The 72,089-nt window shown below is 38.8% G+C and overlaps 1 protein-coding gene across 1 annotated transcript; it reads left to right on the top strand.

The window, feature by feature from the left end:
• The first annotated feature begins 31,652 nt into the window (after positions 1-31,652).
• On the top strand, positions 31,653-48,457 carry LOC149163293 (protein kinase STUNTED-like). Its single transcript, XM_089429057.1, has 8 exons — positions 31,653-31,805; positions 46,210-46,426; positions 46,555-46,803; positions 46,974-47,134; positions 47,287-47,363; positions 47,455-47,602; positions 47,705-47,854; positions 48,061-48,457. Exons 1-8 carry the CDS (start codon positions 31,653-31,655, stop codon positions 48,169-48,171), a joined length of 1,266 nt encoding a protein of 421 aa, XP_089285183.1. The 3' UTR covers positions 48,172-48,457.
• The last annotated feature ends 23,632 nt before the right edge of the window (positions 48,458-72,089 follow it).

Genomic DNA, 72,089 nt, shown 5'->3' with positions numbered 1-72,089 from the left:
TGATCACCTGCTTTAACGACGATTGATAGTTTTGGTAAGAAGACTTGCCACCACTGCATATGTGTGCAAGAATCCTAACAACCACTGTCACCATTGCAACATTGATAGTGTCTATCAAGCAAAATTTTGGAAGATGCATCTAGAGCTAAATCCCTAGAACTGCAAGCAGGAGTCCAAGAATAAGAATCTTATAAGTGTGGACATGGGGAAGGAGAGAGAAAGTACCTCAGATGTGGACGGAAAAACTCTTCCTAACAATAGTGCAGAAGGAGGTGAGCTTGAGTAGTCTCCGTCACAAAGAGGAGAAGGAGATGACGAAGTTGTTCCATATAAAGATTCAAGTCAAGCCAAGTAACAAAGCCAAGCGGAGTATCCAAGCAGCCCCGGTGGAGTATCCAAGCCCAACCGAGTAGCTGAGTATCCTATCCCAGCTATGACTGGCATCAAGTAGATTGACACCTGGATCATAGAGTACCGGCATCTAGTGAATCACCACCTGTCATCGAGTGCATCAAGACCTGTATCGACTATCGGCTATCGGCACAGACCCTCTTTCTGTCTATGATTGGCTAAGTGAGTTGGCTATGTCATCCATGTGGGGCTATGTAGGCAGCTATGCGGGGTGGCCTTTTCCCTGTGGTATGTCTATCGGCTATGTTAGGTGCTTTCTTCTGTCAGCTATGTGAGGCTATTTCTGAATGTTGTATGAACCTCAACCAGTGAATAATCATATCTAACGCTTGTTGATTCCTTGCTTCCATACCGTCTAGGTAAGAACATTTCCCGATGGCGTTCGGTAGCGGTAGAGATCGAGGTCGAAGGCTCAAGTTTCGTAGAGTTCTAGTTCGGGGGTAGAGGTCTGGCTGCTTCCTCTTTAATGCTACAGGGCTTCTGGCTCTTCTCTCTCTCTTGCTGGTATAGTTGGATGGTAAACGCCACCTGAATTTGACTTATTTGGTGTGGGGGTCTTCGATTTACCATCTCTTGCCCCGCCGTTCGAACTCTCTATCATCTCAATACGCCACTTTCTTACTCTTTCATTTACCACCAGGTTTGCATTAGTTCATTTCTCAGCTACTCGTATTTTATCAATTCTGAAATAACGTAATTACATATATAATGAAATCTCTCTTTGTACACGATATTATTCAATCATGTTTCGAATCACACACATTTTTCTCTCCTTTCTGCTCCCTGTCTGTCTTCTTCCCATCCTATTGGGATTATTCTTGCCCAGACCAGATAAAACTGGATACTAATGTCTACCCTACCTACCCTGTCCCACTTTTTTGCCTCCAATCACATGCGGGGTACCGCCCCCTCCCTACGTGTATGTCACATCTGCGAATGGCATAGGCCAAAGAGAAGAGGAACCCGAAATCGGATACCATAACTCGGATCGGGACCCCTCCCCCTCTCCACCCCTCCACTCCGAATCGGAAACCGGAAGCCCGGAACCGGACCGACCGACAAAGCCGGACCCACCGACAAACCGGATCGACCAGACCCCCCGCGCCTGCACCGAACCCGAGACCCTACAACGACCACAACGACCACAACAAAAAGAACGACGAAAAGGAGAACAACAGCAGGCCAGACGGACGGGGGATAACCACCGCACCCGGGCAAGCAGGGCTGAGAGAATAGAAATGCAAAACGACCAGAGAACAACAGGGAGGGAGGAGCAGAGCATCGATAAGAGGCAGGCGGGAGCCAGCTGGAGAAGGAATGAGGAAGAAAGAGGTGAAGCCGAGGAGGCTGCAGGCCCCTCCAAATGATGCTAGGGAGAGAGAGCTGCTAGCGAGCGAAGTGGCCAAGGTCCCGGAGGGGCTTGCGCTTCCTAGTGCAAGGACCCGACAGGGGGCTCGACTGATAAGGAGAGGATGTGGAGCACGCTCGACCAACGGGCCGCCATCATGCCCCCGGCAGGGTGAGGTACGAACGCTCGACTGTTAAGGATGCGTAAGCGGGCTCGACTGTTAAGGCCGCCATCACCTTTAGGTGCTCGACCAAGAGGACCTTTAGGTGCTCGACCATAAGGACCGGAGGGGCTCGACTGTTAAGGACCCTTTAGGGTGCGTTAGCACACTCGACTAATAAGGACCGGAGGCGCTCGACCATAGGGAGAGGACCCTCACCATATGAATAGTGAGTGACTCCGTCCCTTTAGGGGGCTCGACTGATAAGGACCTTTAGGTACTCGACCATAAGGGAGAGGAGAGGAGAGGGGGCTCGACTGATAAGGAGAGGAGAGGGCCGCCATCGAGAGGAGAGGGCCCTCACCATATGAATAGTGAGTGACCCCTAAGAAGTAAGGGCCCTTCTTTTGACTTATTTGAGAGGGGCCACCCAATAAGTCAAATTAATTTATTGCTTTCTTGACGTTAGGAAAGCAAGGTCCCGGAGGGGCTTGCGCTTCCTAGTGCAAGGAATGACGCCCAGAGCGAGTGAAGAGAAGGCAGACGAATCACCCCCAAGTAGGACATTAAGTCATTATGTTTTCGTCCCACTTGCTTCAACCAAGTTACGTAGCTTGATCCTCCCTCGGGTCGGTGGGGAGTTCGCGTCCAAGTCAAATCCAAAACATGAAAGAGTCATTATTTATGGACTAAGCTTACCTCATTGATTCCTTATGCCTGACCTAACAACATTATGCGGTTCATCATGTACGCTAATAAAGAGAGTTTTATCATGTATGGACTAGCATATGATTTCCTCTTTTCACCACTAGACGAGATATAACCACTAGACGAGAGCTATTCTCAGATATGATATGATTAGATTATATAGTCAGATATGAGGAGCAGGGTTGGTTTATTCATCGAAGCCTCAGATCAAGTATGATGACTAGCGAGAGAAAACCCTAATATCCAGTATGATCACTACAAAGAATCTATTCACTCTTTTGAGCCATGATCAGTCGAAGGGTGTGACATATATAACAATGTAAGTAAGTAGCTTATTTCACGATGCAGGGTCGATGATTTGATGTTATGAATCCCACGTTGAACTATGAAATCCGGAACTACTATATGAAATCCGGAACTACCAAAAAGAGATTATTTTCTTATAGCTTGTACAGGGTTTAGAGTTTGATGGACTATGAAATGATGGGCTGCCTATGAAAGACTTATAGACTTCCTATTAAACCAAGAAGCTATTGGTTCTATTTCTTGGATACGCGGTATATGAAATACTATGGCTATTAGTTCTATTTCTTGTATGGACGGTCTATGAAACTTACTATGAGAGACTGCCTGCCAGAGACCCATTGATGTTATTACTTGTCTTTGCCCAATGAATGAATGACCATAGACCATAGAATAGATTTTCTTCCTGAATGACTTATTTGGTGTGGGGGCCTACCTCAGGAAAGCGCTTCGCTGCTGTATGGGTATTTGTTAGCGTTATTACGTATATAATAGTGTAATTGGGGAAATACCGGATATCCAGAACAATACCTGCTGGCGCCGGGGTTAGGCAAGAACATACCTAGATGGGAACATCCCGAATCCAGACCTTTTGGGAAGATCGGCTTCCTCTTTTTCTTGGACAAACAAGTGGAGATGCCTCGCAGAGCCTTCGGATAACATCTCTGATCCTTAAGACTATTAATAGAGGTATAGATATTATTTACTACAGTTTATTCTCTATTTCTCCCTTTTGATTTCATGGGCAAGTGGGCACATCCCGCAGGGCACCCTCAGAGAGCACCTTATTATAGGCAAGCGGGGACAACACCTATGGTGCCGGCTATGCTTCTTTGTCGATAGGTGGGGAAGGCGAGGTGATACCGTTAACCAGCTATCGAGGGATATAGGTGTGGGAAGGCAGAGAAAGAGGTAGTAAGGCTGGCGTTCCACGCACGATCTCTGTGGCTGGCTTTCCTCCTGCCATACTGAAGTGTTATAATAGTTGCTTCTCCGCTGCTCCGTTCCCCCTCTCCATCATTCACGGAGGAACTCTCAATCCTCCGCTGGCGAAATCAAACTAACGCGGTAAGGTCACTAAAGCAGTGAATGGCAGGGCGACGACTCATCAATATTCCCGAAGGGCCATATGATATCTACTCATTTCCTCTCTCTAAGGGCAGGGCACGCAGTAAAGGCAGGACACTAACAATGCAGTAAAGACGGTACGCACCTCCATTCTATGATTGATCCATGAATAAGGGCTTGCCTTCTGACTTGAAACGAGGTGTTTCACGAACGTAAAGTTAGGGTTCTCTCCTTTCTTGGAAGCATCCCGGATCGAGACGCGAAGTCCATCTCCCGAATTTTTATATCTTCGAAAAGATCTCTGCCTCATGGGGAAAGCAAAGCGAGGTGTATTTGGTTAGGTAGGGACTCCAACCTATCGAAAGCTCCCAGGCTTCCTTCCCGAACTTCAGACGCTTTACACCACGAGCGCTGTAACCACGGCGGGCTCAATACCGCGGCGCTCTCCCTCCCTCTGCACGAGAGAGGAAAAACGATTTCAACATTGAAGGTCTGGAGGGTCTTGCGCTTCCGAGTGCAAGGACCCGACAGGGGGCTCGACTGAATGGTCGAGTACCTAAAGGTCCTATGGTCGAGCACCTAAAGGTCCTTATGGTCGAGCACCTAAAGGTGATGGCGGCCTTATCAGTCGAGTCACTAACGTACCTGGGCATGGTGGTAGTTAGTTATATATGAGCATGTAGTAGTTTAGGTTCAGTATGGCGTAATGACATATATAATGATAGTGATTTCCTAGCTAGAGAGAGAGAGAAAGACCAGTCATTGTTATATATGAGCATGTGGTAGTTGCGGTAGAGATAGAGATGTGCACCTCGGCGAGATGGCGTAATGACATATATAATGAATGAATGCATAATGACATATCTCGAATGACGTAATTACGTATATAATGAATGACTGGAATCACTGGTCGAAATGAACCAAGGACCCGACAGGGGGCTCGACTGATAAGGAGAGGAACTTTAGTTGCTCGACCACCGGGAGAGGTCCCGGAGGGGCTTGCGCTTCCTCTCCCTCTCCCTCTCCTTATCAGTCGAGCCCCTGACAGACCTTATGGTCGAGTACCTAAAGGTCCTAATGGTCGAGCCCCCTCTCCTCTCCTCTCCCTTGGGGTCGAGTACCTAAAGGTCCTCTCCTTAACAGTCGAGCCTGCTTACGCATCCTTATCAGTAGAGCCCCCTCTCCTCTCCTCTCCCTTGGGGTCGAGTACCTAAAGGTCCTCTCCTTAACAGTCGAGCCTGCTTACGCATCCTCTCCTTATCAGTCGAGCCCCGTTGCCGGTCCTTATCAGTCGAGCCCCCTAAAGGGACGGAGTCACTCACTATTCATATGGTGAGGGTCCTCTCCCTTATGGTCGAGCCTGCTTACGCATCCTTATTAGTCGAGTGTGCTAACGCACCCTAAAGGGTCCTCTCCCTTATGGTCGAGCCTGCTTACGCATCCTTATTAGTCGAGTGTGCTAACGCACCCTAAAGGGTCCTAGTGCAAGGAGACACGAACTAGTCTTTCTTCTCCCCGTACGGATGGTTGAGCCTTAAAGCGTAATGACATCTATAATATATGCATTGTATGCTAAACCGTAATGACATATATAATGAATGAATGCATAATGACATATGCCCATAGCAGCATTTTCTGCTAAAGCGTAATGACATATGCCCATAGCAGCATTGCTATCCACACCATTTAGGAATAGCCAAAAGCGAACGCCGACACAAAGATCTGAGATGTCTTCCCGGGCGGGCATCATTGTCAGACGGGAAACACACCCGATCCCATACCGACCTCGATATGTGAAATCGTCTTACGCCATATGTACTGATCTTTCTCGGGAGACATGGTCAAAGCCCGCTCTGAGATCTGAAACTCAAAGGATGCGTAAGCAGGCTCGACTGATAAGGAGAGGTCCGGCAGGGCTCGACTGTTAAGGATGCGTAAGCAGGCTCGACTGTTAAGGAGAGGACCTTTAGGTACTCGACTGTTAAGGACCCTTTAGGGTGCGTTAGCACACTCGACTAATAAGGATGCGTAAGCAGGCTCGACCATAAGGGAGAGGACCCTCACCATATGAATAGTGAGTGACTCCGTCCCTTTAGGGGGCTCGACTGATAAGGACCGGCAACGGGGCTCGACTGATAAGGAGAGGATGCGTAAGCAGGCTCGACTGTTAAGGAGAGGACCTTTAGGTACTCGACCCCAAGGGAGAGGAGAGGAGAGGGGGCTGTACAGCTAAAAACACTCCAAGGACAACTACTAAAAAGAGTAGTAAATGGTGCCAGACTTCAGAGGTACCATCATACATATTTCATTAATAATTCCTAATGTAATGCATGTGTTTGTTGAACCTCCTGAGGAGGGGGGCCTTCTTCCTTTCACTTTGTCTAGCAGGTAGCAAAGAAGATGGCCTCCAAAAGGATGAATAAGACAAGTACAGGAATGGATAAGGCTGCCAAGGACTCAGTTGCATCAAGCCAAGTTCCTGTCATAGTGGGAGATACCACCTGTAAGATTGATGATAATACTTCTTATAACTACTGGGGCAGACTTTTCCAAATGTGAAACAATGAAGACTTCACTGAACTGATCAGTCCGGAAGATGATGCCAAGGCCTGTGAAACCATCTACAAGAACATTGCCAGATCTGGGCTACACAAGGCTGCAGCTAGGCCTGCTGTTTTCCCCTGTTAAGAAGTGACTGGTTGGTTGATTGATCAAATAGATTCCAAGAACAGATGGATAGTTGATCAGAAGGGATCACCCATCGGAGGTTACCAGGAAATTCACCTTGCTGCTAGATGTCTATTCCCAACACCTGAGGTTAATCTCAATACTAACTGGATAAGGATGGTTTATTCTCATTTAGCCCCAACAGCAATCCTAAAGGAGTGGTGGATGGATGGCAAAGCATTCAGAACCAGGGCCACACAAGTGTACGAGACATCCTGCCTCAATAAGCCATACAGAATTGCTGTGTTTTTCTTTTCCAGGTTATATGGGGAACCAGATGGAACCTCTCGCAGAGATTATTGGATGCCTGTCATCAGTGAGATTGTACTGAGAGGATCCATATTCAATTGGGCAGCTATACTTTCATCCAACATAGAGAAAGCTGTTCAATACTTCAAATAATCCAAGGCAAAAGGCTTCAGTAAAGAGAAAATCTACTTTTAGTGCCCGGATGATTGATGCCATATAAACCTGGCATTGACGCTGGACATGAAGTACCGGCATCTAAAGGTTGAAGGTGAGGCTCAAGGTGAAAAGGCTAAAGGCTGATTCCATCTGTTGGACTTGGCTTAAGGCAAAGGCATCTGTATTCTTTCAGAAGGTTCAAGTTGAAAGGCAAAGGCTAGAGTTGAAAGGCAAGAGGGTAAAGGCATCTGGCTTCTGGTTCCTGCCTGGCTAAAGGTGAGAGGTTACAGGCTTCATCTTCTGCTGATAGATTTAGGCTCCCCTTCCTTCCCTCCCGGTGAAAGGTTCCAAGGTTACAGGCTAGCATCTGTGTTACTTGGTGATGAAGGCAGAAGTTGACAGGCTCCTTCATGGGTCAAGGCTTAGAAGCTCAGAAGGTTGTAAGGAGAAGCTTGATCCTATCTCATTCAGCTAAGAAGCCTGGAATACTACCTCTCATTAAGCTAAGAAAAGGTTGGGAAGCCTATCTATCCCACTCATGAATTAGTCTCGTAGTGAGTAAGTCAGATTAGTTAGCCAGGTAAGGGCGTAAGCTAGTCATATAAGGTCGTAAGCTGCTAGTGAGAATGAATCTCTTCATGGGTCGTAGCTAGGAATCAGAGAGAGATTGAAAGGCCTTATGCCATGTAGCGTATATAATATCATCAGAAAAAAAGATCTATTATATATGTCATTATTGACCGATAAGATGGCGGAGGTTTGAACATCTTTCTCTCCTTCATCCATTTGAGTTTCCCATGTATTTGGGATTTCATCCTCATCATTGTCATGTACCTCGTCATACAATATAGAGAACTCTTAGTCCTAGGGTATCTCACCATAAGGCACTTTTTCTGCTCCCATGAACTACCTTATTCTCCGCCAAGCCCTCATTTTCTAATATAGAAAGCTATCATCCAACACTTCCTTTCTCCTTTCCTCAGTCGGGGCTTTCAATTTCATGTTTGTCTAGTGTATTAGACTTTCTAGAGGCCATAAAGTAAAGAAAGACAACTCTCCTTCCTATACAGTACTTGTAGAAGACCTGTGCTCGAAGGAAGGAAGCTAGAATCGCGGAAAAACAGGTACTGCCCATTCGAGTCGATCTTACCAAAAGCGAGGGTCAGAAGTGGCTTGTTCAAAAAAAGTGCCTATTCAATCGACTTGATGAACTAACTACCCGGAAAAGAGGAGACCTCATGTTCAGTCCATTTGGCCGATTTAAGGCACATTTGCTATACCGTCAGCGTGCACGTGCAAGCCATCCTATGAAAAGCAACCATTACAGCCAGAAACTCCCCGCAAAGGTTGGGCTGAGCCATATCTCTCTTCTTCCGCTTTCCTGACCTGCGCCTCCGGCCGTGAACTGAACTATTGAAACAAACTTCCATTCCATAGACCGTCACCATCGACCACTCCAGGGGAGAACTGCTACTTTCTTTTTCTCCTGCTCTCTGATCCGCCTCCTTCTGTCGAGCCAACTCGAGCCTATCTTATTGAAAGCGAGGACCTTGCCCGATGCGGACAAGCGACTACGTTCCTTCTTTCCTACTACTTCGAAAAGGGTCTCCTAATACAGCCAATGACAGGAGCCAGTAACGAAAGCGTCTGATCGACTACTACAAAACTGTCATTTAAGGCACATCAAATAGTTTCAGTATGAATCACCTATCAAAGACCTGAAATGGGCATTCTAACTAGCCTCTCGTGCCGCTAATTCAGCCATTGAACAGGGTCACTGTGGCCCGGACAACTACTACTCTCTTTAGGCAAGTGCACCAAGTTGCTAAAGGCGCCGAGACGATAACTGCTCTAAAGGCGCCGATCACTTCCTAATACGAGACGATAACTGCTTTCCTTAGGCGCAGAGAAAAGCTCTCGAAAGGCATGGAAGACCTTCCTCAAAGGCACCAGGACTAAGCGACCTATAAGGCGTTCAGCACCGAGGGTATCCTATTACGTTGACCACCGTGACCCATAAGGCGTTGACTACCGTGACCTATAGTCCCACCTCTAAGGAAGGCAGGCGTATATGCTCAAAGGGTAGACTAAAAGGCTAACTAAACAGAATGAACTGATGTTGGGAGCAGCCTTATTGAGTAGGGCCAAACTCCTCGGGGAACTTACCGGACTGCACTTACTTTTCCAAATGGACATAGAAAACATCGACCCTCACTCCTCAGCGCATGGATTGACTCCATAGACTAAATAGTGAAACAATCCATACCCGGCAGCCTTATTCAGTAGGGTTACCTTGCCTACATCACCCAATAGACTCTGACAATGAAAATCCCAACTACACTTGCTTTAGGAAGTCACGAGACCTATGGGAGCTATCATGCAGCAAAGCAACTGCCTTAAGAAGCCCAAGATCGCCAAGGATTTGCAATACCTTTACGCACTCAGACTGAATTCGCGGAACCCAACAACCGGCAGACCTAAAGAAAGAACAGACTCATTGAGGAAATGTCCATAGCCCTATCAGACGGGATTATCGGATTGACGGACTTGACGAACCTCAACTACCGGCTTGACTCAATGGAGAGACAGACCGCATTGACAGATTAGACTAGCTTCCTGACCTCCTGACCTAGAAATGCACTGGTCTTTGCTGCGAGCAGATAAACTGAAACCGGTTCATCGACTGGCACTGAAAGGAATGCTGCTAGGTAAATAGGGTGCATGGTATAATAGATGTTCCTGTGCTTTCTGGTAGTTGATTCAAGTGGATCATGGTGATAAGTGGAGATGCGTAGTTCTATAGACGATATTGTTTCTTTGAGATATGGATCCGATCCCTTAATTGGATAAGTAAATGGATGGGTGATAGTAAAGGAAGGGTTCCTTGAATTGTGTTATGAAATGCTTGAGAATGTTCTGTGTCTGTCTCTGTGTATTTATTGGTTTCCCTGTTGTGTTGATCATATAGAATTGAGTGGGGGTAGGCTTCTGATGTTGGTACTGTAGCTGTAAGAGGAGCTGCTTGAGGTTCCTTTGCTGTTATTGATGGAACTAGTTGATCCAGATATATTGTTGAATGATCCAAAGTCTAAGTCTAATAGCATTTGATGAACCAATAGAGTGATAGTGAAGTATAAGATCCTTCTTCTTTCCTTTCCAAATTGTGTATATCGATGGCTATAGTATTCAGGGCTAGTTTGTTTATAAAAGTACCAGTCAAAGTGGTTGTTAAAGTGAGGCCTGGGGTTACTTATTGAAATTAGCCAGAGTACGACAAACGTGGGGTTTCTACTCGGGATCTATCTCTTCATGGTCTCTTCTTTGCTGTGCTATAGGCGCGTGTGGGCGGATCCAAAACTGGGAAGGGATCTGGAATTCGAACTAGCACTAGTAAAGGCTAAGTTTAAGCATTCGCTACGATTTGTCCGCACCGGGAGTTGGACAATCACCTGATAGCTTGGACCCAGCACAGTTTTGGGGGTGTAGGTGGGAAATTGCTATAATTCATCCTATAAGTTCGAGCTTGGGGAATAGGCAGTCAAACATTTGATCGAGCAAAAGTAGCAGGGTCATAGTCAGTAGTTGACCAAATTGATCCGGTTTAAGCATATCGTTACCCCATTTTCGATCGAGATTGAAACCTATCAGTAGAAGCCATAACATAGATATGGAAGGTGGGAAAGCAAGCACTTGAAGTGGACCGAGTGGACCTTTATGAAAGGGTGGGCCCTTGAGTGGTTCTGGCTACTAGGGTTCGGCCTGCAAGGACGGCTGTTCGCGCTACTAGGGTTTGACCTGCTAAGGCTGTTATAGCAGCTAGAATTGTTGGACCTGCGGCTTATCTGGTGGCTAGGGCTTGACCTGAGTTTATAGCAAACGGGGTAGATGTGGATTGGTTTTCATTCGATAGCGTGCGACCTTGATAACTTACAAATCCGGTGCGTGGGGCCAGTCCACCCCTCCTTGTAGTCAGTCCATGTCAGTCCATTCCTTCCTTACCAGTCTTATGGATCTTAATCTAGATATTGATCTGGATCAGAGCGGGGTAATATGACTCGTTGGTTGGTCCCATACCCATGTTGCTACTGGTCTCACGCACGCAGGGTAAATAATGCACGAGCAATAGATTCTGTATATGAGAGTGCTACGATAGAACCAAATGACAAAGGTGAAGCTCTACGAACACGACCCGTAGGCCCCGATCATATGCAATTGAAATCTAGCGAGATAGCCATGTATTTCAAAGTAAATATAAGCTTTGCTGGCCATCCAAACGCGCGAAAAAGAAGGTCCCGTAGGGGCTTGCGCTTCCTACTTTTTGATCAGCTCCCTTGGCGGAGGTTTTGGATGCGTAAGCAGGCTCGACTGATAAGGAGAGGACATTCTCCCTACTAATTTGGCCATTTTAGCTTGGTGGAGGTTTTTGAACTTTTAGCTCCTCTCGATGAGGAGAGGAGAGGACCCTTTAGGGGGCTCGACTGTTAAGGATGCGTAAGCAGGCTCGACTGTTAAGGACCCTTTAGGGGGCTCGACCATTAGGACCTTTAGGTACTCGACCATAAGGTCCGTCAGGGGCTCGACTGATAAGGAGAGGGCCGCCATCGAGAGGCTTGACGAAATCACTCGAAGCTGGTCGAAAACGAGGGCTGGCTGTCAACACTTCTTCTGTCGGTGGGGACCGCCTTTGGGGGTTTATATATTGCTCAAGGCTGCCTCTAGCTAGGAAATCACTATCATTATATATGTCATTACGCCATACTGAACCTAAACTACTACATGCTCATATAACTAACTACCACCATGCCCAGGTACGTTAGTGACTCGACTGATAATGACATATATAATATATGCTCGGAATCTCCCTCATTCAGAAACCGATATGAGAGATTTCATTACGCTTTGGTTGACCAGCCCTCGCTCGGTTAATTGACCAGCCCACTGTAAGAATGAGACTTAGTAGGGTCAATCTTGTTCGCTACGCCTATAAGAGCCACAGCAACAGATATACTCTGGAAAGACTCAACTCGTGGTTAAGACCTTTCCTTCCTTGCAGTATGGGTTATACCAATGGGAAAGACCTTGCAGTAGGCATGGGGTTGTCTCCCTGAAGGACATGGTTGAAGACATGGTTGAAGGCATGGTTGAACGCTTCATTAACTGCCTTTAGTTGGGATTACATGCCTCATGAACGGCCATCTTTGTGTCCTTTTTAGGCATTCGTCAGGTACCCGTTATCTCAGCAATCATGCTCCCTTTTTTCTCTTCGTAACGTCTGAGTAACCCGCCTCATTCACTTCCTCTTTCCCACTTCTTATGCCTTAGCATATGGGAAATGATCCTGCGTGAATCTGGAAAAGAAAGGGACAACCAATTGAGAGGTAAGGCCAAATTGATTACCACCTTGTTCTGGCATTGAGAGGGAAAGAACCTGCGTGAGGAATGGCTAGCCTTACTGGCTTATGAGCTTGCTATCGAGAGATATGCTCGTCTACTACCCGTCTACTATAGATTGACATTCAAGGAGCACTGACCACTGTTCTTCCTTGGTATTGCACTTCCTTGGTGGAGCGACTGCCCGTATACTTTTTAAGGCGCCAAAAGACACCAAGTGAGGCGCCATACGTGAGTGAGTGAGTTGCCTAGCACGTGGTAGTGATAGAGAAAGTTACCTAGCATGTGGGCAAGGAAATGATAGAAGGCTTGCTTTTTCTACTTGCCGGGAGTAAGGCAGCCGGGGTTGGCCGAGAGGAGATGGCCCCCCCACGTTACCAACAGATGACGAGAGAAGAGATGTACCCCAGGCGAGAAAAGAGAAGGACCCGTTCAATCCATACCCGATAAAAAAGAGTTACCCCATGCCCCGGGAAGGGACTATATGTGCAAGGGACGAGGCTATGTGAGTGATATCATCGCACCCATCTCACCCATTGCAGCCAAGTACAACAACACCTACGTCACTGGAACATAACCCTCAAGGAGGAGGAAATAGATAGACCCAGGGAGAGGGACTAGGTTGAGCCAGTCACGCAGGTCAGATTTAGCCATTCAGGAAGGTCAGGTAGTGCCCAGCGTGAGGTGATCCTTAGAAATAAGTCCCCCAACTCCAAAGCCCTGCTTAGTGATTGCTTGCTGGCCGACTGCTGGCTTACATCCCCAATAAGCCCCGTTGCCCCACACCATACACGAGAGAAAGAGAGAGTGCACCATCACACGATATCTGAGTCACCTTCACCACATACACGAAAGATATATGTCCCCCATACCCCGGGACAGGACTATGCGCAGTGAACGACGGCCATGTGCACGCAGTGGTTGCCACCAGATGAGAGAGGGACCACATCACTGGCCCAGAGGAGAAGAGAAGTAACACATCAATGGATACCCGCCGAGAGAAGAGAGAGGTCCCACATACCCCTCATGAATCTGACCTCTACGGGGGGGAAATAGTGAATAGCAATGAGGAAGCATTACATACGATGATTCACCCATTTGAGGATCATACGCAAATAGTCCTCTCCTTAACAGTCGAGCCTGCTTACGCATCCTCTCCCTCTCCTTATCAGTCGAGCCCCTGACGGACCTTGGGGTCGAGTACCTAAAGGTCCTTATCAGTCGAGCCCCCTGTCGGGTCCTTGTACGTGAAGTTATGAATTATATATGTCATTATGCGTTCATTCTACGTAATTACGCTTTAGCAGACAATGTTGCTATTATATATGTAATTACGTGATCTCAGAATTGATCAAATCATATCTCGGTATCTGCTGTCAAACTAGAAATATTGTAAGTAAAGGGACGAAGTCACTCACTATTCATATGGTGAGGGGCTGTGTGATCCTTCCTTCCATCATACCTACCTATGTGGTATGGGTAACCAACCGTATAGCCTAAAATAGAGAGGTGAGCATATCTAAATCATAGAGGTAAATGGAAGACCCGTTCATCTGAGCAGGAGTCACAGTGTTTCTTCGGCCTGTGTCCCATCCATATTTGATTTACTCCCTCCCCTCCTCATTGGCCTTTTCCAAAGCGCTGAAAGCCACTTTTTACCTCCAAAGCCGTACCATAGCTCTGACCTCAAATCCATCCTCAATGGCCATTTCCCCTGCCCTTGTAGGCTCACCCTCACCATATGAATCGTGAGCCGATGGCGGCCCCTACTGTCGAGAGTTCGTCCCTCACCCTACCGGGCCTGCCGGGCCTTGCTTTCCTAACATCAAGCAAGCCCCTACCGGTCCTTGCCCGATGCGGACAAGCGACTACGTCCCTACTAATTTGGCCATTTTAGCTTGGCGGGGGTTTTCAAGATTATCCTCTCCCTCTCCTCTCGATGACGGATCCACTGATAAGGATGCGTAAGCAGGCTCGACTGTTAAGGAGAGGACCTTTAGGTGCTCGACCATAAGGATGCGTAAGCAGGCTCGACTGTTAAGGAGAGGACCTTTAGGTGCTCGACCATAGGGAGAGGATGCGTAAGCAGGCTCGACTGTTAAGGAAAGGTTCGGTCAGAAGGTAAGTTTCATTCATAGGGTAGGGGTAGGCTGGCAAGGTTCGTTCATATGCGGGCTGAGGCAGTATGTCCTGAGTGTAAGGTCCCAAGGCATAGGTCAGAGTCTGAGGTTCCCAAGGCTTGAGTGTAAGTGGGGGGGTGGGGAGTCGTTTCCCAAGTATGCGTACCAGGGCAGTATGGGTGAGTGTAAGGCTGTAGGGGTGAGGTACCCAAGGAAGGCTGAGTGTCAGGAGGGCCCAAGGAGTAGGGCATAGGCTGGAGGGCGTAGGGATGATTATTGAGGTGAGGTCTCGAGGTCGTATCAGTGCAGGTCCGTTCAGGCATTACCGGTCAGTGGGAACACATCATGCCAGGTAGTATTGTTGATTCGGTTCATCAGTGCACCAATCCACCCACCTCACTCACACGACTTGAGTTCCGTGCTCTCGGTCCAACACTCCTCCTGGCCAGCCTCAGCATCAGAATCAAATAAGTATCGGTGACCTCACACACACTAGTTCACTTCCACTCCTTAAGTTATGGCTCACTAATTGAAGTCAGTATCAAGTTCAGCATCCTGGTACTAGTCCAGTGGCTGCGAACAGAAAGCGGACGGAAAGGTTAGTAAGGGAAGGTTCATTCAGAGGGTAAGGATGTAGGTAGGAAGGAAAGGTTCGGTCAGAAGGTAAGAAGGGTAGGTTATTCAGAGGTAGGTAAGGTGGTGGGTCTAAAGTAAGCTATGTTCGGTTGGTTGTGTCATTGTTTTGTCACAGCCTAAAAGCAATCAAGCTAATAATCTAATACCAAAAGGTATAAGGGTTAAGGTTGGAACGATAGGAAGGAGGGTGGTGGGTATTATCAGTTGAACTCAAAGAAAACGTATGAGGAAAACGTATGAGATGTCATGATCTATCTCAGGCTAACTAACTCATGGGCAAGGGGAAAGGCCTCTTGATAAAAACGTTATAGGAACAAAATGGATATTTAAGAATAAGCTGAATGAAAATGGAGAAGTTATTAGAAATAAGGAAAGACTTGTTTGTAAAGGGGATTCTCAACAAGAAGGTAAAGATTTTGAGGAAACTTTTGCACCTATTGCCAGACTTGAAGCCATAAGGATGTATCTTGCTCTCTCTAGTTCTCGAAAATTCAAAGTATATCAAATGGATGTAAAATCAGCCTTTCTTAATGGAGATTTAGAAGAAGTTTATATTGAAAAACCAGAAGGATTCATTCTTGGAAATGATGCAAAACTTCTATGCAAGCTCAAAAAGGCTTGGTCTAAAAAAATGCTCCAAGGGCTTGGTATTACCGCCTTGACAAATATCTACAACAATAAGGCTTCACAAAAGGTTCTGCAGATAGAAATTTATACACAAAGATTGAAAATGATTAACTACTAATTATTGTTGTTTATGTTGATGACATCATCTTTGGTAGCAATGAAGAATCCATGAGTCATAATTTTGCTTCAGTAATGTAGCAAGAATTTGAAATGTCCTTACTTGGTGAACTTACTTATTTTCTTGGTCTACAAGTACAACAAACAAAAGATGGTACCTTTCTTTCACAAACCAAATATCTCAAGCAGATCTTGAAGAAGTACGAAATGGAAGATCCTAAACCAGTATGTACTCCAATGGTAAAATGATGCAGTCTCTGTTCTAATGATGAATCGCTAGCAGTAAACCAACGAACTTACATATCTATGATTGGAAGTTTGCTTTATCTAACAGGTACCAGACCTGATATCATGCATGCAATAAGAATTGTTGGAAGGTTCCAATAAAATCCAAAGGAATCACATCTCTAGGCAGTCAAAAGAATTTTCAAATATCTTCAAGGAACTCAGGACTTTGGACTATGCTATCCTAAAGATACAGATCTTACTCTTCATGCTTATATAGATGCATATTGAGCAGGAAATGTGGATGATTGAAAGAGTACTAGTGGAGGTGCATTCTATATGGGTTCTCGGTTAGTGTCAAGGTTTAGCAAGAAACAAAGTTTGATTGCCTTATCTACAACTAAAGCAGAACATGTGGCTACTACATCTTGCTGCACACAACTATTTTGGATGATGAAAACATTGCAAGACATTCAGATCACATGTACTCCACCCATGTGCCATCAGTATTTCGAAAAATCCTGTCATGCACTCCAAGACCAAGCACATACCCATTAAGTACCATTTTCTACGAGAAAAAGTGCTTGAACAAAAGGTTAAATTGGAGTATGTTCCCTCCAAAGAAAAGGTTGCTGATATATTCACTAAAGCGCTTCCTAGAGAAACATTGGATTATCTGAGACAAAAGCTGGGAGTAGTTGTTGCATCATCCTGCTGTTAAATCTAGTTTTCAGAGGAAGGTTATTATACACGGGTTTCATGAAGTATAGTCGCATATACACGCGGGTTTTTGTGGCTGAAGGAGTGTATATGTTTTTCTAATAGAAAAATAGTGGGTCGGACTCTAATATGGGTGCTCTGTCTAATATTGATGATTACAGTCTGACGATATGCTTTGTTCATTGATTTTTATGTGACTGACAAAGATGCCTTGATGAATGACTTGTTGACAATGCACAGGTAGCACAAGTTCAGGGGGAGCATTATCCTTCACACACATTCAGCATTGTTGGTGTCATGGTCGCTGAGTTTAGCTATGGCTTCAGATACTTATATCATTTTTTGTATAAGTCATGTAAATATATAGGGTGTGATATGACTTATTCTATCATGGTCTATATTTCAATGAGTCCTATTGGACTTATGATGTAATCTGTATCCCCACTTTGCATTGGATGGATGATGTAATAATGTTTGTATTTCTGTCATGTATAAACAATTGGTATATCCCCACTTGGTTGGGTGGATGAGTCAAATATTGTGTATCCCCACCTGGTTGGGTGATTGATGTATGTATGAGTCATTGGTCATAGGGAGGTCATTCTCACTGAGTTGAGTTATAGAGTCATGTTATTCTTTTGAAACATATCTCTATAGACTCAACATGTACTCAGGGGGAGCATGGGTAGCATAATGTATATCAAAGGGGGAGAATATCTTGGTCCGCCTTTTGCCCTTGATGTCAAAGGGGGAGAGTATTTTGGTGTTGCTTGTTATGTCTAACAGTTTCTACATCTTGCAGTAATCAACACCAGCATGGTTGCCATCAAGTCCAAAGAGGGATATTGTTGGAATTATGATACAATTGTTGTCCTTGATGACAACTAACTTACAGGTCAGTTCATTTTTTATGAAAGGCAACCCATAGTGTAACAGGTCCATTCAGATGTAACAGGGCATTGGTACAAAAGAACAAGAAGATGGAACTAAAGTCTACTAATCAGAATGAAGAGGTTGAAGGTAAAGGATGGTGAAAAGTAGTTTAAGATGTATATGTAGGTCCTCTTAGTCAAAACAACGTATACACACTGGTTCACAGAACAAAAAGAGTGCATACGTATACACTTACTTTCACAAGAAGAAAAACACGTATATGTTGGAAAATCAAGAAAATTCAAGAGGAGACAATACCAGGGCTCAATACCATGGTATTAGCCCACAATATTGAGCGGAGTAATGACTATTTGATCCCATCCAAGAATACCATGGGTCCTAAATGGTTTTGGTTTGAGGTATTAAGAAAGGTTTAAAACTATATAAGGAGGAGAAGATCATAAGGTTAGGTTGTGCAAGTGAAAGGTTTCTAAGGAATACTTCTATTTGAAGTATATTTTATGTTGCAGAGGCTATGTTTGTGATTTGATTTGAAATATTTTGTGCACCTTGAATTCAATGTTGGATCAGGATCATGAGATCTAAAATGACTTATCATTTAATGATTTGATAATGGTTGGGCTAGATCTTATTATGTACACCTATTTTGTTCCTTAAATGTCATGATCTTGGTTTGTCTAAAGTCTGGTATAGCAGCAAAGTTATGAGTTAATATTTTCAGATCTATATGCTAGTTCATCTAAGTAAAAGCGCATGTACATGCAGGTTCTACTCTTCCAATTAGAGTATACAAAAGAAAAACCTACTCTTCAAGATCTAACTGATATATCTGACTAGTTCTATTGTTTTATTTTTGTCTGTCAACGAAGTCTTCTTAGATATAAATGTAAAACTGAATGCATAAGGAGTTTGATATCTGATTGATTGATTGTATAAGTGAGAAGGGTGATCTATGCTATTGCCTGTGTAAAGCTATGTAAATTGACAATAGATGTTCAGTATATTACTGGTTGGTACAGACTTGATTTAGAAGTTTTATGTTTCAATAGTTTTGAAGGTATATGTAGGTTTGATTAAAGGAAGTAGCGTATACACGAAGGTTGGGTTCAGAAAAGTAGTGTATACATTATGATGCATGATTTTTGAGGTTGAAGCTAGTTCTGAATGATAATGCAGGTTTTTGGGTTCAGCACAGTGTTCTGGTGACAATGAACTGACTGTTTAGATTAACTGATTATTGTTTGATCCAATTTGAAAGTTTTGATGGGTCCAGTATGAAAATTTGATGAAACGAGGCCTTCATGTGTATTGTTGTGTACCAGTAGCATCCAGTCTAAACATTTATGAAACATGGTCCTTGGATGAAGAGAGAAGGTCGTAGCCTTCTGTAGGTTGGCACCTACGTACTAGTAAACATATTGGCTAGTACAAGAGCTAGGGGGTTGTAGCTCCCTTCCAGTAGAAGCTGGAAAATGAGAGAAGGTTGTAACCTTTTGTAGGTGGGTGCCTGCGTACTAGTATGATTCTACACCAGTACAAAATTATAAACATATTTTCTTATTATTAAAAGAAGACAGAGACGATAGTAGCAGGTGGTTTTCACCCACATTGGGTTTTCACCTTAAATCTTGGTGTTCATGTGTGTTGCTTATGTGTGATGGTTTATTCTGTTTTTACTTTACTGTTTAATAAGTTACTAATGAATTGGTTAAAGATCAACACATGATAAATTGATTAAATCACAAGTTCTCTGGGTATACGTTGGTTTCTCTAATCATAGTAGCATGTACATGCTAGTTCACTTCACAGAAGTAATGTATATAAATATGTTTGGGAAATGAAAAATTATTGATCTCATAATATTGATCCCCCCCCCCCCCTCTTAGTATTATTTCCAACACCATCTTCTTAAAGCATTTGGATTTTAAGTGTCCATCTCGATTACAAAATTTTCAATGTCTATCGGTCTTCTTCCCTTTATTTTTATTTGCCTTATCATTTTGTTGAATTGATTTTTCATTTTGAGACTGAAAGTGCTTACAACCCTTGGTTGGTTTAGGACCATTCTTTTTAGGATGTTGCTTCTTAGGATACTTTGAACTTGGTTGCTGCTAGGTGGCTAAGGCTTTCTTAGAAGAGTTTCCAAGATTAAGAAGACCAAGATGTAAGAGTTTTTCTTGTTCAGTTACTAGAGAATCAGAAAAGGCATCAAAACAAGGGAACATGTAGTATTTTCCTTGAGAAATAAAGGCTTCTCTAGTATAATGGAAGGTGGAAACAAACACAGAGTAGGTTGGTCCCTACTTAGTAAGAATGAAATAGATATGGCTACCATCTTCTTTCTTAACCTTAACACCTTCCAAGAGAAGTCTAAGGGTCTTGAACTTGGACAAAAAATATTCAATGGGAGAAAAATTATTGGGGTCCAACATAAGCAACTCATTTTTGAGTTGATGGGCTCTAATTTCATTTTTACTGCAAAAAACTTTATTGAGTGTTAGAAAATAATATATTATAGAGCAATGGAACACATAAAATATATTGCAGATATATAAACACAGAAAATACATAGAACAAGAGAGACACATATATACATGGTTCACCCAATTTGGGCTATGTCCACAGGAAATAACCAGTCCTTCCTTTTATATTATCTAGCAAACTGAAGAGATACAACCTATAGCATATCCTATGTAATTCCCTCTTCACTCTCACACAATCTCCTCTCTCTTTCTCACTCAGAATATAGATCTACATAGACACAATACAATTTCCTCATATATAGTGAGGGATTTCCTTCTAGGGCAAAAAACCCTAAATTAAACATAAATTCTACTGTCATATCTCTGCTTAATGAACGGCCCAGATTGACTACGAAATTACAACATTTTACAAGGCAATTTTACATCTATTTTTAGCTTCGGCGGCGCTACCCCCGATCCCTCGCCAGGGGGGGGGGGCTCCCAAAGATCGCAGCCACCCCCCCTAGACCCCCCTTGCAGAGCAAATATTACGGGCGACATTGTCGCCACATTACGAACTAGGGTCCAATGCGATGATACCTTTGAATAAACAAGATAATCAGGCTCTACACTCAACATTGAGTTGTTTCATTTCTTCATCAGGGATATCAAGTTCTGCGATATGGAATCTAGGGTCTCGAGAAATAGACATCCCTATCGACCCACGTGCTTGATCTTGCCTATTTTCCCATTTGGCTTGCTTATCTTCATATTTAGGTTTAGACTCTTGGCTTGAGGCTATTCTATAAATACCTTTACTTCTAAGTAAATCCTCTATGTAGGGCACCCGTTGGAAGTAGTTGGTGCTGTCAAGAATAACTTGGCATGGGCTTTCTATTTTAATAGAAACTGAAGCTATAGATGCTGAAACTAATTTTTCCAATTGAAAGATCTTGAAAAAATAGGCCGATTAAAAAAACGGCTCTAAAAATGGCTTCTAGATGAAGACATTATGGCTTTTTGAAGAAAAGTTGTTGAATATGCCGACGAAGTACGTGAATTTTCATAAGTGAATGATACTGTTATATTTAAAAAAAAATCCCCTACCTTTCCAAACTTAATCTAATTAGCTCACTTTAAAAAATATTTTATGTGACCCATTTTTATAAATCAGTGCAACTCACTGTTACAATGGTACTTTATGACCTACCCACTAAATTGTAACTTAAATAAAAGATAACATGACTTTAGAATTATAAGTGACTCATTTTTTATAATGGGTGAGAACACTTTTACATAAAGTAACATTAAAACATAAGTTACATGTGTTTTTTGAAAAAGTAACTCAACAAAAAGAAAGACTTGAACCAAAGACCTCTATTCTCATAAAGTAGCTTTGGACCAAGTGAGCTAGTTTAAAAGGTTAATAATTTTTGGAAAAGAGAATGGAGTTTTTAGTTTTTTTTGTCACTGAATATTTGGAGTTGTGCTTACTTGAAAAATCCTTTTTTTCCTACAAAACAAAAAACCATACAACCCAATACGGACATGCAAAAAAAAGCACCAAACCTTATGGCTTGAAGTTAGCTTTCGTCAGTAACTAAATATTTTCCTCAATGTTTCTGATTTCCCGAGATCACCTTAAAGTGCGGTGGAAAAGAGCATACGCATGAGAAAAATCCTTCCTTTCTATTTATGATTTTCCTAGATCACACAGAGTTGCAGGGCAAAGAGAATACGCAAAAATGAAAGGTATAAATCCGGTAATAAAAAATAGAGAGATAAATAGAACGAAATAAACAGACAGATAAATAAATTGCAAATAAAGACAATATAACTCCAGATCTTAAAAATGACGTAGCTAGGGCTACCAAAAACCTTTTCGCATAAAACAAAAGGGTTTCCTCATTGGAACAGATGCTCCTAACACAATAGAGCAGTCCTCTCTGCCTAAAATCTATTAGAAAAATTATATCTAGGAAACAACAGTCAGATGCAGTTGTCCCAGCTTCCAATTTGGATCACCAACGGATGTGGCCCTCAAATAGCTCTGATACCATTGTAGGAATTTACAGGGTAAGTTCCTTAGATAGAACACCAAAGGACACCTCTCACAAAAAGATCACAGATTAGTACACCAATATTCTTGACGTGGTTAAAATCCTCAAAGAGGGAAACAGTCCACAGCTTGAGGTTACGCGGTCACTTCAGGCAATTTATTAATGTAAAAGAAAGAAAATTTACATAAGGTTCTCTCATGAACGGTCACCTTACAAATGACCCTCCATGCTATTTAATAAGATATCATGTACCAATCAAGTTTTAAGCCACGGATCAAGTGTTGGTAATACCGAGGAGAGAATGAACTATCGGATCACTTCATGTCTAGAACATATCGTGACCATCAGATCGTAATTTACAAAAGTAAATAGTAAAGAAACACACTTTACCTATGTGTTAGAATATCCTAACATTTCTTCCTTGAATGAGGATGGCTTAATCTCTACACTCTCGCTCATCAGAGCCATGTAGCCAGTGTATCGATCTAGTGACCTCCTCTTCCTACACTGTGATGTAGGTGTTCCCACATTTTCTCTTGTATCATGAATCAATCTATCTGCCTCTTTGGTGCACTTTCTTCCATCTCTGGAAGACTTTGCATGAGTGGGTGTTTCCACTATTTTCTCCTCTGCATGTGGCTTCTCCACATCATCCCGAGGTTCCTCCTTTGAAGCTAAAATCTCCTCATATGAACGTAACTAAAGCTCCCTCTCAAGGGAACATATCATGGCCTTCTCTTAATCGAACTTAACATCTCTACGAATCACTGCCATCCTATTGGATGGTAGGTACACCTAATAGTTGTGAGGTGTATTAGTTTACCCCAAAAATATGCCCAACTCATCTTTTGGCTCTAGATTTTTTCGTGCACCCTTGGTAACATGACAATAGATTGATGAACCAAAGATCCCGAAGTGTGCCACATCTGGTTCTTACTTGAAAAAAATTCTTCTGGTATACTCATCCCAAGAATTTGATGAGGGCTTCTGGTATGCAAATAAACAGATGTGTTGCATGCTTTACCTCACAAGTGTAATGGTAGACCTTGATCATGTAAAAATGCCCATGCATCCAGCTCCACTTTTTCCTGTAATCACTGTCGATCCATTTACGAAGTGGGGCATTGACTTCACTACTTGTAATTTGCCTTCGGCGGAAAATCACAAGTACATCATTGTGGTTGTAGACTACTTTACGAAGTGTGCTGAGGCCATGCCTACTTACAAAAATGATAGTGAAATAACAACCTTGTTTCTCTTCAATCAGGTTATTTCATGATTTGGTATCCCAAGAGGGATTGTCACTGACCATGGTAGTCACTTCCAAAATCAACTGATGATCGAATTAGTTCTCAAGTTGGGCTTCTGGCAGGAGCATTCATCTCCGTATTATCCTCAGGCTAATGGTCAAGTCGAAGCAGTGAATAAGTCCCATAAGACTATCCTACAAAGGAAAATTGACAAAAATCGCTCCAATTAGAACATCATGTCGTACCCAGCACTCTAGGCATACCGAACCTCGGTGAAAATTCCACCAGTTTTACTCCTTTTCAATTAGTTTATGGGCTGGAATCTATTTTTCCTATCGAATGTGAAATTCCTTCCCTTAAGCTAGCTGTAGAAATAAATCCAGAGACGTCTAGTCTCAAAGAACGCCTCGTTCATTTGGAACATCTCGATGAGCAGCGTTGAGATGCTGCCATAATAAACAAAGCTCATAAGAAGAGGGTTAAAACTCAGTATGATAAAGTTGTCTGTCCTCTGGTTTTCTCTGAAGGAAACCTTGTCCTAGTCTATGACCAAGACAAAGACGCCTTGGGGGTAGGAAAATTCAAGTCTATGTGGTATGGTCCCTTTGTAGTCAAATGATTTTTGGGGAAAGGGGCCTATAAATTGATTGACTTTGAAGGGAACAAGCTGGCATAGCCCCGAAATGGGCTCTACCTTAAAAAGTATTCTGCTTAGGTTTTTGCGGAGCAATTGCATGTTTGTACATATTTGTCTGGCATTTTGTGATATCGACATTTTTTTATCTGCTTTGGTAGGTATTGATGGAAGATTTGATATATTTTGGACTCACCAATGGTGCTAGTCAGCACAAACAGAATCTTACTTCCACAGCTTGGGTGATTTATTATCCATCTGGCCAGTTGATGGTGTCGAGGGGAGTATGTATTGGCCCTGCTTCTAATAACATTGCCGAATATACTGCCATTATTAATTTACTATACGAAGCAATTTCTTATGGGATTGATTCATTGGTAGTTTATCTAGACTCATAGCTGGTAGTGTCACAATTAAATAACATTTATTGGGTTCATGATCCTTATTTATATCGCCAATTTTTGAGAGTGAAAATGTTGCAACGATCATTTATTTATATTACATATGTTCACATTCCACGATCTGAGAATTCATTAGCATACTCTATTGCTAATCAAGCATTAGATTGGCATATTAATCATTCATCAAATTAAATAAACATCAAAAAATTTGAATCTGTATATATAACATAAAATCGCTTGTATATAGATAAAGTGTTCAAAAAAATAATATACAAAATTGGGACGAAAATCCCTCAAAATTTGGGTTCATGCCCATAATCATGTCCAGTCTACCTATTGACCTGGCTCAGGATGAGTGGCTAAAAATTTAACTACTGCATTGGCTACACGCCGAAGTATGCGGACCCAGTCCCGTGGTACCCCTACCACGCGGCGCTGCATCTCCTCAAGTAGATCCTCTATGGCTATCATAGGTACCTGGTGAGTCAATCTCACCAAGTTCCTCTGAACTGCATATAGGAATATCTTTGTCTCAGCTGTTGCCTCTTCGACACCTCTTCCGCGACGCTTGTGCCTTGGAAATCCATCTAGTCTCATCGGACCCACATCTGGAACATGGTCATTTTGTCAGTGTTTTACAGTCTCATCAAAAAAATTTCTAAGTTCATTTCATATTTAAAAAAGGAAAAAGTCTTAAAAATTTACAAAAACTTAAAAAATTGTTACCTATGTCTCCCCATGCTACGTTTGGTACAACACCAAGTCTGGATCTCCTTCAAAAACCATACCATCATATGAGTAGTCGTCGAATATGATGATCTGTTGGTCCCACCAGGTGAAAAACTCATCATCGAAATTCATCCTAGGCACGTCCCCGCCTCCAAGGCGTTTCATCAAGTCAGCCCATCTGCCCATCCGAGGATCTCGAGGGCTACTGACAGAGACAGATACTTTGGGACGTAGCCCAGGTAACTTCTTGAAGAAGAATGAGCATAAGATAATCCCATATCCAAAGTTCTTTGTCTGACCCTTCTGAATAGAGGTCAATTGGCTCTTCATGTTGGTCAGAAGAGGCGTGCACCAGTCAAAAACTGTGGTAACGCGTTCCACTTCCAGGCTCATGGACACTCATGAAGCCTGTTGCAGTGAAGCTAATCCATTTACCCTCGCAATGGTAAATAGCAGAATCCTCAGAGATAAATTTTCCATGTGTTTGATTGGAATCTAACTTCCAATCTTCTCTAGGTGTCCAAGACAATATATATGTACATTGTCTTCTACTGAAAGACTACTTCTTGTCCTGCCAGTTGAATGCACAACCTCCCCTCTTTGGGAGAGACCTATAATAAAGTAGATGTCTTCAACCTTAGTCCATAGAGGCATCTGGTCTATCTTGAAGGCATCATCCTCTACACTCCAGTAGTGGATCATCAATTCGAGCATGCTTGTGTTGGCTTTCATGTTTGGAATTTTGAAGAATTTCAATAAGCCACAGCCTCTCAATTCGTCTAGTGCATTTTGGTCATTCATTACCTCATTTTCAATTGTGGTATGCTCTCTCTCTCTCCATGTGATGGTCATCCTGCAAAAAATTTGAGTTTCAACCGTTAGTTTTTGTGTTTAAACTTTAACTCGCATACATGCGGGTTCCATTTACACACAGTCGCGTGTAGGGCCGTCAGATATGCAGGTTGATCACATCCAACCCGCGTGTACGCAGAGTTGGATTTTTGGGCATAAATTCCCACGGTCAAAACTTTATGAAAACTTATAAAAAACTATCACAAGATATTACAAGCATGATTTGAGGGTTACCTGATAACTTTGGTGCAATTTGAACGGTCTAATTGTTCAAAGGCAAGGTTTCTCCTTTTTGATCCACAGCTCTTTGCTCCAAATAGAAAAAAAAAAAAACTGTGAGTCCAAAAGTCATTATATAACTTTGAAATTGCAAAATATTTTTTCAAAATTTGATTTTTGTCTCATGGATTTTTTGACCTGTGGGCTTGGATTGTCAAGAATGGGTTATTTTTCAGGATATTTTGGAGACTTCTTCGAAATGTTATTTTGGTCCCGTGACCATAGACCCGTCATGGCAGGTATCATTCACTCATTGGCATATAGGTTATGGAAAACCATTTTTTCCATTTCATCTTGCATACTAGCCTCCATTCATCGATACATTAGCCATAAGGTCGACCCCATCATGTCTTGGTTAGCAAACCATGTTCACTCGCTAATTTTTAAATCATGATGTGATGGTAGAGCCATCCTTTACATGGGCATATTAGTTAGCACTTCATTGACATTGGTTGCCCATGCTGCTATACTGAGTAGGCTCGGGAGTCCTCTTTAGTCCTGCCATGACTTGTGCGTTGAAGACACATTCTCCTTTCTTCTGTGCTAATTTCTAGCCTTATACCCTAGAGGCTCCTTTGTGTTGAGTTGTACTACTGCATTGATTTTGACTATTTTCAACTTTTGTCCTTGAGCCGGCTTCACTTGGACTCATGTTTAAGAAACTTATTTGACCATGTCTTCTGCAAAATCGACCATGCAATCACTTAGCTGCAACTTGACGCATCCTTTGACCCCTGGAAAGAACATCCCTTTGAGTGTCCTTGACCAGTTTTACCTCCCTGCATTGAGCATAGGAATGTTCCCATCCCAGGAACTAGATCATCTGTTTCTCTGACACTCGTTCTTTCCACTGTACTATAACATTCTTTTATTCTTTTTCCAACTTAAAGAAAAAGACAAAAAAATTATATATTCCAAAAAGAGTGGGAACGGGACAACATTTCAATATTTTGTTGGTAGCTAGAGTCAGTCGTGTCGCTCTTGAACAAAGCACTCAAAATAAAGTCTCTTCTCCATTTTGGGCGGGATTTAGTTTGACATAGGTACGCCTTAACCTTGTTGTTGAGTCAGTACTCCTCAGATTGGTTATCTCTTCCAATCATATGGAGAGTTTGCTCATGCCTCCTGCATGACAAACTTATACAGAGTTATTATATGCTACCATGTAGTCATCATTGAGTCATGCTTTTGTTCAAGGGAAGTAAGCCTGAGTCAACCTCTCTGCGGTGTTGGCCATCCCTGGTTGTCAGTATCATGTTTTTTATCACATTAGTTATATTGGTCCTTTGCTTGTGCTAGTTTGAGAAGGTCTTTATTGAATTCTTGCTGGTGGGTCTTGTCCTTATCGAAGACGACATATTGTTCTGAGGATAGGCCTAGAGCCGCACCCTAGCCCTATTTTAATTATTGATAGGTCACCTTGTGCTCAGCATTGATCAGTATCATGGGTCTTTGACTGAGTGGTTTTCCTTGTGTTCGACATTAGCTTTCATTATCACACATTGGGATTCATGCAGTGCCTTGGTTTCCATTTGACCGTATTGGTGGATTCCTCGCCTCTGTGTCAGCTTTCATTATTGGTTGGTTCAGATGGTTTCTATCATGCGCTAGCCACATCTTGTGTACGTTGGAAACGTGCTTCAGTTGGGTTACTACATCTTTTTCGTTTGATTCCTTCCACATTATTGGCCTGCAGGTTACACTAGTGCTAGATTGATGAAGGATGTCTTAATGCCTTCCTTCTAGCAGATCGTTTTCTATTGACTACAACTCATTTGCTCTGGGACAAAGATATAGAGTCCATTTGGTAGTACCTTGGGGTTTGTAGTCATCAGTGGCAGATTCCTTCACTATCGACAGTGGGAAACCATCATTGTCCCTTGATTGATATATTCTTCCAAGTGTTTGACTTCAGCTCATTTATTCGCACTTGTTAGATTGTACGGGGTACCGTTACTCTCATTTTCATTATAAGTGAGTAGTCTCGTGTTTGTTAATGGTATACATCAATGCCAATAATCAAACGATTTCTCACATGGTTGACCTCAAATCATTTATTCCCATTGCGTAGAAATGTACCGCGACGGTCGGTGAAGACCTCGAGTTGCATCACCATGTCCTGGTTCACTTGTCAGTTGCTCTTGTTGCTGCTAGTTGACACCATATACCAAGGTTAATTTTAGGGGCGAATAATCGCCCAAAGGCGAAATTTAAGGCTTTTTATATTTTAATGGGGCAAATTTTTAATTAAAATAATATTTTTTTTTTTATATAATTAGCCCATATTTTATTTAAAAATTAATTTATTTTTTTATTTTAGCCCAGGGCGGATAAACTAACCGAATTGTATTTGATCAAAATAGCCCCATTTTGATATTTGCGGAATCGTATTTGATCAAAATCGCCCCCATTTTGATTTACAGTTTGGATTTTCTGGTTTGGGAGTGGTTTGTGAGGGTCGATTTGGTCCCGGGAGTGGTTTGTGAGGGTCGATTTGGTCATGGGATGTTAGATTTATTTTGAAATGGAGGGCGGCTCCCTGTTTTGAGGGATTCAGCCCGCTGTTTTGGTGTATATGGCTCCCTGGGTTTTTGTATAAAAATGGTTTTGAAATAAGTTTTTTCATCCTAGTTCACAAATCTAGCAGCAGCAGTTTCGGTGGGATATTCTTGCATTTTCAGATTTCAATCCGCTTATTCTTCTCTGGTTTCGGTATCCATTGTTTCTTGGATTTGAATGGCTCATGCCACTGCAGCAGCAACAACAACAGTCGGTACGGAAAGTTATCAGTACTTACCCTAAATATTACAGCATTTGGATGTTTGCAGTCTGCCAGTATCCCAAGATGAATATTGTGATGGAGAAGGCAACTTCCTGCTTCTGATTCCCATGTATTGTTCGTGTTGGTTTAAATAATATTTCTGCACCATTTTTGCAGTAACTTTCTGGTCATTGTTGTTTTATCTGTTGCTTATATCACGCCTATTTCGTTAAATGTCCGTTTCTTTTTCCTTTGGTTTTCCCTTTCATTCTGTTAGCTTTCTTATAGCTGTAGATTGTGCTCATTTTTGTGCAATCCAGATGTGTTCTTGGGTGTTTTTGGTCAAAATACGTGGTCATTTTTATTTTCAGGGTTATTTTATCAGATGATAGGTTAATTTCAAATTTCAATTCGCTGAATATGTTGTGCTTCTTTGGCACAGTACGTCATATTGTTTATTGCGGTGATAAGGGCCAGAGCAGTTGGTGCCGGCAATGATTGTTGTATTTTTCATATTTTTCATTCAGGTTGATCTCGGTACAATTGTCTCAAATGTCTTTGATTGTTGTATTGTTCATATCTTTCATTCAGGTTGATCTCGGTACAGACTAGTTTGAGCTTGAGGTACTTGAAGCGGCAGCAGCTCTCTTCTCAAGCGGTATGTGTTCTAGTTCTCAAGTGTAATATGAGTAAATTTAGAATGTACTGCCGTTTGACAATACTTGTAAGCACTTTGAAGCAAATGGGCCTGAATGCTGGAAGGAAGCAAATTATCTTGCCTAGTAAATAACTCGCTTCCTTGATCATAAACATGATTGGGACCAGGATATTTTCCACGATCAAAGGTTGTTGGAACCTTCAACATAGGAAATCGCAAACATATGCATCGAGTGGCCTTGTCACATAATTTTGGTGTATCATATTGTGAGCTCAAGTTAATATGCAATGATATTTCTGTCCCTAATAATCTCTGATGGAAGAAATTCTACAGCGTACTATACTACTATTGTGGTTCTTGTGTTGATAAATCTCCTTTGCCCATTGAAATAACTACTTCAGCTAATTCTTGGTAATGATGGTCACACAATGCCCTATGAATAGTAGAATTTCCTTAAGAATCTGCAGTCCAATGAAAGAAAGTCCATCCATGTGCATATCGAAAGTTAATCCCAGTACCATCATCGATTGCACACTCAATTTGTTCCCACTGCTCTTCGCTTGTTGCTTTCAAACACAAAATAATATCTTTGACTATAACATCTTCATACATAGTATGATCAAAATTTGAACTTGGTTTTATTCCAGAGTGAAGCATGTGAGCAGATTGAGCATGCAACAAAATTTCCTCGTAGCCTTGCTTGGCATCCATAGACTCTAGAAGCGTTTCCATTCCCAATATTAGATTTCTCCTTATTATCCACAAAATTACCCTTACAGAATCAATTAAGACAATGTCATCTTTGTTGTTCGGGTCAGATTCACTAGAAGTATTTGAATATGGAAATTTTCCCATCTTTACAGAAGTATCTATATCCCACAATAATGCACAAGTCTCATCAAACCCTGAGGCATCAATGTTATCCAAGGAAAAATCCATAGCTTCTTTTATCTGATTTCTTTCCAGGGTGAAGGCTTTCAATGTGTCTTCAAATCCGCCTTTTTGTTTGTCAATTGAGGAGCGCTCTAGATCAACCCACCCACTCTTTCCAGTAGTATAAGTTGCACTACAACCTTTCTCCTTTTCTAGACTTCTCATGCCTTCCTGTTGGGATAAAAGTGGTGGTATCCATTGTCCACTTTCAGTTACCATGGTGAAAAGCCTTGTCTACAGTGTTTGAAGTAGTTTTTCTTGAGAAAATGAATAGGTTGGAAAAATGTAGTATGTATGCTCCTTTAATCTAAGGTCAACTAAGAAATTCATCAATTGAAGGTCACGTCCCCTTCCCATTATTTCTTGCTTATAAGCACAACTACAATCAACCACACACATTGCCATGGTGTCGATCATGTTCATTTGATGCTCATCGTCTTGGAAAGGAAGTGTAACCAATTCACCCTAGCTAAACTCTTGCATTTCATCCTCGGCTGCCTTACCATCTGCTTTGGTCATGAAAACAATGAAACTGATGTTCCATTGCCTTATTCGTTCTTCTTCCATTCTCGGCTGCCTCATTCTATTAATGGCATTAGGACTAGGCCAATCTAATGTCAGTGAAAGACAATTCTCATCCACCTGGCGCACTAGAAGTTCAAGCAACACTAGAGGAAACACAATTTTTGTTTAGTCTGAGGAATAGATTGAGAACCAAACAGATGACTGAGGAGCCAACTCCTCAACAAACTATTAATATTTTAAAATATATTATGGAGAAGGATACAGAGGAAGCACAGAATGTTCATATGGAGGAAGACAAGGATCTTGAAATCATAAAATTGCAAGACAGTCTCGCCAAAGACCAACTTCATATTTCCTATTTGCAAAAGGAAAATAGGGAACTAAGGCACAAAGCAGAAAAGGTAGCATTGAGAAAAGAGAGTGAATTGTCCAAGAGGCCTTATGGCCTACAACTGAATAAAAAATAAAGTAGGTAATTAATGTGGAGGAGATAAAAGAACCTAGTATGTGACTAAAGAGACCTATCACAAGATCAACAACTAAAGATAAATAACAGATGGAAGGAACCTTTCAGGCAATAGAAAAACCATTGTTTGATGAATGGAAGGAGTATCAGAGGTTGTGTGAAGAGATTGAATTCTGCCAAAGGAAAGCTGACCAAATAGTAGAGAACAATGAAAAATACAAGAAAGTCATCAATGAGACTATCAAAGAAATTGATACTCAAATTGCAGAAGCCCTAGATGGAGTTGATGGAGCCAAACAGTTCATGAAATGGACTCTTCCCCTGTGCAGGAATTTAAAGAATTATTACATGATAAATTCGATTTTGATGAGGATGTTGAGGCTAATGAAGTTGTCAAAGGCTATGAGACAGCTGAGGAAATACAAACAAACATCTGGAAGTGTGCCTACAAATCCAAAACCACAGCTACAGTCATAGCTAGCCAAAAAATCTAAGACAACCTCCTACAAAGATACTCGTCTTCATCTAGTAAACCTTCATCCAGTAAAAAAAGAAGGAGGTAATGTGTCTGAATCACAATGCTTTGTTAGTTACTAAAGGTTTCACCTTGTATAGTTGAGTGCATTTTGCAATTTTGAGGAGAATTATGGAGAAGTTTTGTAGTTTTAAATGCTAATTGGGGGTCATAAGGCATAGGTGATCGCTTGTTGGCCTTGGTTTTCTTTTGGAGCAGGAAGGACAACCCAACTTCATATATTCAAATTTTGATGCGCAATTACTACATAAGAGTTGAACTGGACAAATTTGAAGCTTGTACTTGTGGAAATAAACATCAAATGGGTCCCTCTCCACCTCAACAACCTTGTCATCATCCTCATCAACTTACTGTCAATGAGTGAAACACGTGTACATGCCAAGATGGAGCTTACTGCGCAATCCTTCACTCACTACACAACTCATACTGTATGCTTTTTCTATTTTTGTATCAAGCTCGAACCTTGTTGTTTTGATGATTAAGGATAGGAATAAAAATGAATGCATAATACATTAGTTAGTAGATAGGATAGAATTGATTTTATTTAAGGATAATGTTGCAATTTTATTAGTTTTATTTCATTTTTATTTCAGCTTTAGCTCTAAAAACATGATGTTTCTAGGTTTAGTTGGATTTGATCCACTCAATGGATAATGGATACAATGCATCTAGTCATATACATTTACTTTACTGAAAATGTATAAAAAACTAAGCAGAATATGGAAGAATGGTTGGGAATCAAAAGAGGCCCTGTGTGGGTGTGATTATGTTATTTGAATAAAAATATCAGTGTACGTTTTTGTCAATGTGGTTCATAGATTCATGTGGTATGTCTTTCAAGTTAATGTTCTTATTTTCGTGTAATTGTTAATATGAATATCTTATTACAATCTCGCTTTTAAAGTAGATTTCTGAAGAAGTTCTCTAGAATTCATCTCTCGATGCTCTGGTTGACTGTTGGTTTTTTTATTATGATGGAATTCATCCTTATTTAGGTGCTCTGTCATTGTTTTTCTTCTCAATATTTGGTAATGAAAGTATGTAGAAAAATTCATGATGCACTCTGTTGCATTTGATTAAATATTGTTATATGTTTTTCCAATTTCTTCACTATACTACAATTGATATCAACTTTGAAATGTGCCTATCTTGCCTCTGTTTCTACAGGTGGCTTATGTGAGCATTGGTGTTTCGGTTTAAAATTTTGAACTGTGGCCTTGGTTTCATGCCTCATTGGCCCTTTTCCTAAATCCTCCAACAACTCACATTGAATCTTAGGTTTCTTTTCAGATCTGGTCTCTGTAGTCCATGAGCTTAAGTGTTATTTACCTTTAAACTTTTTTTAATGAGGGAGCCCCCTCCAGTTAGAAAAGAACCAGTTTCTAGCCAAAATTTGTTTGTGGTCACCCCTATAAACCCTTTCTCAGCCTAGAGGTTCAATTATAGGGTGCTAACATATGTCACAAATTTCTATTTACATTTTCTTATTATATGACATATATTTTCGGTCACAGATTTGGAGATAAGGCTAGAAAGTTAACAAATGATGGGCTTGGAGTTGTAGGCCATATGGTTGGTATGATTTGGAACATTTATAAGATTATAAAGGCTCTAAATCTAAAAAAAATAGTGAAGGCCACAACCTTCGTAAAGTCTACAGCAAAATAAGAAGAAAATGCTACTAAAAGAGACAAAAAATCAAAAAAGGTTGGAGAAATTTTGACCTTATGTAGTATGGATTTTCCTTGTTGTACAATAGAAATAAAATTGTCATATATGTTGATTGAAGTGAAACTCATCTTGGTGTAAAGAACCAGGCATCATAACCTCTCATAATTCTCAATCTTGCTCACTCTAATCCCGTTACACTAACCTTGAATTTTAACATTGTATTGGAATTTATCATCTCTTATTCTCACTGAGACGATGGCAAGGAAAAATTTGGTTAGCTAGGGGCACTCTCTTCTCTGTTGATTTATTTCTCGTCCCCGTCCCTCAGTGACGATAATATGCACAAAGAATAAAACAAGTATAATATCTTATGTATGGTCCTAAAGATCTTGAGAAATCTCAGCACTAGAGAAATCAATAATTAAAACTCATTTATTCATTGCAGAGGACAAGAAATCAACTGTAAAAAAAAACCAGGCACTGTAAAAAAAACCAGCCTTATTTTTGTTGATCTGTGGAACCTTAAGAATTCTTGGACGTTTGACTTTTTCAGGTTTTCATGACCCTCCATAGGCATATCTAATTTGATGGCATACCTGAGTTGAAGGATTATCTATATCTTGGAATATCATGTGATAAAAGAAATTCTTGTATGTAGTGATTTGACCTTCGAAATAATATATGCAACATATCTCAAATAAAAATTCATTTGTTGTCATTGGTGGCTTGCCAAGTCAATGAAAGCAAGGTGTTGTTATTACTCCCACTAAGGTTCAAGTCCTCCAATGACATGCTCATACCCATGATAATATGTGTGCCAATGCTTATGAGAAATGGGCAGATCCAGGTGTAAGTTTCATCTAATATTGGTAGAATAAACAACCCACACTCGTGGCATTTTAACCAAAGGGTTCTCTCATAGAATGGCAGTGTTTTTTATTTATTCACTATCCCCATGATAATGTGTGTGCCAATGCTTATGAGAAATAGGTAGGAAGTGTAAGTTTTATCTAATATTGGCAGAATAAACAACCCCCACTCTTGGCATTTTAACCAAAGGGTTCTCTCATAGAATGGCAGGGTTTTTTATTTATTCAATATCCCCATGATAATGTGTGTTCCAATGCTTATGAGAAATAGGTAGGCCCAAGTGTAAGTTTTATCTAATATTGGCAAAATAAACAACCCCCACTTCTGGGGTTTTAACCAAAGGTTTCTCTCATAGAATGGCAGGGTTTTTTTATTTATTCAGTATCCAAAATAAAGCAATTGCAGCTTCATTGTATTGATCGGAGGTGCTAAGTCAACCAAAAAATATTTCCTTATCTATTTTGACCACTCATCAAACATTCAACAATCAAGTTCTAGATGAATAAGACCACCACCACCTCATGCATCATCCGCTATTGAGTACTGTTTCAGGAGTTCAATTTAGACATCCAAGATAATCTTAGAAAGATAACATAATTGCAGATCATCTATCATAGTCATTGAATTGAGTAGAAGGGAACCCTGATATGGTCCTGGAGTGCACCTGTTTGCAATCAGCAAAAGGACACCATGGTTCGCTAATATAGATAACTTTGGTGTTGGTGGGGTGTTGCCACAACCTTTTTTGAAAATGATCACAGATCATTGGTGAAACAAAGTGCTGCCTTGAATTTCCAGGAGCTTGTACAAACAAGATATTGATTATGTTCTGCAGAGATGTGAAAGAGAGGATGAGATCTATCACATTTTGAGCATATGCCGTGGAGACCTTTCTGAAAGACATTTTGCAGCCCAAAAGACTACACACAAAGTGCATACTGTTGGCCATCTGTTTTCAGAGCTATAGAAAAGTACGCATGGTCATGTGATTATGTCTAGAGACTGGGAAAATTTTCAAAAGACAGGTGCTACACCCTTGCAGCTAGTTCTAGCCAGACCCTTTTCAAGAAAGGGTATTGATTTTGTAGGCCCTATTTCACCTGCCTCAAGGAATATGAGCTGTTCTTGTTTTCCTTGATTATCTTCTAAGGAAACTGGTCTAGAAATGAAAGAAGCCCCATCAGAGGATGCTGGTCTCTAAGTATATTTTTTGCTACTGGTCTAGAAATGAAAAAAGCCCCATCAGAGGATGCCGATCTCTTCTAAGTATATTTCTTGCTACAAGCATAAGCAGTAGCATATGAAAAAACAATGAAAAAAATGCAGGCTGTCATTTCAAACAAAACACATAATTCAAAAAACAAATACAGAATACCCCTAACTACTTCAAAATGTTAACCAATTACAAGGGGATGGGAAAAAACAAGTTGACATCAATTTTCTGTCTAATGGGAATGAACATTTTTCATATCCACTAAATTTTTTAACGATATCGCCAATGCTTGCAAAATATAAATTAAATTATGATCGTGACTCATGCATGTATTCAACTTGTTAATTGGAAGAACATTAAAATTGATATAGGTTATGACTAGGTAATACCATATAATTAGGCAATTTTCCTTCTTTCGTGCTGTCCTTGAAACATTTCCAATCATAGACCTAAACATGCCAGACAGGTTTTTCAAATATCTTAGAATGAGCAAGTGAATTTTTGACCACCAGTTAACTGATTTTTTTACAACAAAAAAACTGTATGTTTGCTAGTTCAGAGACAAGTGCCATGAGAAAGTAGCCATAGAACAGAATTAGGAAGGTCGCCATAAAATAAAATTCACTATATATACCGTATAATTTGGGCAATTTTCCTTGTCTTTAGTGCTGTCCTTACTAGATTTTCCACAAGTTCTTACAACAGTCTATATATTACAACTAAGTACAATGTGGAGAATAGGAAATGGAGAGAAAGTGAGAATAGGTGAAGATCCCTAGGTGAGGTTTAAAAGGCTCTAGGAGATTAATGAAGAAACTATTGAGACCCTGCATAACAATGGCACACAATCAAGCTGATATTGTGGATCCAAATTTGACCACCATGCAGAAACAGCACTAGATATCAGCAAGGTCAACAGGTTTGGAAGGATATTCGTTTGACAATCGAGTTGGCTATGTTAACAACTTAACATATTGCAACTAAGTACAATCAAAATTAGAGATAAGGAGGATGAATTAAATTGGTCTAACAACCTTGATTCAGTCGGCTACACAGCAAAGCTTCGTTACAAAGCAGTGCTCACAGAGAAAACACAAGGGGAGCCAGTATGCTGGTAGAGAAGCATATGGAAAATCAAAGACGAAGTCAAAACTAAGTTGTTTAGAAAAAAGATATTGAAATTTAACTGAGGATATAAACCTAGGATACCTACCACAGTCCGGGTAGAATTTGAATATTTTTCTAAATTCTTAACCAGACCATATAAGGGTTCCCCTACATATTAGCATCACTAGTTGTACTTTGTAGTCCCATTTACCTATCTGTCAGGCTCTATTTAGACTTAAATAAAATTATCTTGCCTTATCTACATTGTTTCTCAGCCTTATATCTTATGCTACAAAATTAGATAGAACTTTGTAATAAAGGCAGGACAACCTTTCAATCTGAGTCTTGACTTGCAGCATCCTACAAGTTGGTCAGGCTTAAATTTTTTTGTTGGCAGGTATTGAACGATGATACTATATCTATAAAATATATTTCTTCTATACTAACTGTATTGCCTAGAATATTTTGGTCATTGAAGTTGTGGGTTGGCAGGCTCTAATAGCCCACTTGGAGCACAACCCCTTGAAAAATTCGGCTTTAAGAAGAATTACATGAGAAAATTGCTGTCACTTAGATGTCAGTAAAAACAGGTAGGTCTTTAGACTTTTGATCATAGTTGAGAACATTCCTGAGATAACTTTCTTTGATACTCCAGACTATAAAATTTCTAAGAATGCTGCAAAATGGAAAAACTGGAACTAGACATGCTTAAACCTTCTGCACTCCTCAAAATAGTTCCGCTTACACTGTTTGATTTATAAAACAGAGAATGCCAAGCCAACTGAGCAATGGCATTCATCAACTCCTATATCTTCAGACTTGATTGTTTCTCTTGAAGTCTCATCTTCCGAAGGCTAGTGATTGGTCAGAAAGAAGCCTTGACTTTCAGTAGATGAGCTTTTCTCTAAACAAACCTCTTGATGTGGAAGTAATAGTGGCTTTCCTTGACCCTGTCAAGACTTCCAAATTAAGCTTTCCATCTTATTATATTTTAACCATTTATTTTTCACATGCTAAGGGATGGAGGCTCTACCCTTTCCATACTTAGATTTCTGGTTGTTCAAATTTCTTCCTCAGGTAGCAATACCCTTTCATTTGGCTTAGCATTAGCTTTTGAGTTTTGGGCATGGTAGACATACTGTAAGCTGGCTTGGGAGGAGGGGACCAGGTCCTGAATCCTATCAACCAACTTCTGTAGGAAATTAGGAATAATTCAAATAAAGTGATGTTGTTTCAATGTTATACAAATGAATTATTATATTTTATGTCTTAAAATTTAATAGTTTCCCATTATCATTGTTAAATAATTTTTGTGAAATTCCATTTTGCCTCAAAATTCAATTTCTGATATATGTTCTTTCAATGTTGACTCAACAATTATTTTGCAAAGTATAATTCTATTTTCTATGAACAAGTGAATTTATATGAAGCATATCTCAACGCTTGAAAACTGTTGATGCAGGTTTGCAGATCGATTGGAAATTTTACTTGTGGAATATTTAGTGAGATGTCAAAAGATAATCATGGGAAGAAACCATCAAGGCAAACAAATGTATTATCATACTTTCAAAAGGCTCCATCCAAAAATACACATCCTCTTCATGATTCAAGCTCCTTTGAACAATCTATTACTGAGAGAGAGGTTAACTCTTGTGGAAATGCATTTGATATCCATACGATGGATGAAGAAATAGGTTCCTCAAGTGGTCAGGGTGAGATAAATGCAGTTTCAACAGAAATTGGTGATGAAAATGTTAAAGATTTTTCCTTGGAAAGTGACACAATCCATTCGCGGAAAAGGAAAAGAGGCTAGTGGGCCATAGGAAGACGATTCCAAGAAAATTGGGTCTCAAGTTTTCCATTTATTGAAGAAATACCTCCTACAAATGAGAAAGAGCTTTTCCGACAAGTTAGATGTATTGCGTGTAGTTGGAAAACTCAAAAGGAAGTGAAATTTTAGATGAAGCTAGATACGGTACAAAAGCATGCAGGAAAGGTGTATGAAAAGAAAATTGTAAATGGTAAAGAGAAATCTATTGTTAGATGGAAATCTTCCGAGGAATGTCGACATGTTGAATATGCAGAAGAATATAAAAAATATTTATTATGTAAGAGGAAACTTGAGGCGGACGGAGGAACCATCATATCTCTATTTGAAAAGACGATGGAAAGAAATTTGTTATCCAAGACGATACAATTGAGCACTGTATTTCACATCTTATCTAAAGGTCGTCCTATGACAGATTATCCAGATCACATGAAATTACTATCTTTTCTTCAAGTGCCAAACTTTCCATCTTCTCATTGGTCTGTAACTAGTGGTTGGGGATGGGCAGGATATCTAGCTCAAGTAGAAAAGGATGATTTGAAAGAGAAGATTGCAAATGCTAGGTTTTTGGCATTGTCTTTAGATGAGGTTACAGCTATAGATAATACTTCATGGATTTGCATGAGCATTTATATGGTTAATGACCATATTAGACATTCCTATCTACTTGGGATTAATAAGATGAGAGAGACTTCTACAGCTGAAAATATTTATGAACTTGTTCTTAATGGATTGAAGGAAAGTGGTATGGATGAATTAATGATTGCAAAAAAGTTGGTATGTGTTGGAGCAGATGGAGCAGCGGTAATTCAAGGACAAAGGAATGGCCTTTGTGTTAGGCTACAACTATCAGCTTCACCATATATGCTTAATATTCATTGTATGGCTCATAGGATGAATCTTGCATTTAAAATAGTAAGCAAGTTTCCATAAGTTTCAAAAGTTGAAGATCTTGTACGTGAGACTCATGCATACTTTTCTCGTAGTCCCAAACGATATTTAGAGTTTCAACAATTTGCAGATGGTATTACGGATGGAAAAAAACTACTGAAAGATGTTGATACAAGATGGATCTCATTAAATGGACCAGCTCAAAGACTATTTAGTGAGTTCAAATCTTTGGTAGGGTTGATGTATGAAAATCGCTATAATGTAGACAAAGCTCAAGATCTTCTTTCTCAACTAACTAATATAGACATTATTGACATTGGCTGGAATTCTTCCTATGCTACATGAAATGAATATCCTCGTGAAAATGTCTCAGAATCGCACAATGTATATTGCGGAATACACAAATGCAAGAAAGTCAGCATGTCTTGCATTGGATAATTTGTATATGATGCCAGACTCTTTTACTGGTCCAGAGTTTAAAAGTTGGACTGAGATCATCAATATAGAAAATACTGAAAATTTTTTGACCTTTGATGAAAAAGGGATACTATGTATCGTAGTGCGTGGGTATATGGTTCCCTTTCATTATATTAGTAAGACAGGACGAATCACCAAAGATTGCCCCGTGTCAAGAGACCAATTTGATAATATTGTGATTTCAGTGAGACAAAATTTGATAGAAATTGCAAGATCACTATCATTAGAGATAAGAGAACGATTTCCTCGAGATGAATTGTTGGAGGCCATGTGTGTGGTATACCCTCAATATTGGAATAATTGTCAATGTCGAAGAACTTTAAAAGCTGATTTTCAAAAAAGATTAAAATGTTTAGTAGACCATTTTTGCAAGAAAGTCTGGATACATGGAGAACAAATTGAAGGTATTTTAGATTCATCAAAATTGTATCAACAAGGTGGACGCTTTGCTGAAACAATGTGGAAGCAATATCCTTTTTTGGAGAATCCTAATGAAAATGGTGCTATAACAAGATTATGGACTACTTTAAGTGCTAGCCAATACCTGCAAGAAAACATATCAGAATATTTCAAATTAGCAGATTTGTGTCAAACCATGATTTTGGGATCAGTGGAGGATGAGAGAATGTTTAGTGCATTATCATTCTTGAATTCAAAGTTGAGGAACAAGCTTGATAAACATGTGGATACATGTTTAAGATTATATGTAACAAAGTATGACATTGACAATTTTCCATATGAAAGAGCGCTAACTCTTTGGCGATCAGATTGTGATAGAAGGGGAGAAAACAATATAATAAATCTATCTAATGAACTTGATATAGAACATAATGTTTTGGAGGCTCATAATGACAGTTCATTTAGAGAAGATCATGTTCACAATTTAGAAAATGAGGACCAAGATGAGAACTGGGAAATTGAAATACCCTAGGACTCTTATTTTGGTATACATGTTCCATTGATCATGCAAAATTACTATATGTCAACTTCAGGTAAAAATAGGTTCTATATTTGTATTTTTCATTGTAACATTGCAGCAACATTATTTTGATGTGTGTTATTTTAAGATTGATGTTTCATATTTAATCATTACATTGTTTGTTTCTTATCTGTGACAGGAAATAAAGCTGGATTTGGTGAGTTTGGGACCTATTTCTTTTCATTTGCTAGCCATTTCTTGTCAGTGATTTGTCAGCCATGTTTTCAAGTCTTTTAGGTACTAAGTTGTTCAGGTCCCCACATGTCCTTAGGACCATTAAGGGATGAGATAACATGAGTCAGTCCAACTCATGCCCCGAATTTACTTTTTACCTATTGATGTAAGTGTTTTGTTACCACTTATCACCAACAAAATTCTACCATAACATAAACCAACTTGAAGACGACACTTCTCATCTTCCTTTTACATAAATGCTCTATGGATCTCCCTACTATACTTTTCCGAGACCAACGTCCCTTCTTGGTAGGTCTCTCCACCATACCACTAATCACACAATAGTAACTACTGCCTTCTATAAATCTCTCTAGTCTCAGTTATTTGTGTTCCTGTCACACTCGACCAATATAATCTTGCAGGTCTACTTTTTTATCATATCTTTATTTTTTGTTATTTTGTGTATTTAACATTAGTACCATCCAAGAGTAACGAGTTAGTGTCCTTTGGATTTGATCTTTGATTTGAAATGAAGTCAGATTTGATGAAGCTGGGACCTATTTCTTTTCACATAGACAGTGTCCTAGTATTAAATGATAAATAACTAATTTAAGAAGTCTAACGCTAAGCAACAATGGGCTTATTCAAGTACATTAAATTGCGTTGATGTCTAGCTCTAATATCTTAGAAAATTTTAGCAGTTTGTTTGCTGCTTGTTTAGAGGATTTTGTCAAGTTTGAAATTTTTGGTTTATTTTGGTCATATTTTTTTAGTCGCTTGACTTATTTCATGCATAGATCGACAGATCTAGTTTTATTTTTATAATTATTGTTGTTTTCTTTATATATTTGGTGGTTTGAGGAAAGATATTTGATTTCCTTTCACTTTGTGGCATGATTTCAACATCTTCACCTTTTAGAATATAGTAAAATATTATTCTTATTTTATGTTTTCTTGGAAAAGAATTATTGATATTTGGAAAGGGAAATAAGCCCTAGGTAGCTAAGCGAAGAGAAAAATGGTCTATGTACTAGGTTCCTGCGCATTCATCGTAGGAGACCTATTGGCATGAGACCGACATTCCTTTTATGCAATTACACTTTTTCAAGGCGGAGCTGAGTTTGCTGACTTGGGAAGAACACTGACAGCTGATCATAATGCTAAGGAGATTATAATGTTGGTTTCAAAAACAAGATTGTGAAAATTGTTTGCACTAGTTCTTCTTTTGGTCATATTTACTACCAAATTTGTGTCTTGCTGATTTTTTACATTTGTAATGACCTTGTGCAGAGATGGTTTGAAGAGCCCGATGTTAGAGTGTGAAGACTCTCTACAAACCACAAGGACTACATTTTCTTGGAGGGCACTCGATGTTCTTGGTGTTGCTGAGTCTCTTCGCTCGAAGCGTAAATGGATACAATGGTATGGCCATAACATCACTTAATTTGATCCTCTTTACTAATCTCCTAATATCATTTCAATACATCAAATTGCTTTGTTTTCATGGAATCCAAAGATACATCAGTAATGTTATTTTGTCTTGGAAATACTAAATTATTTTGTTTTGATATCACCCAGTTTGAGTTGTTCTTTGCAACTACCACTTGATCATTTAACAAGCATTTGAAATTCAAAGTGAAATAAAGCTCTTTTAGTTTTTTTCCAGAAGAAGATTAGATGTTGATTGATTTCATTTTCCAACAAATGTGGTATTTAAGTTACTTTCTTCTTGCAAGTCGATTTTATCGTTATTAGTACACTGCTAGTAGATTTGTTTGACGTGATCATTTTCTTCAATTTCAGGGTCGACTAGCTTAATGATAGTGTCCTTTTGCTTCAGCTCATGTTCATTCATCAGTTCTCAATTGATTCTCTCTGTGTTCAAAATGGATTCAAGTAGCTTAGGAATTACATCGATTTCCATGTTCATTCATCAGTTCTCAACTGATTCTCTCTGTGTTCAATGGATTCAAGTAGCTTGGAAATCACATCAATTTCCTTTTATATTGTATTAAAATGTACAGGAATGTCATAGTGGAATTGCTTTCCACAACAATACTTCTTTGTAACTATGGACTTTATCTCAACTCAACTGGATTTCATTTCTAACAAGAGATTTCCTTAATAAATTCCTCTTGACAAATTTTTCTGTTATAAAACTTTGCAAAAGCATACCCTTGGTATAGCTCACTACACAAGAAAATTCATTTTTGAAGCATAATTCTTATACTTGCAACTTTCATTTCTCTGTATAGACTTTCTAGAAAATAAATTGCGTGTAAAGAGTCTATATTCCACTCTTGGATTCATTTTGTTCGAGAGTTATGTGAAGGACTAACGAACCTAGTAGTCACAGGACGAAACAAACCCTGAGGCAGTAAAAATTTGTACATGGGTCCACATTTGCTCCCGTTATGGTCCTTACAGAGAGTGCATTGAAGGTAGGTATGTTGCAGTTGGTAGAATATGACGAATGTGCTCCCTTCATGTTCTCTAAGACGACAACTTACAATTATTTGACAATTTCCTCATCCAAATGATTTTGAATGAGTAATTTCATCTAAATTTAACTGATTTTCAAACTGGGATTTAGTCTTCTTAATTTAACTGATTTTCAAACTGAGATTTAGTCAGTGTTATTGAGGAGTGAAATAGAAACTGATTTTCTCTTGCAGAGAATAACAAGGATTGGTGTGAGCTTATACTCTGCCTTATAGACCTTCAAATACAAATAAGCTCTTGTATCCCTATTTCAATCACATAATTTAAATGAATATAATGTCATTTTATTAGAAAAATGCAATGAGTATGAAATAGATCATCAGAATGGCCACTGTAGCCCAGGCTGGTGAGAACTTGAGTATTTTATATCTGACTAAACACATGCACATGAAAAGAAACATCACCTGACACAGACATGAACAAGATAGAATCTAGATATTAGAATTTTGGGGAAAAACAATTGTGCCTTAACAGAGAGCTTCTTATCCTACACCACACATTTCACTCTTTCAAGGTGGAGTTACAAACTGAACATGCAATGACTGAGCTGCATGGTCACCAAAGTTGTAACACACCCAAAAAAACAATGCTTCATATTGGCTTCTCAATTATGTGTGTTTAGCATTAGTGATATAGTCTCTTCTGAACTTTTATTTCAAGTAGAAATTTGATTAAATTTCAGAAGTGCAAGAAATCACAGAAAACCCTCCGGCAGTAAATTGATAGGAGAAATCTTCAAAAAAACCTGGAAGCTGTCCTGTTCATATTGTCCTGGACTGTTCATCCCCTCTTCTACAATTTCTCTCTTATAGATGCATTCTTTGATTGTTCAAGGCCTCCTCCTTAATGACATTTGAGGGATAATTTTGCCTCCTTCCTTGTCTTAACATAAACTTGGTTTTGTTATCCATCTTTCACATGGCTGCTAGGATCCATGGTCACTTCTGAAAATTGCTTGCAAGGTTATCTTGGCTTCATTATGCATTGTTTTTTCCTTTTGGAAACTCATCCTTCCTTGAGGATTGTCTAGCATCTACTACCTCAATTTGGATTTCTTGGATCAATTTAGTGCTGTCGTTCTCCGTTTGGACCAGTTGTCCATTCTCCTCACATGCAAAGCATGCATTCACATAAAATTCACCAATTTTAAAAATAAAAGGTTACCTGGCCTCTTCTGATGCCTCCAACATCAAATTTTGTCTTCCTTCCATGCTTTAGGAAGGTACTCCTTCTCTTTCTTCTATTCTTATGACAACTATGAATGATTGTCCCTCTTGAAAATCCTTATCATCTGCATCTATACACATAGCATCAGTATCATAATCACCAAGCTCTTTAGCCCCATATGGTATATATGTTACGAGCACTTCTAGCTAACCTCCCATGAGACTTTCATTTATTGTCTCATCGACATCCTCTTTGTGTAGCTCCCTCTACTGTTATGATGCTTTTTCCACCATATCTTCTATCAACAAATCCATGTTGATTTGAACTCTTTATGCAGTCCATGAGACTCTCTGATAGTCTCTCTTCAACATCTTCCTCATCATCAAGGACTATTCCCTGCTCTGGTTCAAAATAGTGAACTAATTCAACTTTAGGCTCAACAGGTGCTTCATCTTCCTCCCTAGCTTTCTAGCTTTAGGGGTCTTCCTCTTAAAATCTTTTTTCTGACAAGTAATTTGGCCTTCTTCCTTAGGTCCCATCTCTACCTTTGGTATTCTCTTTCAAGCCTCATTTTGACTATGTTGAATCTCTCCTTCAACTCATAAATCTCCTTTTCAATTTCTTCTTTACTCATGCCATTTTCCTTGGCATGCTTCTCCCTTTTGTTATGGCATCCATGAGAACTGGTTAGTAGTGGGTAGTTCTTAACCAAAAGGTTCCCAAAAGGGTGACTTCGGGACTGATTACAGAGAAAGGAGAATCAGTACCTGGATGGCCCCTCTTACGTGGAGCCGATTCACTGACCAAGCTTCCTACTCCACAGTCTACATCAAAACAAACATCTGTAGTTGAATGGGCACTACAGTTGCCAAATAGGCTTACACAGGCAACTGGAGAGCTTCATTTGAAAGGACAGATTATGTAGAAGGTTTGCAACTATGAACATGAAGCTCGGTCTTCAAATGAGGTAGCACCAATTGAAGCATGCTCTAAAGAAGAAGGGTTTCCTTGCAGTCAGCAGAATGATTCTGATCGAGAAGAAAATTGTTTGGCAAGGAGATTAGAGTTCCTTTGTCTAAGTAAAACCTGCAGGCATTTTACATATCAGGAGTTGCAATCTGCTACTTCTGGTTTTTCAACAGGTTGCATTTGTAGTTTTCCTCATGGAGTTTTTCATTTCTGTGCTTCTGTTTTGAATGGGAAATTTCCCTTGAAATGTATATTAACCTTGTGAACTCAATTCAATTATGTAACATCCTTATTCTTGCAGGGAATTTTATAGGAAGAGGAGGCTGCAGTAAGGTGTACAGAGGATTTCTTCCTGATGGACAATCGGTGGCAGTGAAAATCTTGAATTCATCATCCAAAACAGAGCAAGAGCTTCTTTCTGAAGTTGAGATTCTTACTCTATTGAAGCACAACCATGTCATTACACTTATCGGTTACTGTGCAGAAGGCCTTAACCGCCTTCTGGTGTATAATTTTGTATCCAGAGGAAACCTTGAAGAGAATCTCCATGGTATATACTCAAAGTATTGCATTTTAAGAATCATGAAATCGTGTAGAAATATTAAGCAGTAGTACGTTTTAAGCATCATAGTGTTATGTATTGTATGGCAGGGTCTTTCATTTTCTCTTTTCTGAGATTTGATTATAGTCCTAGCTATTGACTATGTATATATTTTTCAGGAGGAGAGGAAAAGCCAATACTTCCTTGGAAAGTGCGATTAAAAGTGGCTGTAGGAGTTGCTGAAGCATTAGATTACTTGCATAATGGCTTTTCTCAATCTGTCATTCATGGAGAGGTAAAGTCTTCCAATATCTTGCTTTCTGAAGAGTTTGAACCACAGGTATAAATCTTTTTACTGCAAGAAGAATCAAGACTAAATTGCACAATTCAGTATTTGAAGAGATCTTAGTGATCTAGACTTGTAAACTGAAACTTGGAATTCTGCACTAATGAAAAATTTCAACAGAATTAATGTGCGTGTTATTATAATAGTTGTCAGATTTTGGGCTAGCAAGGTGGGCACCAACATCTTCATATATCACTTGCAGCGATGTTTTAGGAACATTTGGGTATGTAAGCATCTTCCCAGTTTCGATTGGCCATTTTCAGATTAAAGCTATCCAATTTGTAAATTCACTAATTGTGATTGTAGTTTGACAGGTATCTTGCTCCAGAATACTTTGTTTATGGAAAGGTTAATGAGAAGACGGATGTGTATGCATTTGGTGTGGTCCTTCTTGAGCTAATAACTGGAAGGAAGCCAATTGATACAACAAGTCCCAAGGGTCAAGAAAGCCTGATTATGTGGGTAAGTCCTGGTTTTTATAGTTGACTCTCTTCTTCATGTTTATTTATATTGATTATCCTTATTAGGGGCTCATGTTTAACCTTCTGTAAATGTTGAAACCAGGCAAGACCACTCTTACAGGATGGGAATATCGAAAGTCTTGCTGACAAATGTTTGCAAAATGTTTATGATACAAATGAAATGCATAGAATGATGCTTGCTGCTACGCTTTGTCTAAGGGAAACATCTCATTACCGTCCTTGCATGAGCCGAGTAATTTATCTTCCTCTATTCATTTCTATATGCTTCAGGGGCTTGTTTTTACTACCTTGTGTGTTTTTTGAGGGTATTCTTTACCTGCAAAAATTACTTTAGGGTGCAATTTCTCTTACATTTTCTTTTAGCTATAAAACACTCTATGTTAACCACATCTGTTCATCTCTGCTTACTCTTTAATACCAAGATATGATTAATGGCAGATTTTAAAACTACTACAAGGAGAAGATGAGAGGACTGACTGGGCGTGGTGCCAGAATACAATGATCAAGGATATGGATACTTCAGATGAGGATGACATTGTTGAAAATTAGGGGGGGCATGATATATAAACCCATCTCACCCTTGCCATGCTTGGGGTGGATGATGATACGGTATCACTTAGTAGCACAGATCATAGTGTGGGCATTTTGCCAACAAACAATTCTTTGGAAGATTACGGACTGCGCCGATGTAGCAATTCATCAAGCTTTTAATTCAAGATTAAAAGAAGTGAGTTTTGTTGCCAGCAATACATTTGTTTATGGTTGCTTTATAAGTTTCCCATGGCCACAGTGGTTTCATATTCTTATATGGCCAGGAATGTGACGTATTATGCTAGACCTCAAAGAATAGCTAAGGATTGTATGAAAACTAGGGGATTGAACAATAACATTGACTTCGTTAAAGCATTCCTTGAAGTTAGAAGCAAGCTCATGGGCGGAAAGGAAGATCAAGATGTCAGTACTCCATTATCTTGGATGCAGATCTGAGCAATGTTTGACTAGTTGGCATCTTTTGTTCGCATGCTGATTTTTTCAGTGTCGTGTCCACATTTCTACTTTTTACTGTCAATCTCATGTAAATAGTGAAAATGGATCTACGGTGTTCATTACACTGCTCTGGGTAGACAAGTACCAAGAAGAGTAACTTTTTGGTAATGCTTCTTTGTAACTATGGACTTTATCTCAACTCAACTGGATTTCATTTCTAACAAGAGATTTCCTTAATAAATTCCTCTTGACAAATTTTTCTGTTATAAAACTTTGCAAAAGCATACCCTTGGTATAGCTCACTACACAAGAAAATTCATTTTTGAAGCATAATTCTTATACTTGCAACTTTCATTTCTCTGTATAGACTTTCTAGAAAATAAATTGCGTGTAAAGAGTCTATATTCCACTCTTGGATTCATTTTGTTCGAGAGTTATGTGAAGGACTAACGAACCTAGTAGTCACAGGACGAAACAAACCCTGAGGCAGTAAAAATTTGTACATGGGTCCACATTTGCTCCCGTTATGGTCCTTACAGAGAGTGCATTGAAGGTAGGTATGTTGCAGTTGGTAGAATATGACGAATGTGCTCCCTTCATGTTATCTAAGACGACAACTTACAATTATTTGACAATTTCCTCATCCAAATGATTTTGAATGAGTAATTTCATCTAAATTTAACTGATTTTCAAACTGGGATTTAGTCTTCTTAATTTAACTGATTTTCAAACTGAGATTTAGTCAGTGTTATTGAGGAGTGAAATAGAAACTGATTTTCTCTTGCAGAGAATAACAAGGATTGGTGTGAGCTTATACTCTGCCTTATAGACCTTCAAATACAAATAAGCTCTTGTATCCCTATTTCAATCACATAATTTAAATGAATATAATGTCATTTTATTAGAAAAATGCAATGAGTATGAAATAGATCATCAGAATGGCCACTGTAGCCCAGGCTGGTGAGAACTTGAGTATTTTATATCTGACTAAACACATGCACATGAAAAGAAACATCACCTGACACAGACATGAACAAGATAGAATCTAGATATTAGAATTTTGGGGAAAAACAATTGCGCCTTAACAGAGAGCTTCTTATCCTACACCACACATTTCACTCTTTCAAGGTGGAGTTACAAACTGAACATGCAATGACTGAGCTGCATGGTCACCAAAGTTGTAACACACCCAAAAAAACAATGCTTCATATCGGCTTCTCAATTATGTGTGTTTAACATTAGTGATATAGTCTCTTCTGAACTTTTATTTCAAGTAGAAATTTGATTAAATTTCAGAAGTGCAAGAAATCACAGAAAACCCTCCGGCAGTAAATTGATAGGAGAAATCTTCCAAAAAACCTAGAAGCTGTCCTGTTCATATTGTCCTGGACTTTTCAGCCAAGTTAATATGTCTGTAAAGAATACTATTTTATCCTGAGAAAAGATTGACACTTTGTTTATCACCAGATGAAAATAAATTAGAAGCAAAACATCAGGTTGGTGACAAATCCAAAACAAGTTGCAAGACTGTAACCCAATCTGCAAAACATCAAAAAGCTGATTGTCCCAGAGTGGGATGCACTATGGGAAGCTGTGCTGTCCCATCTTTTACTAGTGTCAGCTTCATAGCACCTGCTTCCATTTCCAGCAGCTCTGTCTTTAAGAGAGCATCGGCCTCTATCTTGATAGTGTTGTCATCAAGAGATTTGTAGCTGATTTCCATTTTTAATCTTTATGGCAACTGTTTATAGTCCTGTAGGACTGAAAGTATGGATGTTGCAAAGCTTCATTAGTTGTTATTCTTTTGTTTCCATCCACTTGTAACATTTGTTTCAGCAAATCCACACCTTCTAGACACCCAACATTTTTAACAAATCTTGTGAGGGATGGGAAAGGCTTTCCCGGATTTGGAAATATGATATCCAACTGCTCCTTTACAGATTGCCCACGAAATAGCGGCTCACCGATGAACAATTTTGCTGACATGTTATTTGTTGCTTTTTTCTAGACTAGCTCTCACAAAGCATTTGAGTTGTTCCTGTTCCTGGTTGGTTTTTTTATAATTTTATAGACAAGTTCCATGTCGTGGAAATGTGAAAAAAGATAGTGATATTGCCACCATGTGGCTCTTATCATATATGGTTTTATACTTCTTCAAAAAATTCTCTAAGAGTTCACAATGCTAAAATTCACTAGGACTTTACAAAGTTTTATTATTTAGTGAAAGACTTGCCAAGTTCTTACAAGATTTTATAATTGAGTAAAATATTCGCCATGCCTAGTGAGAGATTCGCCAGAAAATTATATATACATATTATATTATTGATAAAATCGCCTTCCATTTTTCCTATATACCATGGAGATTCGCCCAATTATTATATTTATAAATTTGGGGGGGGTTCTTAAAATTTTCCCTGCCATATACCATATATATTGTAGTTCTTCACAGCGACATCTTATATGCTAGCATCTGAGTTGCGATGTAGTATCATTTTATTCCATCATGTTCATTTGGTACTATCAGGATCAGTTTTTGACATCAGTGATCAGCTTCATCTTTCAGCTTCATTGATCGTCTTCGTATATGTGATATTCAGACATGTACTTTTTTGATCATGATCAGATGATCCATTATGTACTTTCAGTTCTTTTTACTTGTATACATATTAGATCCGCTCGTACTTGATATGTGGACATGCTTTACTTTCTTTGAGCATGGGTATTCCCGCCTCAGATAACATTTTCTTTTTGATCTCTTTTTGATGGCTTGGCAGGCTGAATTCTGGTGAAGTCCTTCTCAGTTTCAACAAGATTATTTCCACACACTTAATACATTTCAGCCATCATGTGCCCCTTCTGACCTCATATTTTAGGGGGCATCTGTTATAGCACCATTTATCACCCTTGGTATTTGTGATGCTTGGTTTATGCCCTAGGGAAACCCCTCCTTCCAGACTTGGTCCAAATATATTAAAAAACCCTATACGCTACTTTTCCCTGAGATAAAAGCATGTACACGTGGGTTAGTCAATACCCAACTCATGTATATGTGTTAAAACACTTAAAAAAATTAAATTTCCTTAATTATGGGCGGAGTTCACGGGTTTTACTTGTTGATTACATCCTATTGCTTGTGGCCCAACTGTTTCCCAACTAAAAAAATAACTGGGAGAAGTATAAATAGACTATCCCTGACTGAGTCTGATGAATCCTTGTGCCTGATGCACTTCCCCAAGCTTCAGGAAACCATTGTTTCCTTGATTACAGATATTCTCCCTCTTGCTTGAGATATCATGGTGTTGGTTATGGAAGAAGATTGTTAAATGCTGGGATAGGACGAATCCGGAGGACAATTCCACTTGGAGATGGAAGAAGAAGACTCAGGTGAATTCTCTCCATGTTATTTATAGTTTACTGCAATAAAATAAATGTTGTCTTGTTTCCGAAAATAACTTTTTTTATGCATCAAATTATGTTGTAATTCATGTATGAATGTTGTTTTGATGTATAATCAATCATTAGCTTATATGATATAAAGTCAAATTTCATGAATATGCTTTACTTCTATACTACTATGTATGTTCAAATTGAATGATTTTCAGATCTGAAGAACATCGGGAGCTGTAGAGGGTCTTAACCCTGCGGGACCTACTCGAACGAAGGAAATCCGGGTATGGTCACTCTTACGTAGTTTGTTTATATAAGAATTTTTCTTGAGTTGTATGAGTGTTTCTTGTTGTAGTTTGCTTCTGATATGTTGGGGTTCTAACCCAAATCCCTAGGGCACTTATTCCCGTAACAATACTTCTATTCTTCCTTTTAGCTACCTCATTATGCTATGGGTTATGAGGTGCTATTAATTCTCATTAAATGCTTCTGAAGCACAAAATTTCTTGAATTCATTCAACACATATTCTCCACCATTATCACTTCTGAGAGCTTTAACTTTCCTGCCAATACCTTTTTTCGACAAGTGCTTTAAATTCACCAAATTTAGCGAATGTCTGATATTTCTTTTGCATGAATAAAATCCAACACTTACGAGAAAAAACATCAAAAATATTACATAATGCTTGTGCTTGGTCGTGGATGCTATCGAGAATGTTCCACACATATTTGAGCAAAATCGATCAAGGATCTCTTGCACTCGACTGTCTTTATCATGAAAGGAACCTTTATTGTACTTCTCCAATGTACACCCTTTCCATGTGTCTCTGTATAAATTTGTTGCATGATATTACAAGCTCTGTGAGGCAACTGACCCAATATTCTATGCCAGAACTCTTTGATGTCTTGGCTTGGCACCTTCTATTCTTTATTGCTCAAAGAAGTGCAATCTTCTACATCCAATTAGTAGAGGTTCTTCACTCAAAACCCAACCCGCTTCACCTATCCTGAGGTTATGTGGTAAAGGAAATCCTTTCCCTTACTGAATATCACATCATAGCCATGGTCCTCCAACATGGAAACAAAAACCAAGTTCTTCTTCAAACCCAAAACAAACATGACATCTTTTAATGTGAGGGGAGAACCAGACTCCCTCTAAATGGTAATAGTACCGATGTCGGTCACGTTATTCCTCCCATCATCTCCCATCTTGATGGTCATCTAGAAGTCCTTCTCCTTCAAGTCACTGAAGAACTCGTTGTTGCAAGTCATATGGAATGAGGCTCCACTATCCAGGTACCACATACTACCCATCACCGATGTCACCATGCAAGCAATGAGGGTGAAATCTAGTTCGAATTGTGAAGCAAGAGCTTCACCTACAACTCCTCCTAAGGGGTTCTTACTGGCCTTCTTATGCGGACACTTTGTGGCATAATGTCTTAGCTCGTGATAGTGAAAACACTTCATTTTTGACATGTCCTTATTTTTTCCACCCTGATTAGAATCTGATTTGGAATGGGATGATTTCCCCTACCCTTTCTTCACCTTTCTAACTAAGGCATAATTCTCCCCATCATCATGCTTTGATGAGGATCCATCTCTCATGTTTCGTTGAATCTCTTCTTGTACAATGTCAAACCATATCGCTCCCCCTATGGTATCTTCTCCCTTCCATTTATTGATTCCTGGTAGCTGTCCCAGCTCTTGGGAAATCCTAGAAGTGCTAGGCTCACCAAACCTTATTCAGAAATAGTAATACTGACACTTCCAAGCTCATCCTAACATTGGTTGAACTTGGTCATGTATTTCAGTATTGATTCGCCCTTCTCCATCTTGATCTTTCTAAGCTTGTCCTTCAATGCCAGCTTCTTCTGGTCACTGTTATATTGAAACAGGTTTGTCAAGGAATTTGACATTGCAAATGGAGTTTGTGGAGATTCGAGACAATATGATCTCAAACTCCTTCTAGGATAATTCTTCTCGCCTTTGCCACACAGTTTCTCCACTCTTTCATATCTTTAGCATTAGATGTTGGAGGCTTCGTGATATCATGATCTATGAATTCCTTTAGCCCGTTGTCTTCCAACACTACCTCCATCTTGTCCTTCCAAGAAATATAGTTCGAACTACCCTTAATGGCATATTCAAGTCTCAATCCGTAGAACGACATCCCACTGGCTTTGAAGTATGATACTGAAAATTCGATTTCTTCTGGAAAAAAAAAAAAAAAAAAACTCATATTCTCCTCTTCTATAGTGATTTTATCCCTGATATCATGTATAATTTTCTTGTAGATTGAAAGTGTAGATTGTAATATGCTAAAACAATTGACTTGAATCCAATCTACTCATCAGCCAAAACAAAAATTGATTGATGAAATCACGATGCAAAAAAAGGAAGAATTTCAATCACACATAACATAATAATTTTTTGGGGAAAGCCACAGCTAAAAATCCCTACTATCTATATATTGCATTATCAGAAGATTTAAGAAGAAAATAAAATTCTTGTTCAACTCGAACAATCTATGCACAAGTACAATCTATCTCATTGCTTCAAAAACTAGCTCAAGCCAATACTTAGCAAAATATGTTGTCTGCCAAGCTCCTATTTCTGTGCGCAATTTTCTAGGGAATTAGCCCATATTTAGTTGGGAAATTCCTCATCCATAACTATGCAATCCATCCATAGGCCTTCCTCTAATTGCATGCATGCCCTGTTTAATTTAGATGATTTTACAACTGATAGTACATTGTCATTGAACTCTAATCTCAACTGGGTCTTTCTCATAACTGACATGCATGAGTTATTTATGAGTGAATTATCAATTATCTGATTGATCACTGCATGTGAATTAAATTCAAATTAATTCACATGACCTCTCACTAGTTCCTCCACCAATCAGGACTAATTTAACTAAATTTAACTCAATTAAACTGAATTAAATAATTATAACTCAACAATACTCAACCTGGCCCCTAAAGTTTATGGATCACTCTACATGACTCTAGATAGACTCCCAAATTGAATTTATTAAGTCAACTTAACTTAGTTAACTGTTACAAGTTGCTATGAGAATTATAATTACAATTTAATTCCTAATTTAATTCAAAGACAAATTAAATTAGGATTTTTCTTGTTGCATTTTTTCAACATCTCTCCACCTGACCAATAAGCCAGGGGATGTGACAACACATCCACGACAAGTGTAATCGCCTTGTACTAGATTTGATGAGAAGACGTCGAGGGTATGGAAGGGATGACATTGAGTGTATGATGAGGAGGGTGGCAATAATGATTTTCATGACTAGGTTAATTCACTTATGGGGATCGATAGTCCATGAAGAGAGGGAGGTCACATCGTTTACAATTTGAGACCTCTAGACAAAAACCAGGAATGAGGTTATAAGTGATAGGGGTTTTAATCACCAGGACATGCATTGCAAAGGGTATTAATCGTCAGGGCATGCATTGCAGAGGGCATAGTCTTTACATATAATGGTTTACTAAACCATGGGAGAATTGGTTGTATCACTGGTAGTGGATTGGAATTTTAGTGAGTTTCAATACTAGATGGCAGATTGATTATAGAAGCGACCACTTTACATTCCTAAAGTGTAGAATACCAAGCATTCAAATAGAAAAGTGGGATTTCATACTGATTTTTTATGTTCATGTCTGGAAACAAAGGTGGAAATTTCCTACTTTGCCTCCAAGTAATAGTTGTTCCTATGCTTGGTGTCATTTCTTTATTTTTTTTACTTTCTATTCTATTTAGTAGTAAGTTTGAGAACCTTGTACCCTATCGGTTGGACTCTACTAGTGTCTGGTCATTTGAAAATTCATATATATTATTTTTCATTTTGGATATGGAGAGCTCGGGGGATCCTAAGGGGACCTTGGTACTAGGTTATTTTGAAGAAGGGTGTTTGGGACCGGTATGATTTTTTCCATTTTTGTCCTATAATTCTTTGGGATTCCTTTGCTCTTTAGTGCTGGTGTTTTCATATTGGAAGTATTAATTTATCTGAGATTCAAGGTCTCCATATTTGGTTTGGGAGTCTTCTAAGGAGCCAGTGGTATGAGATACTGTGCAACTCTCTGGGTTTTGGAAAATTCCCTAAATTTTTCATGTTTTACAAGATGCGGTTTGTGGGTGTATTTTCTGTTTCAAAACTTGGCCCAATGTCAATTAAGTTATTTTGGAAGATATGTGTGTTTGATATTAATTGGATTCGAGGAATTAGTTGGAAGTGGAGCCTTGAAGTGTCATGGTTGATTGTTTGTCAAGCTGGAAAAGGTGTATGGTTGGAAAAATATCAAGCCATTTCTTTGAAATATTTTTTCCTTACCATAGTGAGGTGGCTCTTGGTGAGAGAGTCTCAGTGTTTCCAGTGAAAACTATATTACACAACTCAGGTTCTAGGTCTATTAGTGCCATGCCTAAACAAAGGGCCCACATGAGGAGAGGGTTAGCCTACTATGAGGAGCATGCCCATAGAGGGAATAATCATCTTCATCTCCGAATAAAAGGTTTTGCAACTAGATATAGAGAGCGGATCTTGGTTCATGTGCAGGAGGAGTTGACCCAGACTGAAGGGGAAGATTCTTCCCATGGAACCTCCCTCTCATATTCTAAAGTGATGGAAAAATGGTCAAGTTGGATCCTTGACATGAGACTTACATAAGGAAGAGATAATCAATATATGTAGATAGTAGAATTATATCGGAAAATGAATTCATGCTGGGACATACTCTGTTGGATCACTAGGAGTCTAGGATGGACCTACTTCAATCATTGAATTACTTGCATGGGCACCTGAAATATTATGACAATATTCTAGACATGATGGATCACAGTTTGGTGAGGATCAAACATCATCTTGGAATCCCCTTGGCAGCGGATAGACCCTCGACTGATCTACTAGCTCTTATTACAATGGTAGAATCTAATTCTAATCCCCTCACTTGATTGTTTTATGATTATGGTTTATGGTTCCACCTTTGCTATTAGATTTTTTCAAGGTTAGATGGGCCATTATCCAGATTTAGGCATGGTAGATGTTAGTTCTTTTTGTTTCAAACTATCTCTCTCATCCCTACAAAGGGTATGTTTTTTTTATGGTTTGGCCTCCCCTGTAAGAGACCATTATGACTTATGGTAATCCTTGATGTAATATCCAGTTTCCACAATTAATAGATTTTGCTTAACAAAAAAAAGTTGTTGGGTAGTTAAGGTAAACTTGACTCAGTAAATTTACTAACATTTTTGAGCTCTAGGTGTATGAGAACCCATGGTATTGACCCATGGTATTCATGTGGACTATAACCTATTTAAATGTGGGAAATTAAACCAGCATAGATCTTGTTGAATGCCAATTTTTGGATTTCTACTATGTAGATTTAGAGTTGTCCAACATTTTGGGTGGACTTACCACCCATCATCAGGAACAAAAGGTTGCTTTTGTCACTCATGATGTGTGGTGTGTCCACCTGAAATGTTGGACAACTCTAAATTTGCACACAATAGAAATCCAAAAATTGAAAAACAACATGATGATGAGTATGGAAACATACATACATAGCCTAGATCCACCTTAACTCAAGATCTATCAATCATCAAGAGGGATCAAATCTCTTTTGCACTAAAATAAGAGGTTTTCACCTTGAGAGATTTGATTCCTCTTGGTGCTTGATAGAATCAAAGTTAAGATGGATCCATGATGGTTAATATATAGTGATAAGTGTGAATCATCATTTCTTTGTACTTTGATTATATAAATTAATAATAATGAATAATTATTATTTTATCCTATATGTATTTTATATATGAAATTGTTATTGTTAAAATAGATGTTATGTGAAGAAACCATCTAATTTTTACTTCTATCTATTTTTGTGCCAAGAAATGTATAAATAATGGCGCCTAGTAACTCATGGTAAGTATGGGTAATTACACATGAACCCTACATATTTTGGTGGAAAGACTTGCTTAGATTATGGTAGGAAGTAACTCTAGGTATATATATATTTGTTTACATTAATCCATGTGACATAAAGAATTTTCATATCGTATCCTCAACCTAATATGGACTTATATAATCTTTGACATATATTTTTATTGAGTCAACATTTAAATGTTTACAATCATTTATAAACACTGCGGCATCTCCTTCGTATTAAATTTTTATTGAGACTCATTTACAGAGATTATAACATCTCCCCCATACTGGGTTGTAGAGCGCCTCTTCATGCAAAGGCTATATTGTCAACTACAATATTTGCATATTTAGGTTGTTGCTCTAAAAAATGTTAGTGTATTTAAGATGTTCATTAGTGAGAAGAGCCTTCTACTCTTACATTGAGGTAAATGGTTTTATTAGTTGCTCGAGTGACCATATCTATTATGTTAATCAAAAAATTTTATTTTATAATTATGAAGTTAATGGTATCAATTTTGAATAAAACAATAACAAATTTAATGAGTAGTATTTAAGTGTGACTTTTTTGGAGTTTCCGACAAATTTATCGCTAGAATCCAACGGAAAAATTTGTAGCCAAATATTGATTTGTGTTGTTTATGTAGGTTTTAACCCCGTATAGAAATTACCTGCATACGAATTCTAAAACAGAAAATAAACAAAAAACGAGAGCGTAATACATAAAATAAATAAACACAAAGATTTTCTCCTGGATCCCAAAACTGGGACTACCAGATTGATTTTTCATTATGTTCCTTACAATGTTACAATACATATATATACATGTCGAAGCACGCAATACCATGGACTGAAAACCATCGCGCCCAAAACCATGTGCGAAAACTATGCACAAAACCATAGGTAGGGCTGCCCCTCTTGTGACCCCCCCACTGCAAATCGACGCAAAGAAAAGGGGGGCTCCACCTCCCCTCTAAGCGGGCTAGTCGTGGAAAGAATATAACACAACCCAACAGTTTAAACTAAGTTTTTGCCTACATATATGGATTCGATGCCCTAAAAAATGTTTAGGGAACTTCGATTGTAAACAGTGCACCTGTCAAACTCATGATTTCAATAAATCTCTATTGGATTCTAGACAAATTAAATCTGAAAATAAACAAGAAAATTTTCCAACAAATTATATTTAAAGACTACTCTATTTAATAATTCTATACAAATTTTTAAATTTTAATCCATTTAAAAATAATAATAATAAATTTTACTTTGTAATATAATTTTAAGCTTATAATTTCGAGGCATTTTGAATGGTTTTTGGGTACTAAATTTATCGAATCGATTTTGTCATCCCATTATATCATACATCTCACTCCAATTTTACACACTTACTATTCATGATTCCAATTATAGGTTAGAATACATATTGATGTGAGAAGGATAAAAAATAGAAATCATTTCAGAAAATTAAATTTAAAAGCCAATATTACTAATGCTTAAGCGTATATATATATAATTCAAAAATATTTATATAAAGACGATTATAAAAAAATTATATATATTATAAACACACATATTTTATTGTATGTAGGTAGAATATAAAATTATAAGAAAATAATAAATTTGATAGCTAATTAGTAAAATATAATTAAATCATTGTTATTTATATATGACTAAGGGTTATGTTAGCATCATGTTTATACCTTTATGTCAAATTAAGGATGTGAGTTTGTCTTTTTAGAAGTCATAATCATGTAAAGGGAGGTAATTTATTCATTATAAGGTTTGCTAAGTTTAGCGAAATGTGTCAATTAAACTATTTTTCCTAACTCTAAATCTATGCAAAATTTCTCTTAGTGATTTGATATATATGCAAAATTTCTTTTAGTGATTTGATCTATAGCAAATTATTGAGTGGCACTACGAAATGTTTTTGTAGCGCTTTTTGAAAAAAATTAAAACTTGATTTCTAACCCGTTAACCCATCTTTTTTGAGTGCTCAAGTGGTGATTTGTAAAATATTGGTCCTCCTCCTACATGATATGACATTTGCCAACATTTTTGAGTCCATTTGAGTTGTGTAAGATCAAACACTAGTTTACCCTGTTTTTCTTAAAATTGGTTTTTCATGCAAACCCATATTTGCAGTTTTCTAGTGTAGAAAGGTTGTTAGTTGTTTTGCAATCCTCTGTTAGGGTATTTCAAGGTTAGTAAAGGTGTTTGCAGGTCTTGGAGCATTGAAAATGGGTCGGTTTGGCCATGTAAAGAGAAGCCAAAACAAAGTTCCTTCTCAAGTTGTAGCTCTTGAAATCAAAGGAGAATTTAGCCACCACCTGGTTGAATGTTAGGTAACCAACTCACAAAATAGAAGAAAGAGATAGATCAATGAATTCAAAAGTAGCCTCTTCGAGGGGAAAACCTCCTCTACATGACACAAATGAAAAATTCTTGGATGATACCAATGACAAGACCTCCTTTCTATTAGGGCCTAAATCTACCTCAGGCTGAGAAAGGCAGGATCTAGGGTAACATCAAACCACGCTTAACCTGGTAGCTAGCCCTACCAGGTTAGGAGAGGGCTCTCTCCTTTTCAATCTCAGAAGAATATGATCAATATAGCTTGAGATGACTGATGTAAAGACTGATTTTAGGCTAGGTATGTGCATAGAGGAGTTTGATTGAGTTTAATGATGGTTTGCTGGCTCGAATGTGAAAGGCCGTTTTGGGTTCGGGGAATGGACATAGTCTTGCAGAGATCTATATGGGGCGAGGTAGGAAAATGACTTAGTACTTCAAATTGAGTGAGATGGAGAGCTTTTAGACTGGTGAGGAGTTGGAGAGGGCATGAAAGTCTCAGGGATCCTCTTCAAACAGCTAAAAACATAAATAACTAAACAAACCCTAGGTAGAGCACTGCAACTCAATGAATTCTACCTTTATCCTTGTTTCATTTAGTTAAGATGAACTCTGAGAGATAATGGCATACATAAAACACATGTAAACTTGCAATTACAGAAGGAAAAGCAATACCAAATCAAGTTGCCACAAGAATCCCATAAAGTGCTACAAACCCTAGCCTATTCCTTTGCCAAACCACTGAAATGAATGTACAATAATTCTCAAAGCATTCACAAGAGTCCAACCTTTACCAATGACTGAAAAACTACTAGATATAGGCAACAAACAACTCATGCTAGGCTTTAGGGGTCGAATTCACGAGTTTAGGAACTGTTTCAACAAGATATAAACTAAGAACTGAAAAGTAGGCAGTGGAACAACATGCCTCTAAAACCTAGGAAAATGATTCATTCAGTTGCAAACTACCTTTTCATGATGGATCTACCTCCATGAGTGAAAATTTAACATATTTACATCAAAATCCATCAAGTCACATCAAATTACATCATGAGTTTGACTATTAGAGAGAGAAAAGTCAAACTGAGAAGAAACTAGTCGAAAAATAGAGTTTTTTGGCCAAAATGACAAAATTTCATCTTGTGCACCGCACTCCTGTCCCTGTGCGCCATGCTACTTTGGAGCTGATTTTGGAGGCCTTCCCATGCACCAAATTTTCTCCAAGTAGACTTCTTGGAAAGGTCTACCAGTCTACTTTCCAGAACAAGTGGAATTTCTGAATTTGGTCTCCATTTGCCCCTCCAAAAATAAGTTCTCCCAACACTACTACCAATGTGGCCAAAAAGGGGTAGAAATGGCATTTTTGAGGTGTTTTTGACCCTTTTGTAGGCTCAAAACTTGTCAAACTTTCTTGGCCACGTGAGGGAATTCATATTTTTCCATGAGGAATCCAAAAAAGCTGAGTTTTCCTCCAAAGGAAGTCCCTAGCAAAAGTGCGTGCCAGGTGGCGTGGCGCACCAGGTAGAAAAATCTGTTTTTTGGTCCAAAAATTCAAAATTTGCAAAAAGTTTCCCAAATTTCTTGAAATTTGGGCTAAGTGTCCTTCATCAAGTGCTGTGTTGAGCTAAGGAAGCCTCAGCCAAGATCTAGAGTCTATCTTGCTCTTTTCTCTTCCTCAATGCTTTCCTCAACTTGGCCTTTAAAGTCCTGATTCTTGCTTTGCAACTTTTGTTTATCGCCAAGTAGTGATAGGCCATCTGCCTTAACATCTTCTTCTCTCTGTTGGCCTTCTACAACATCTTTTCCAAGTGTATGTTTGTCCTCTGAAGCCAAGATTCACGATTAGCTTGAATTTCTTGCTCAAGTGGTGTCAACTTGGTTTTCCTCCTCTTGGCAGCTTGCCGGTTTGCCCTTATGTTTTGGAGCTCCATGATGGTTTGTTGATCCTATAACTGTTTGTTTCTATGCTCCAAATAGTTGATTATCCACTTGGATCTTTCCAGGTTGAGAGACAAGTCATGAATGTCATCTTTCTACTCCTGAATGATCTCTTTGAGCTTTGAGCTTAAATTAGTGTCATCATCCTGAATAAGAATGAAATCTGCCTCTTGACCTTCTGAAAGTCCCTCATCATGCATTGGATGCTTACCCTTGTCCTATACCTGCTCTTCTGTTGGAGGAAATGAGACCCCTTCGACCCTGGGTGGAGATAGTACTCGTTTTTCTGCTGCAAACAATCTCCTAGTGCCCTTTTGGTATGTGACAAACACTGGCACACTGGTGGTTTGTGCTTCATGCACCTCTTGCTAATGTGAAGGCTCTCTTGCCTCATGAAAAACTGACGGGGGCACTTGAGGACGTGTGAAGACCTTATGTGAAATGAAATCCTTCGATGAAACATTTAGTAAACTGAGCTAATGCAAAACCACAATTTTAATTAGTGCAAAGTGATAGATGTTGTTATACTGCTGATGAGGAGGCTTTCTTTGCACTAATGTGGTAATTTTCTCAATGTTCCGGCAAATGAAATAGGGGGGTTCATCATCCTCACCCTAGTGAAGTGCATCAAAAATCTGATATGATAGGTGTACAGACGAGAAAATCTGCCCTCACAGCTGAAATATTATATTATGAGTTTCATCAAGGGAGCATATGTGTCCTGTAAGTACCTGAATGGGAAGACCCTACTGACATGTCTCTGAAAACCAGCGTTGATATAAGGCTCATAATGATCTCTGTCCACCAACTGCCCCTTATTCCATTGCTCACCTACATTTGGAATACCAGTTGCTTGAGCTATAGTCTTAGGTGTCAAGGTGAATGTCACACCTACCAAATTGACTTGGCCATTGTGAAGATGGAGTACAAACAGTCTGGCAAGCTCATGGTGGTATTTGACTCTTTCCACCATCTCACAAAATTGATAACAAGATTGGTGTTGGAAGCATGTGACAGCAAGAGGACAAGCCAATAGCTCAGCAAGTGAAGTAGGCTCCTCCCGGTTATGTTTTCCACTCTTATGAGGTCTCTTTGGTGCATGAATTTCTTTGGAAGAGTCACTGACTATTTCCTCATTTCTGTCATAAGAAGAATCTGACTCCATGTTTTCCAATGCTTGAGTTTTCTTAGATGAGTATGAAGAGATTTTATAGTGTCAATAGGTATTTGCTGCTAAAAGATAGGGATTAATGGTGAGGGGACAGTGAAGGGTCTATGAATGGGGGTTTGGGAATGTTTCTTGTAGGGTTTTTGGGGAATGAAAGGGTTTAGGGAATAATATTTAGGGTTTAGGATTGTTGATTAGGGTTTGGGATAAGTGAAAGTAGGGATTAGGGTTAGTAGTTTTAGGGATATGGGGAATAGGGAATAGGTAAGTATGAATGAAAAGGGAGGGAGAAAATGAAGTGAGGGAGTGAGGGAGTGAAAATGATAGGAGTAGGATTTAGATAGCAAAAATAGTGATTTGTAAACCCTAGGTAGTTTTCTCAACAAACTGTGCAAGGAACTAGGGTTTAAATTTTTCCCTATTGAATCACCATGAAGACTAAAACAAACTCATGCATTGGGCATATTGGAGTGTCAACTTACTTGTGCAATGAGGAATTTTGCAATTTGGAAGTTTGGAGGAGGCATTTGGATGAATTTCGGGTGTTGTAGACTGGTGCGCCGTGCCAGTACAAAATTTCAATGTGGACTGCACTCTGTGTGTGTCGCGCCTTGACCCAGGTGCGTTGCACCTGCAAATTTTTCTTCTTTTGACTGCAAAATCGCTCCCTTGACTTCCAAAACACAAATGCACTTGCTCTCTTCTCCTTTGGCATGCAAATGAACCTCTTTGACATAAAAAACACTTTATATACCAATGGCTTTAATTTTTGACTTATGAAAACCCACTTTGCTAATGTTTGCTTTTCACTTGCTTTTTTAAAACTCTGTTTTGGGCAGTTTGTCTTACTTTTTTCCTTTGATGGACTAAATGCTTTGAACTTTTGTTTCTTTTGCAGGAACTGGAGTGCAGAGGCTTGGAAAGGTGACCAAGGTTGCCTTTGAAATTATTACATACAGAGAAAATGAAATTACATGAAATTTAGTACATGAAACATAAAAAAACTTTGTTTTTCCTCAAAACATGGTTTTGAGGAAAAATCAATCACTGAGCAAGTGATTATTGAAATTATTTTTGCTGAGACTTTATTTGACCTCCTCATGTGCCTACTGACCATTATTGAGTGTTGAAAAGACCTTATTGATTAAACCCTAGACCTAATGAGACCTAAAACCCTAAAAATGACTTTTGCAGATTTAAAGGCAAAAAATAACTGCAGATGACCTAGATGTATGAAAATGGGCCAGCAAGTAAATAACATGAGGAAAAATGTATAATATGCCACTACCATCAGATGATCCATGACCCTAATGGAATGCAAATGATCAGATGAAACACCTAACATGCAATGCAACAAGAGAATTTGATCACTGATGGAGGGATGAAGATACCGACACTAACACTTTCTATATATAGGAGTCTAAGGGGTCACAATATAATCAGAGCCAACATAACAATAATCATGTAAGAGTACAAAAATAACAACAGTGGGCTAATACGGGTCACTATAATAATAATATGGGGACAACATGGGCACAACAATAATAATAAGGGGCTACAATGACAATAATAATAAGGGAATACACTGGTATTATAGGGACCTAACATGCCCCTCTCCTTCAAAAAAGTTTTGTCCTTAATGCTTGAGTAGTTATGGATGCTTATGTATAAAATTATCATCCTCCCATGTGGAATCTTTAGCGGGTAATTTCTTTCACTTGATGAGATACTCTAAAATTGATCGATTTTGTAGTTATCGAGTTCATGTTTCTGTGACTGCTTTGGTTTCCAATATGATTTTTCCTTCCATGTCAAGTTCTTACAATATTGTTTGAACTGGGAGCTTGTCACTTATAACCTTCTTTAAGCATGAAACATGGAAAACTTGGTGCACTTGGGAAGATGCATGAAGCTCCAATTTGTATGCCATAGTATCAATCTTTTGAAACACCTTCTATGAACCATAATACTTTGGTGATAATTTATTATACTTCTTAGCTTGCTTGAGGGACATTTGCTTGTTTGGTTGTAGTCGTAGAAATACCCAGTCACCTATATCAAAAATTCTTTCGTTGTGATGTTGATATGCTTGTTGTTTCATTCTATTCTGCACCAAACTGAGGTTATCCTTTAAGAGTTAGATAATTTGTTGTTGATGTTCGAGGTGATGTTCCACTGCTTGAACCTTAGAATTTGATCTTAAAGATGATGTGATGGAAGGTGGATGATATCCATAAAGTGCCATAAATGGGGTCATTTTTGTTGCAGTATGGAAGGAAGTGTTATACCGCCATTTAGCCAAAGGCAACCACTTGACCCATTGTGTTTGTTTATCAGATACAAAGCAAAGAAGATATCCTTCCAAACATTTGTTCGCTATCTCAATTTTCCTATTAGACTGACGATAATAAGATGAGCTATGAGATAACTGAGTACCCAGACAAGAAAATAATTAGACTGAGGATGATAAGATGAGCTACGAGCTAACTGAGTACGCAGACAAGAAAATAATTATGTCAAAAAATTTATAGTGAAAATGGGATCTCTATCGCTTACAATAATATTTGGGTTTCCATGTAACTTTTGAATTGTTTCCATAAATGCAGTAGCAATTGTATTGGATTTAAATGGATGAGTTAATGCACAAAAGTGTGCATAGTTGGTAAGTCTATCAACTACCACCATGATGACACTCTTTCCTGCAGACTTGGGTAAACCTATGATAAAATCCATTGAAACCTCCTACCAATGTTGACTTGGAATGGATATAGGTTGCAATAGACCTGGGGTCTTAATTGTCTCAACTTTAATTTGTTGGCAAACGAAACATTCCGCCACAAAATTTTGAATATCAAATTTAAGGCCATCCCAAAAATTCCCTTCTTAACCCTGTGGTAAGTTTTTAAAAATATTTAGTGCCCTGTTAAGGGAGAGGTGTGCAATTCCAGAAGAATATTTTGTTTGAGTTGGGAATTATTACAGAGGTATAAGCGATCTTTGTACCATAATGAATCATTTTTCCAGCTAAATGTATCAGATGTACTGGGATCTTGCTGCAACTTTTGAGTGAGTGCCCACACTTCTTCATCATTCTTCCATTCATCCCTTGCTTCGTTTATCCAATCTAGTTGGATAATAGAAATGACACAAAGAAATGCTTCCATATCCTCATCCTTTCTTGAGAGTGCATCTGTAACAACATTTTGCTTCCCTTTTTGTAGAATACTTCAAATTCATAACCCAACATCTTTGTGACCCATTTTTGTTGTTGTTATAAAGATAATCTTTGTTCTAAAAAGTATTTAAGACTATCATGATATGCTTTTATCTTGAAGTATCTCCCCATTAGGTAAGGTCGCCATTTCTTAAGTGCATGTAGTATTGCCAACATTTTCTTCTCATAAATAGCTTTGTGTAAATACTTTCCTTTGATTGGACGAATTTTGAAAGCAATGGGTCTTGATTTTTGCATTAAAAGCACACCAATTCCATTTCCAGAGGCATCACATTCCACAATAAACATCTTTGTGAAGTTTGGCATAGCTAAGGCTGGTGCTTGGCACATTTCCTCTTTAAGATGTTCAAATGCCTTCGTTGCTTCTAGATTCCAAGAAAATGCATCTTTCTTTAGTAATGTTGTTAGAGGTGTTGTTATTCTCTGATAATTCTTAACAAACTTGTGATAATACCCTTTCAATCTAAGAAATCCTCACAAATTTTTTATGGATGTGGGGATTTTCCATCCCTTAATGGCTTTAATTTTGCTAGGGTCTACCTTAACACCTTCATGAGATATAATATGACCTAGATATTCCACCTCTTGTACCCCAAAGAAACATTTGGAGGTTTTTGCATATAATTGTTTCTCCTCCAATAGTTTGAGCACCCTATCAACATGTTGAACATGATCCTTCCAAGAATTTTTGTAGATTAGTATATCATCAAAAAATATTAACACAAATTGTCTAAGGAAGGGTTTATTATTGAATTCATAAAACCTTGAAATGTAGAAGGTGCATTGGTAAGGCCAAAAGGCATGACTAAAAATTCATAATGACCCTCATGAGTTATAAATGTTTCTTTCGAAATGTCTTCAACCTTCATTCCGATTTGATGATATCCTGAACAAAGATCCATCTTGGTGAAGTAAATTTCTCCATCTAATTCATCCAATAATTCATCAATGACAACAATGGGAAAAATCTCTTTAATAGTTAGCTTGTTGAGATCCCTATAATCTAGAAACATGCACCATGATCCATCCTTCTTGTGAACCAACACTAATGGAGCAGAGAAAGAACTTCGATTAGGTTGAATTATACCAACTTCTAGCATTTCTGCAAACATACGTTCAATTTCACTCTTTAGTGCATAGGCATATCTGAAAGGCTTGATGTTTGGAGGAACACTTCCTGGAATCAATTGAATAGAATGATCATGTTCAAAAAATAGGTGGGAGGCCTTTGGGAGTCTCAAATACCTTGGAATGGTTGTCCAAAAATTCTGGAGATCTGGAGAAATAGATGATTTCAATGTGGGAACCTCTAGTGAGAATAATTGTACAATTACACCTCGTTGTTCTTTCTTTAGAAGATTTTTCATGTCGTTATAGCTAATTATCTTTCCCGATTTCCTTATGATACCCCTTAATTCAACTTCCTTTCCTTCAAATTTTTTTTTTCAAGAAAAGTTCTTGAAAATTAAAATCTATTGTACCCAAAGATTGTAGCCATTGGACTCCTAGTACAACACCAACATCATCCATTGGAATAGAAAACATTGGACTATTCAATATATATTCTCCCATGGATAGCTTGATATTATAGCACTTTCCAGAGAAATTTATGGTTCCTCCATTTGCAACCATCACTTGACACTCTGGTGCTGGATATACGAAGCAACTCAATTCCTTGGCAATCGTATAATGAATAAAACTATGGGTATTGCTTGAATCAATCAACAACATTACCTTTTTCTTATTGATATGTCCTTCTATATTGAGAGTTAGAGGAGTGGTAATTCCAGCCAATGCATTACACAATATGGTCAGATTCATTTTTTCTTTCTCTAGGGTTTGTTCCTCGTGTATATCCTTTTCTTTTGACATTTCTTGTTCATTTTCTTCCTCCTCTTCACAATCTATGTAACATAATTTATTATCAACACACTTATGATGTTTAATGTATTTTCTATCACAACTGTAGCAAAGCCCTTTTGCTATTTTTCTTCCAATTGTTGTGGTGTCAAACTTGTAGTTTGTGGAAGGCTAGTGGTAGCAACACTTCTGTCTTTATAGTTGTGAGTGGTAGGCTTTTGTTGTGCTGTACAACAACCCCCCATTTCAAAACTTTTATCAAAAACTTTAAATACAAATGGGTCCCTTTTTTAAGACTTAGTTAAATTCAATAATTCAACAATAACCGCATGCTTGGATTTAGTCCCAGAGCACATGGAAATCCTTATCAAAAGGTTCGATCCAATATAAATAATATCCAAAACCTTTTGTTAGAACAAATGTAATATAATATGTCATATATTTTTGAGAATCTCTCATAAGCAAATCTCCGATGCGATAATGCAATGTGACGTATAATTATTAAATTTATTTATCATGATCGACAGTTATGGAGGTCATTAATTTAGAAGTTAAGGTTGAGTCCTTCGAGGATTTCATTCGTGGTAATACTTGATTACATTTTGATTATCATGCTTGAATTACCATAACTCTTTTCATTTCACATTGGCTTTGAACGGGTTTATTTCTCTGTTACGTTCTTTCATTGTTTGCACAGAGCAACTCTGAGTTGATGAATCCATTAAAGATGACGAAGAAATCCAAGAAACCCAAGGTCCCCATCATAGCCAAGGAAGAACCAGGGAATAAAGTGTTAATATCTGATACTACTTGCCTTGGTTTAAGCAAGGCATCTTGGGAGAGTATCTACAATTTGCTGGAAGCAGAGGATTGTGAAGAACTCGATGTGGAGGCAATAGCAGGTGGCATGAGTAAATTAGAGAATACTCTTAAGGAATTGGCCTGCTCATACCTTCATAGAATAGCAGCTCGTGCCAAAGTTTTACCCTATAATGTCATGGTCAGGTGGGTTATTGAGAGCATCGCAACCACAGAAAAAACTTTCTTCACAATTGATGGAAGAATATTTGGGTCATTCAGAGTAGAAGATATCAGACAAATGTACCATTTTCCTCAACTAGAGAAGCATTATAAAAAAGCGTTTTGGAGGCTTTCACCAAGGAGAACGCCATCAAATCCAAACCTATCAGGCAATGGAGGCATTTTCCAACCAAGCACAAGCATGAAACATCGAGTATGTACTTTGTAGATTCGTTGGCCTTTCCTTATTATTATGTTGGTGCAATGATGTGCAGACTCTTCGGAGTCCATGATTCTGCTAAATTTTCTATATAGATGGTAACATTAATGGAGGCTGCAATTAATGGCTTTGTCATGGATTGGGCAACCATCTTGTCTGCTAAATTGGCCAACCAGATACTTGACTATAGAAAAAGCAGGGTTGTGTCTACTCAGGTGATACCCCCCTTTTACATGAGTGCCTATATTATGGACACTATCTGTTTCAATTCCGAATATCCCATTCTAGGATGGAAATGAACTCTGCACGACCTTTTGTGGTCAACAACAACCCCCCTCTTTGTTTAGTATTAGCAATAATATCAAGCAAAGGGGGACCCTTAACAAAAATCCCAAAAATATTTTTATCCAAATTTTTGTATTTTAACTCCCTAAAAGCTATATCGCCATCGCAGAGAGAGAGTGAAGAGTTTTCCTATGCGCATAAATAAGCTGCAAAGAAGCGATGCGAAATTCATCGCATCGCATATTTTTGAAAGCGCCCTTAAAAGAAAATGAGAAGGAATCGCCGACGGCCGATATGCGACGTTGCATATCGCAAACGTCGCAAAAGCAGCACACAACGAGCAAATGAGAATTGCGATATTGCGATATGCGATCTGCGATCCTACAAACTGCGATTTGCGATCTGCGATGAATGAAACTATTAATTGCTGCAATACGAATCGCAGAAACCACTCATCGCAAAGTTTCTTCGGCATGATCTGTAAACCCAAAATTGAGCGCTCACCTTAAGGGAAATTAATGATTGCACGCCTGAGTATCCAAAGATGATCATGTTGCATTTTTCGAAGAGTCAAGTCTTTATGAGAGTCATGATTATGCATTCATTAGAGTTTAAAGCTTTCATGTCAATCTTTTCGTCATGTCTCTTTTCCCTTGCGTAAACTGTAAGGCAGCAACTAATATAAATCTATATGCAGGAAACATCCAAGGAAAAGGGGAAAGCGCCAATACTTGAAGAACAGAGAGGAGATGCCTTCACAAATGAATGCCGCATGCAGCAGAGCCGTGGAGTCCAGAGTATCACTCCACAGACACTGATGAAAATAGACTATCCAAGACTCAGAGTCAAAGGCGCACAAAAGCAGCATGTTTGCAAAAGATCCTGAAGCTCAGATTGGGTAAAGCAAAAAGAAAAACGCTGAAAAGGGATGATGCTTCAAAAAAGCCTGGAACAAAGAATGGAAGCAATTTTCAATACGTAAGATTGTTCAGGCAACAAAACCCCTAACTCATTGAGTCATTCACATGGCCGGAAACCGAAATAGCAACAGCACAATCAGTTTGAAAGAAATCTGGGTTATACTAAGTATACACACAGCAAAAAACACCCAGTCAGAGGGAAATTTTCAAAAATATCTTCTAAGTTGTCAGAAAGAGGTGCCAGTTTTTGTTATTTCTACTTTCATCGCCCGAGTAAAAGGAAAAGACAACCAGCCGACTCTTTCCAGGCGAACCCCACATTGTTTACAACACTAAGGAGCAGATACAGAAACGGTTAGAAATTAGATTCAATTTTTAGAAATAAATTTGCTTTAGTAAAAGGGCGGTCATTTGAAGTCGTTCCCTAAATTTGTGTAGTTAAGATTAGTTAGTTAGTAGTATTTAACCCTTCTCATGGCATTTGGAGAAGGGTCCGGAAATTTGTCAAAAAACTTGTCCTCAGAACATGCACTTTTGCACCCTTGGAGGGGGTTTTTGATGAATGGATGGATCGAGATTTATTTATGTTTGCATTTTAATGTCTGCTACTGATGTTGCACTTTTGTACTCTTAGTAGATGTTAGAAGTAAGTAGAGATAAATCGTTATTGCTTGAAGTTTGTGAGTGAAATCAGTCATAAATGGTACTTTTATCTCTTGATTAATTTCTGCTCATATTCTTAGAGTGATATACAACTGATTTGTTTATATGTTAATGTATGAATGTCTGGATTACCATTTGGCACTTTTGTATGGTGGAATCATTTGTTTGTGCTTAACATATGAATAACTGATTATGCGATATGTTGTTCACAACTGTTTTTCCTAACTTCTTATGCAGAACGGTTCATCTTAAATTGAGTTATATTCTTATGATAGCTGAATGATCTTTATTACCAGTTGTTGTATGAAATCTTTTTAGATCGCATAATGAAAGAATTTTACCCCGGGTTAGTATAGATTAGATGTGCTGTTTTTGTTAGATTACAGTAGGATAGAGTCAGTTTAGAGTCTAATTTTAAATTAGTTTAAAATTACCTTTTGATTAGTATCTTCAAAATCTACACACACACACACTTCTTTTAGATTGGGAA

The sequence above is a fragment of the Pinus tabuliformis genome, chromosome 5_1 (genome assembly GCF_031772625.1).
Source record: "Pinus tabuliformis cultivar Carrire ecotype Pingquan chromosome 5_1, CPIR1, whole genome shotgun sequence".
NCBI classification, from domain to species: domain Eukaryota; kingdom Viridiplantae; phylum Streptophyta; class Pinopsida; order Pinales; family Pinaceae; genus Pinus; species Pinus tabuliformis.
This window is presented reverse-complemented; position numbering and strand designations above follow the sequence as displayed.

Bases quoted from the DNA above. Each gene is read 5' to 3' on its own strand.
- LOC149163293 (XM_089429057.1), top strand. From the start codon at position 31,653: ATGGAGAAGGATACAGAGGAAGCACAGAATGTTCATATGGAGGAAGAC. The intron at 46,804-46,973 runs GTATATACTCAA...TATATTTTTCAG, and splicing joins CCTTGAAGAGAATCTCCATG to GAGGAGAGGAAAAGCCAATA. The intron at 47,603-47,704 runs GTAAGTCCTGGT...TGTTGAAACCAG, and splicing joins AAGAAAGCCTGATTATGTGG to GCAAGACCACTCTTACAGGA.